Genomic DNA, 69036 nt, shown 5'->3' on the forward strand with positions numbered 1-69036 from the left:
ATCTCTTGTCTATCTATCGTTTTTGGACGTATTTATGACCGCTTGCTGTCATTGCCCTCTTGTTTTCTACTCTCTTTCTGTGTGTTTTTGATTATTTATTTTGGGAGATTATCAAATTTAATCAAAGATTTTTTTTTGTGATTCCAATTTATTTCCGTATCCCTGTTACAAATAGGGTACTTCAACCTCCCATCCAATGTATACTACAGTGCACCAATTAATTAAGAGATATTAGGGGTTAATAAATTTTTTATATTTTATTTATATTCTCTTATAATCAATTATTAAATTTGTAAATTTATATGAATTTTATATACGTCAATGATAGACTTTACAAATATTAAATTTAATAGTTAATTTATTAAATTTATAAAAAAATATTGGTAAATACAAGAACTTTTTGCTATGAGATTCTAATTTGACACATTATTTGTCAAGTGTACTTGGCATGTGACAATTATTTTAAATAACAATTTACCTTAAATAAATAGTTTGTGTCACGTGGCATATGAGGAAAATACCTATTTGAAAATTTAAGGACTTAAATTGTTAAAATTAAAAATTGAAGGACTAAATTGTGAAGTTTCATTAAGATTTATTCTTTTAAAATTGTGTGGCCCAATGACTACAGTTATCTCCATAATTAGGCATTGGATTCTTTTATCAAGAAAGAAAGAAAACCGAAAAGCTATCAAACCATCTAGTCACAAATCACTGATTGCAGTTTTACTAGTTGTATTTTGTACTTCCATCAACAGTAGCTCAGAGTAATAAAATATTTGTACTTTTTTTTTTTTTTTTTTTTTTTGTAAGTAAAAATGTTTGTACTTTATTCAGCTTTATAACACTTTTTGGGCATGTATAAAGATCAAAAAGAAAAAATTAAGCAAATATGTATAACTGTGATGTCAGCCTTAGAAAGTTTTGAAATTCATTGAAAATGAAAAAAGTTGGGAAAAAGTTTTCATTCAAAGCATTCAAATTTATCGTTGAATGTTCTAAGGGAAACTGTTTTAATGGCATTGTGATTATTTGGTGCATGTGGATGATGGAATTTTGTCCTACCCTCTCTATTTTAATTTCTCTTATTGTAGTTCATTGACAAAAGCGTTGAGGATATCTCATGCCGACACACCCAGCGAGTCTTTATGCTCACCCGTGATCTGCTTCGAAAGCACTCTCGACTTAATTTTTGGCGTGCGATCAACTGTTAAATAATTAATTAATTGATGATTATATGTTAATTTCGACATTTTCCCGCCATTTCTAAAATCTTTAGCTTTCATCTATTTTGCCAACGGTGTCTTCTTTTCCCTTAATGAATTTCCATGCTAGAATCTGCAAGTCCCTTGAAGAGACTGGGGCAAAATTGCCACAGTACCAAATGGTCAGAAAACAACTGGACAACCTCCCAAATCCAATGGGGTCCATTTTGCCCCAGCTGGCATTCCAAAAGAGTCAAAGACAAAAAAATCTTTCGTACTCACATTTGGAATTTGCTTTGACACAGCAAGACACCAGTACCAAGGCATCGTAAAATAAATGGACAAAATTATCTTTCATTTTATAGATTAAGAGAAATGTTATATGTCATTTTTGTTATTGAGTAAAAGGAGTAATGCTATTTATTTATTTAGTAAATTTTTCTTTATATGATAATAAAAAGTAATTATTGTTATTATTTTTATATAATGTTAATTCAATGACTGATTTTTATTGTCTCGTTATTAATTTTTATGACAATCATATAATAGTCTATTAATTAATATTACTCTTTTTTTTTTTTTGACATGTCCACATAAAGAAAGGGGAAGGGGAGATTTAAACTAGTGACCTCCGCTTCATGAGGCGTAGTCCACTGCCGATTGAGCTACTCCTTGGAGACAATTAACATTACTCCTCATTCATATATATGATTCCTCTATAGTTAAAGGTAGTGAGCAATCTATTTGGTAAAAAAATGCAATTCATCAATCTACCAAACATGAGTTGTTTAATAAAAACAATGGATATATGAATAACATGATCGGTCAATCCTATTAAAAATGCTCTAAAATTAAATGTAAGTTTTATTAATAAAATGAGTGTTGTTATGAGGAAAACTTATAATCCTCTTTTTTTCCTTAGAGAAAATCTTTTATTAGGATTATCCTGATAACACCCTTTTTAATGCCCCTAATCAATAACTGACATATAAGCAAAAATATAAAAAGTGCACAAAAATAAATTGGACCAAAATACACTAGATTTGAGGGTAATAAAATATGTAAAGAGTTAGCCTTCCACCTCTAAATTTTAGTTTTGAATCCAAAAACGGGTATTGAGGCGGGTCACGGCCAGCGGAGTTTGAGGCATTCACTCTTGGCCAGACCCGTGGGTCCGGCAAGACCCACGCGTGTGTTTCCCCTGGGTCTTGCCGGCAACGATTTTTTTTCTTCTCTGATTTGGTGTGATTATTCTTACTTTTATTTATTTATTTATTTTTTCTTAAATTGATGATGTCATATAGAAATTGGAGGCTGCAAAATGGACGTTATCAGGATAGACCCGATAATTGTGGCTCTCTTTCCCTTATCTTCTTGATTTACTTGAAACGCCTGGATTTGGGTTTGCTTTCTTTCACGGATCACAAATAGGTTGAGGCCCAGTGGAGGCAACCCTACCAACCCAAGCTTGGTTGGTTGAATAAGGTCCAAAGGACCAAAATTCAAATCCATGCCTTTGACCAATTTGACACAATTGCCAAATTCAAACTAGTACAACACCTACGCTCATAAAATAAACATTACACAAAGTTGGTGTTGCCAAATTCATGCCTCACAGATAACTTTTAGTCGTGTTTGTTAATATTATTTTTTTTAGAGGTTGTTTATTATTGTTTTTTTTGAAAACAAAAATTATAATATGACATAAAAATAAACGTTATTTAAAATGTTTTGTATTTTGAATCATTTGTTTATATTTTATACGTTAGTTTTTTTACCTAATACAATAGCAAAGATCTTCATATATCAAGTTTGCCTCTTTTTTGCAAGGTTTTCAAAGGGCTTAATCTATTAGATTGGCATTTATTTTTAAAACCATGTGATTATCACATAGAATTTTAATATGAAAATACATGTCAATTTAATTAGATTGGTTTTATTATTATTTTTAACTGTTTTATTTAGTTAGTCTTTACCTAACACAACAGCCACCACCAATGGAAAGTTTGGGTAAAGCAACAACAAGAACCATTATCTATCCGACGTCGTTCTTTTAGAGTCTATATAAAAACCCGAGTAGAGTCTCATCACATTTCCTTATCTTTTGTTGACCCAATCACAGAGAGAGAGAGAGAGAGAGAGAGAGAGACCAACAATGGCAGGTGCTATGGCCGGAGTAGGAGTAAGCCTGGGGCTTTCATGCTCTACGACGAAGATTTCTCAGAGACGCTCTTCTTCTTCTTCTTCGCAATCAACGGCTCGTCGTTGTTGCGTGAGAATGGCCATCTCGCTCGACGAGAAGAAGAAGAAGTTCACTCTTCAGAAATCCGAAGAAGCTTTCAATGCTGCCAAGGTGCAATTACCATTCTGACCACTCTCTATTTTCTTTTTTAAAATATTTTGTTGGGTTGGGAATTGGATTTGATTTGAGTTGGAGCTTGGATGAACTTGAAATTCTTGGGGTTGCATTAGAAATGTTTCTGGTGGGTTTGGGGTCTGTCAATTTTGAAAAGGAATCAGATGGTGGGAGTTGAATTTGGGTTATTGTTTAACTGAGTTTTTGTGCGAACTAAGAGTGAAATTGCAGAATTCGCAACTCAAAGGTACGCTAATGGAAGTAATTCCATTGATTTTGCGTAATATTGATCATATGATCTATGCTATATTATGGGTCAGCTAGAAGATTACATTTGGTATTGTAGACCGACTGTTAAGTAAGCAATTATTGTACTCTTACGGGTCAGATAATATGAATCTCACCAATTATGTCTAAATCTATGATCTCTGGTGGGGCTACGTTGTCAATGTTTTTTTTTTCTGATGTTTGGAAGGCAAACTTTGTTCTTTTGGTAGGATTTGATGCCTGGAGGTGTGAATTCCCCTGTCCGTGCCTTCAAATCTGTTGGCGGGCAACCTATTGTGTTTGATTCCGTCAAGGGCTCTCGTATGTGGGACATAGATGGCAACGAGTACATCGACTATGTGGGTTCTTGGGGACCGGCAATAATTGGTCATGCAGATGATGAGGTTCTACTCCTTCTTTCTCCATGTCATTGAACCGTAAACTAATCTTAAAATTTAACACCATTCTGATATACATAGCTAATGTGCATCTTTTGACAAGCGTCAATCTTGAATCTCTAAACATTTACTCACACGATTTTCGTAATGTGGAAGAATACATTATTGTTTAGTGACACTGGTGATATGGTTCCACCTTTTGTATCATGTCACCACAGCAAAATATTCTAGTCCTTGTAATATTTATCAAAAAATGAAAATGAAAATGTGATGTTTGGTAACGTGATATTTTATTAAGCTGAGTAAGTGTTATGATACTTTGTTGATGAGAAGTGATCCATCTGTTAAAGTAGGTTTGTCCACTTTGCAGTCCACTTTCCGGGGAAAAGGTAAAATATTGGAGAATTGAGATTGACAAACTTTTCTTTCCCAATGCACTGAACTAGACTCCCCTTTTCCTTTGTTTTCGATTTATTGTGGTAGTCTCTCAGATATTGCAGTGCCTTATGTCCCAAGCTATTATTTCCCTGCAGGTACTTGCTGCCCTGGCTGAAACAATGAAGAAAGGAACCAGCTTTGGTGCCCCTTGTCTGTTAGAAAATGTTTTGGCCGAGATGGTCATCGCAGCTGTTCCATGCATAGAAATGGTCCGATTTGTTAATTCAGGCACAGAAGCATGCATGGGTGTTCTCCGCCTGGCCCGCGCTTTCACCGGCAAGGAGAAACTTATAAAGTTTGATGGTTGTTACCATGGCCATGCCGATCCATTCCTTGTCAAGGCAGGAAGTGGGGTTGCCACATTAGGACTCCCTGACTCCCCTGGTGTCCCAAAAGCAGCCACTTTTGAAACTCTAATTGCACCTTACAATGACATCTCAGCCGTGGAAAATCTCTTTGAGGTCAACAAAGGAGAGATTGCTGCAATTATCCTTGAACCTGTTGTTGGGAACTCTGGCTTCATTGCTCCTAAACCCGAGTTCCTTAATGCCATCCGCAAAATCTCCAAAGAAAATGGTGCTCTCCTCATCTTTGATGAAGTTATGACTGGATTCCGTTTATCATATGGTGGAGCTCAGGAATACTTTGGCGTAACTCCTGATTTAGGAACACTAGGGAAGATCATTGGTGGTGGTCTGCCGGTTGGTGCATATGGAGGAAGGAGGGAGATTATGGAGATGGTGGCACCAGCAGGACCCATGTACCAGGCTGGGACCTTAAGTGGAAACCCATTGGCAATGACTGCAGGGATACACACTCTTAAGCGGTTGCAGAAGCCTGGAACCTACGAATATTTGGATAAGATCACAGGTGAACTTGTTCGAGGTATAGTTGATGCTGGGAAGAAGGCTGGGCATGCAATGTGTGGTGGGCATATACGTGGGATGTTTGGGTTTTTCTTCACAGAAGGACCAGTTTACAACTTTGGAGATGCAAAGAAGAGTGATCTTGCAAAGTTTGCAAGGTTTTATAGGGGAATGCTGGAGGAAGGAGTGTACTTTGCTCCTTCACAGTTTGAGGCTGGATTTACAAGCTTGGCACATACTCCTGAAGATATTCAAAAAACAATAGCAGCTGCTGAGAAGGTTTTACGGCAGATTTAGTGTGTTAATTCCTGTATTTTTAGCATTCGAAATTCTTGTCTCAAATTCCTTTTTTTTTTTTTTTTTCCCCTCTACCGTAAGTGCTGTTTTGTAGGTTTATTGAGAGTTGTTTTATAGTCGATCTCTGCTTATGAGAACCTGCATTTATGTAAACCTTTTGTATCATGGTAACTGTTAGATTTTATTATTTGCTCCTGAAGCTTTTCTCCAAATTCCAGCATCTTTTCTCTCTCATCCGCAGATACTATTTCCTTGAGTACCTACCAGCAATTCTATGCGCTAAGATTTACAGCCATAGGAATTTTTATCATAGCGTAAGAAAGGCAACCGACGATACTTCAGGGTACCCGACAAGAACCTAACTCATACTTCCAAGTTCTCAGCTCTCGGGCTACTCCTAGTGGCTTGTGCATGTGCTCAACTTCAAACTATGACAATATTCCAAGCCATTCTTGCAGGCTAACTGGAGTCGATGGACAAAGTTTTCTTTAAATTGTGTTGAAAAAAACTCTCATATGATTTATTAAAGTGCTATATGTCTAAAATGCATGTATGTAATTCTCACACACATTTATTAAAAATGCATGTAAAATGTACATTACATGTATTTTTAATACATACATCATTGGATTCTGATTTGGTCTCCAAAATGCTCATTGAAACTCATTATCTTAAAGTCGTTATGCTTTCTTTGTGTCTTGACTTTTAATTCTATGAGAAATCCTATGGAAAAGCTCTCAATTTTGCATGGACATCATTTTTTTTTTTTTTAAATGAAGTGTACATCAGGGATGAAATTGGGGGACCAGCATAGGCGATAAGCCGATAACCTCCTTCAACTTTTGAATGGTTCTAATTCTATATAAATTTATAAAAATATGCCTCAACAATCAACATACATCTTTGGTCCAAAAAATTTAAGTACATAAATAAGCGTGCCCTCATACGACCTAAGAAAAAGTGGACCCCATACAAATTTATACAAGATTCCATAATAGTTGTTTATGTACATTGGAGACCAGCATAGGCTGTAACCTCCCCCAACTTTTGAATGGTTCTAATTTTATATAAATTTATAAAAATATGCCTTATCATACATCTTTGGTCCAAAAAAATTAAGTGCATACACAAACGTGCTCTCCTATGGCCTAAAAAAAAGTGGGACTATACACATTTGGAATAAATTTACACAAGATTTGATGATAATTGTTGTTTGATAAACAAATTTTATCAACAAAACTTTACCAATCATTAAAAAATAGTTAAAAATAAATCTTCATTATTAATAATTTACTCAATAGCTTTGCTATAAAAAAAAAAAATCAATGATAAATTGATTAAAAAAAACTATTTTATATTCTCACGTTTTTCTTCTGTTCTTTTCCACCGACGTAGCGTTGTAAACTCACCATGGAAGTTTTGGATGGATTGAAAATGCCACGGAAAAAGACGAGAGGAAGCACCAGGCAATAGGAAATAGCATTTCCCACGTGGGATTGAAATGGTAAGTAGTACTACCTATCATCGTACTCTTACGTTCACTTATCTTTGTTCAGCCAATCAGAGAGAGAGCAACAATGGCTGGTAGCCTGGTGCTATGCTCGGAGTAGTACTAAGCCTGGGGCTTTCATGGTGCTCTACGACGAAGATTTCTCAGAGACACTCTTCTTCTTCTTCTTCTTAATCTTCGCAATCAACTGCTCGTCGTTGTTGCGTGAGAATGGCCATCTCGCTCGATGAGAAGAAGAAGAATTACACTCTTCAGAAATCCGAAGAAGCATTCACTGCCGCCAAGGTGCAAATACCGCTCCGACTACCCTCTATTTTCTTTCCCTTTTTTTTTTTTTTTTTTGGATTTTGCTTTTTAAATATTTTGTTGGGTTGGATTTGGATTTGATTTGAGTTTGAGCATGGCTGGACTTGAAATTCTTGGGTTACATAGGAAATGTTTATTTTGAGTTCATTTTTTGTGTGTATTGGTTAATAAAGGAATCAGATGGTGGGAATTGAATTTGGGTCATTGTTTAACTGAGTTCTTGTGTGAACTAAGAGTGAAATTGGACAATTCGCAACTCAAAATGGAGTTTTGTTTTTCTGATGTTTGAAAGGCAAACTTTGTTCTTTTGGTAGGATTTGATGCCTGGAGGTGTGAATTCCCCTGTCCGTGCCTTCAAATCTGTTGGTGGATAACCTATTGTGATCTATTCTGTCAAAGGCTCTCATATGTGGGACATAGATGGCAACAAGAACATCGACTATGTGGGTTCTTGGGGACTGGCAATAATTGGTCATGCAGATGAGGAGGTTCTATTCTTTCTTAAATATAGGAGAATTGAGATTGTCAAAACTTATCCTAGCCAATGCACTCAACTAGACTCCCCTAATCACTTGTTTTCGATTTATCGTTGTAGTCTCTCAGATATTGCAGTGCCTTATGTCCCAAGCTATTATTTCCCTGCAGGTACTTGCTGCCCTGGCTGAAACAATGAAGAAAGGAACCAGCTTTGGTGCTCCTTGTCTGTTAGAAAATGTTTTGGCCGAGATGGTCATCGCAGCTGTTCCAAGCATAGAAATGGTTCGATTTGTTAATTCAGGCACAGAAGCATGCATGGGTGTTCTCCGCCTGGCCCGTGCTTTCACCGGCAAGGAGAAGCTTATCAAGTTTGAGGGCTGTTTCCATGGCCATGCCGATCCATTCCTTGTCAAGGCAGGAAGTGGAGTTGCTACCTTGGGGCTCCCCGACTCCCCTGGTGGTGTCCCAAAAGCAGCCACTTTTGAAACTCTAAATGCCCCTTTCAATAACATCTCAGCCGTGGAAAATCTCTTTGAGATGTACAAAGGAGAGATTGCTGCAATTATCCTTGAACCTGTTGTTGGGAACTCTGGTTTCATTGTTCCTAAACCCGACTTCCTTAATGCCATACGCATACTCTGTACACAAAATGGTGCTCTCCTCATCTTTGATGAAGTTATGACTGGATTCCGTTTATCATATGGTGGAGCTCAGGAATACTTTGGCATAACTCCTGATTTAACAACACTTGGGAAGATCATGGGTGGTGGTCTGCCGGTCGGTGCATATGGAGGAAGGAGGGAGATTATGGAGATGCTGGCACCAGCAGGAACCATCTACCAGTCTGGGACCTTAAGTGGAAACCCATTGGCAATGACCGCAGGCATACACACTCTTAAGCGGTTGCAGAAGCCTGGAACCTATGAATATTTGGATAAGATCACAGGTGAACTTGTTGAAGGTATAGTTGATGCTGGGAAGAAGGCTGGTCATGCAATCTGTGGTGGGCATATAAGTGGGATGTTTGGGTTTTTCTTCACAGAAGGGCCAGTTTACAACTTTGGGGATGCTGCGAAGAGTGATGCTGCAAAGTTTGCAAGGTTTTATAGGGGAATGCTGGAGGAAGGAGTGTACTTTGCTCCTTCACAGTTTGAGGCTGGATTTACAAGCTTGGCGCATACTTCTGAAGATATTCAAAAAACAATAGCAGCTGCTGAGAAGGTTTTACGGCAGATTTAGTGTGTTAATTCCTGTATCTTTAGCCTTCTGTTAGGAAGCCTCAAATTAGTAGTAGTATTATTATTAAGCTAATAAATCATTTCTTTATTAGGTTTTTATTAGCTTAGGATTATTTTTACAATCCTTGTTAGGTTAGGATTATTTCTACCATTCAAAAGTATGCAAGTGCCGTTTGTCTATTCAATAAATAAGAATTTCAATCAATTGCTATAAGCAATATTTGAACGGACATATTCGAAGGCAAATTTCTCCTGATCAGAGACTACAACTCCTCCCTGAAAACCCAATGTAATTCACATCCAAGATATTGCTCAAGAAGAATAGGGGGCCGGGTTGGGGCTTTAAAAAAACAAAAAAAAAAAAAACCTGCCTTTAAACAACTTTTTTCATGCAGGGGTGAGCAAGCGCCCATGCCCAACCTTGAACCCCCTTTTGTCTTCGCCAGTGGCAGTGACCAAATGGAGACCCAATTTGATCGAGTGGCGTTTTCATATACGTACTGATCATAAATGCTTAAAGTACATACTTAAGCAGAGGATTTCATCAATGGAGCAATGACAATACTTCCCCTGCATCACATAGAAATTCTTAATGAAAAAAAAAAAGAGGAGAAAAAAATCACGTGGGAAGAGACCATTGGCTAAGGATTTTTTTTCCCCCCCTTAATATAAGAGCATAATTATATCTTTACAGAAATTGTAAAAATATAATGGATATTTTACCTATTTTCCGTTAGATTTCATAGAAAATCCTAAACGGAAAGAGCTATTATAGTTTGAGAGATCAATAGGAAATTTCTAAAATTTGAGAATAATTTTGAGGGAAGTAAGTGTAGTTTTTCCAAATTAAAAAGAAAAAAATAAATAATAAATGAGAGAGAGAGAGAGAGAGAGAGAGAGAGAGAGAGAAAATCAGAAGGGCGTTGTCATTGAGATATATCAATCATAGACAGATGGGCATTCTCATTGAGATTTCATTGCAGATCGTCTTTACATAGAAAGATGTATACAGATTTGCGGTCCAGGGACAAATCATTCAGGCTAACTTAAGAAATGACACAAAAAAAAAATAAAAAAAGTAAGAAATGCTATTAAAATAGAATATTCAATAGCAGCAACCTTCTGATAGAAAGAGAACTTTGAAGTAATCAACAGCACAGATTTTTTATAAACACATCATCACCAATATGCACTTGGACAGGTGAATGCTGCAACAGACACTGTATGCTTCTGTAGCTAAAGCTTGGACACCAGGGTAAGGTATTCACCAGCTCTGCACAGTTTACCTTCACAATATGGAACAGGAACAGACAATTTTCCTAGGTGAATCATCAATCTTCTTTTCTGTTCAGACAAAGAATCATGCATCGTCAAACTAAGCAGGTTTCAACAACCACAAGGAAAAATGAAATTGTTAGGGTCAGCAAATGATAAATGCCACAAAAATTGACTCGGTCAATATCCTCATAATGGTACCAGTTCAATGCATCATTTGTACTTGTTTAGAAGTAGATTGTATTCGCATTAGACAAATCAACATAAGATACCAACAACTTTCAATGTTCATGGCCAACCAAGACATGGAAAATTATGAAGCTACGGATAGGGGAGCTACGCAATCTGATTAATTATGCATATGTAACACCAAGAGGAAAAAAACTATAAATAGTTACAAATCACTTGTTGTGAGTCAAGCACATAGAAATATAGAATAAAAAAAGCTATTTTGTAACCCTCAAGAAACGCCATAAAGTTTTAGATTGGCAGCATGGATTGTTTAACGAAGGAACACAACTTTTTTTTTTAAAAAAAATTATTTATTATTTTTTTCCTTTTGATGAATTGGACCATAATTTCTTTTGTAAACGGAAAACCCTAGAGGAACATAAATTAATGCTTCTTTTCAGAAAAGAAAATCTCTAGGAAGAATGAAAAGAAGAAGGAAAATTATTCAAGGATCACAGCTTGACCTTGAGAAGAATATTGTTAAGTTATCAAATGCGCCATTTTTGTATTGTCCAATCAAACTCCAATATACTACATGAGTCCAGAACTTGAAATTCTTGTTGCTATAAGAGCCAGCAACACACTAAGAATGCCTGTAATTAATTTGTCCTCCATCCTTAGGTCATCACTATGATACTACCATTTGTCAGGAAGGACTTTCTGAGGAAGTAAGCTGGCCAGTCCTATTTTACGCATTCCTTTTTAGGTAAACAGATCTCTCCAGGCAAGTCTCATGTTTTAACAGCCTGACCATGATTAAGGATCTAGTTCTATTAGCACTGAAGAAATACATAAAAGCAGAAGATATTGACTCATATTTTCTGTACCAGGTTCCATCTTACATATCTTCCTTATTGAAGTATTGGCCACTCTAACAAGGGTTTACAATATTCTTCTCCAGGATAAAGCATAAATGGATACCCAAACTACAACCAAACAGTCTATAAGCATAAAACCTCCGAAAATTAGGCACCACAATGTGTAAAACCAAACTGAGCGGTCACCAAGTGGACATCAATACTCGTGAATTCAACTCGATACTGAAAACATTTTCAATAACAGATCCAAGTTCATACAATGGAATCGAGCTAAATTTCAAAGGCATTGGAAGATATAAAAGCGATCTTCATATGGAATCAAAACATCATGATTTAATTTATGAATGGAAATTACCTGTTTTAGTCTTCGCCAGAGAAGGCTGTACAACAACATGCATTATGATAACACCCCCAGCATTATCACCAAAAGGCATTTTACACTGACCAACAGTCTTGTTGTTTTCCAAAATTTTACCAGAACTAATCAGTTTCACTTCATTTGCCACCTTTGGTATGATTGTTTTACCTACGAATGAAAAAAAGCGTTTAAGAAAAAATAATAACAAGAATCCAGATGAAAGAAATTCCATGCAGTCACCTGATTCAAACATGCTCTTATTATACTCTCGAATCATTGACTTTCAGACAAAAACCAAAGGATTTACTAAAGGAAACACTGGTCCAGCAAGAGCAATCAAAATTTTAAAATGCTTCGAAAATTTCAAGAACTCCAATATCTATTTTATTATTTTACCATACCCATTAGACTGTTTGAAGGCTCAATTTTACATAAGTTCCTGACTAAAATGCAATAACGAAAAATGTTGAATGCCGTTTGCCTAATCCCACAAAACAATAGGGACTTTGATACCCAAAAGCAACTTACCCAAGTAGTTAACCTAAATTTTATTAAATTAGGCTGTTTTAAGGCCTCAGTTCTACCAAAAATACCAATCAAAGTACAACGATGAAAAATGCTGAATGCTCTTATCTAATGCCACAAACCCATCAAACCTCCGACACCCAGTAACCAAATTCAAGCGCTTATTCTAAAACCAGCCAAATTTCTGTGAAATTGGATTCTGATTCGATCTCGAAAATGCTCATTGATAGGAAAAATCCAACAAAAGTCGATTAAAACAAATAAAATCCATCAATTTGTTTTAATCGACCTCCCCTGAATTGAGAAAAAACAAGTATAATCAAAGATTATTAAGAGAAACCCAATTGTAAAGCTACACAGTATAACAAACAAGTGGAGGGCACAGATGACGAGATCAATCACCAACCTTTGGGCCAGTCGGAGACGACCCTCTGCTTGAGCATATCGACGGTGGAGGCAGACGAGTACCGGAACGGCCCCATATCCGACCCATCGTACAGCCTGAACTTTATATCCACCAACTCCTCCTCCGGCATCTGTATTTGACTTTGACTTCTCCTCCCCTCTTCTCCAACCCCTTCCTTCCACGTGTCCCACGGATTGAAATTCGTAAAAAAATCCAATCAAAAACCTAATCAAGCATGAGATCTAACACTTTTGATTTGTTTAACAAGAACCAATCAACCTCTAACGAATGATTTGGATTCAAAATACAGAGGTTAAGAAGTTGAAATCCGCACCTTCCATAGCTTGCGACGATCAGGCTCCACAATTCTTTGGCCCTTTTTTCTTTCTTTAATTTATTTTTCCTTTTTGCTTTGCGGTGGGTTTGAAAGATCGGTGTTCTGTGGGTTGGGTGAGCTGAAGAGAAGGACAATTTGAAGTGTTTCTCAAGCCAAACCGAGCTAGTGAAAACGACGCGGTTTTGGTTGCTTTCGTGGAATTCCGAAACGCCGTCTATGAACGACGACGTTTGAATGTACAGTTCACCATACTGCTTATTGCTTTTAGTGCTGACATTTCCAAATGTGTCCGCTTTTGCATAATCTGTCGGTTTAAAATCCTTAATTCGTTGAGAATTCTACTTAATACGTAGATGTTCTAAAATTCAGTGAATTTCTTAAACTAAACTAACTAAACTAAATTATTGAGATCGTTAACATTTTAGTAGCGGATGTGATAACATGAATTTGAGCCTCTACAAACAATGTAGAAAATGTTTGAGGTGATCTAAATATTGTTTAAAATTACATATTTTATCAACTCAATATTTATTATATTTTAAAAGTAATAAGTTATGATATGATGTAAAGTTTTTAAACAACCGGGAAAACTTTCTTTTAACCTCTTGAATTTTTACTCAATTTGATAAACTCTATTTAAACTTTCAAATCTCTCAATTTGAACTCTTGAACTTTCAATTGCTCTCAATATGGACCTTTTCGTCAATTTTAACCGTCAAAAATATAAAAAAAGACCAAAATATTATTGATTTTTTTTTTTTTTTTTAAATACAAAAACGTTTTAGAATTAAGGATAAAATTGAAAATTTATACAAAAATCAGGGGTATTAACATAACGTTTAAAATCTAACGGAGAGATTTATATTGAGAGTAATTAAAAATTCAAGAATCTAAAATAAAAAATTTAAAAATTTGAAGAGATTTTAAGTTAAAGTTCATGAGCAAAACTGAAGTCTCCTAAACAATTTTATTTGGAGAGAATAAAATCGGTGGAAATTTAGACAGTAAATACGGGGGAGGGAAAAAAAAAAAGAAAAAAAACTCCTCAATACGTATATAGGTCAAAAGCCCAATCAGAAGAAACGGAAGATGCAGAAGAGGAAGCGGGAAGACGCCGAGGAAGACATGGAGATCGTATGGCAAACGCCGGCGAACCCACCTGAGCCGCAAGATTACATCTTCCGTAACGGTAACCAGCCAAACCACAAAAAAAGAAAAAGAAGATAGATTAAAAAAAAAAAAGAAGCGAAGTAATTAGTTTTTTTTTTTTTGGGCGGGAATGATGCAGGGAGGCGCCACGTCAGGCCGTACTACTTCGAGTTCATCTCTCATGTGAGCTGCTTGGATTCGAAAACAGAGACTCTTTCTGAATGTGTTTAGTTTTTCAATAAACCCTGATAGATTGCTTAAACCCTAATTTTTATTCGGGTTTATATGTTTGTGGGGGCTGGCACAGGTTAAGAATCGGTGGGTCGGCAAAACCATCGTCGACTTGTTCGCCGAGGAGTTCAAAGGCAGACCTTATGATTACTATGTAATGCTTTGTTCTTCGTCGTCGTACATGTCTTAAATTTAAATGTCCTTTCTTTTTGGGAGACACTTGGTAATTTAATGTTAGAGTTCCAACCTTGTGTCCGTAATTCATCCCCAATTTAGCCCACTTAGAAGGAAGTTTAGAATATTAATTAAATTAAATTCGCACTTTTATAGTTTAATTTGTGTATATCAGGTTTAGCAAATGCACTCTTTTCTTTTTTTTTGTGATTTTGTAACTATGTATGAGTACTAACAACAGCAATACTGTCTTGTTAATATAACATTGTTGTGCTAACGTTGTGGATTTATGGGTTTTGCTTATAATGCCTTCTCTCTCTTGTCAGCTCTAATTATGCCGTATGTTTATCTCTTCTTGTTTATGTTTATTGTTTATACAGCTGCTTTAGCATTTTTCTCAAATTTTTTTATTTTTTTATTTTTATGTTAGGGACGAGTCTTGAGCTTATGGATCATATGCTTGAATGCTGTAGGTTAGTGCTGTAAAATGTGGACGGATACAAGTTGATGGAGAGATAGTGCCAGTTTCGTACATGGTTAAAAACTCACAGAAGTTAAGCCACTTTGTACACAGGTTTTGTTGCTGTTCTTATAGCGAATTCATTTAAATATCTACAAGAATGTGTTTTCCTCTTAGTTATTTTATTCCAATTTGATTGGTTTCTTTTTGTTCCTTCATGTGTTGATTTGAGATTTTAATTTGGAAATTTTCTATTGGTTTTTCGTTACTTTTGTTTTGTTTTGTTTTGTTTATCATCACTCTTTCTATTATTATGGTATGAAAATGTATTTTGAAGTTATCAAACTGCTAATTGATGTCTCAAAGATTATAGGCATGAACCGCCGGTGATGGCTTTGGGTGTCTCTGTTCTTCAGAAAGAACCAGATGTGCTAACTATTTGTAAGCCAGCATCTGTTCCGGTAAGTCAGCAGTGGTTGTTGATATGTGCATAATATTATGTCGTTGGTTTATGTGACACTTTGGAACACATAACATTTACGCTAAGATATATCAATCATTATGATAGTCTCTATTAATCTTTTTTGATAAGTATAGTCTCTATTAATCTAGAATAATATGATTACTAAAAGATATCATTTAACTCAAGTCCTTTAGTTCTTGATGAAAAATCCATAAAATCCTGCATTTGTGCCTTAGTTGTAACTTTCGTTTCAGGAGAGAGGGGAACTTATCAATTCGCACAGACTAATTTGAATTCATATTTTTAACTTAACAGTCTTAAATATTTGTTCTTTTGCTGTCATGCAGGTGCATCCCTGTGGTCAATATCGTAAAAACACCGTTGTTGGCATCCTTCAAGCAGAGCATGGCCTGGCACCTCTATTTCGTATCCAAAAGATAATAGTGTTGGAACCAAATATTGGATTTTTAAATGAAAATTGTTCTAAATTCTAATTGGGCTTCTAATTTTAATTCATTAGATTAGCTTCTTGTTCTAGTTGAATTATTTGCCTGCTCTTTTGTTGTCCAATTTTGTGTTTCCTTGACGTGATTGTGGTCAGCGGTTCATCGACTTGATCGTCTCGTCTCAGGACTCCTTATTTTGGCCAGAAATGCTTCAAAGGCTGACCTTTTTAGGCAACAGGTAAACCTTATACTACTGTTTTGGCAATGTGAAACTTCTAGTGAGCAAGAAACCAAACATCTTTTACCCTAAAATATGAGACAGAATCATGAATGTATTAACTAAAAGAAAAAGGATGGTTTCTCAGACACAATAAAGTTAAGGACTGCCAAATAAATTAAATTTGTAAGGTGCCTACTTGTTGTGCAGTCTTGACCCAGATTTTAGTAGAATGTCATTTCATAATGCTTGCAGTTTTTTTACTTATCAAAAAAAAATAATGCTTGCAGTTTTCTTTCTGAGATCAAGGATCTTTATCCTGTCACTCATATTGTTGATGAAAATTAGAGAATGTTCAGTAGGTTCATCATATAATTTTAGGACATACTGGCTGATGGAACTAGTATAAGGCTTGTGTGTTGCACACTCCCGTAACGGGTTACTGCGTAATGTTGTTTAATGACAATGACCTTCTTTCTAAGACCAAAGATCTTTATTGTGTCACTATTATTGTTGAAGAAAATTGAAGAGTTGCATAGAGAATCTATATGGTACTTGTTATAAAATTCACACCTGCACGTATGCGAACATGTTTCTTACTGACTTGGAGTCTAATGTGATTATCACAGATTGAAGCTAAGTTGGTGAAGAAACAATATATTGCGAAAGTCGTAGGGGAATTTCCGGAGGATGAGGTATGCATTTGTTTAAGTTAGCTGCACAGGTAATACACATTCGTCCATTTCTCTTTCTTTTTCTCTCTGTAGAATCTCAGGTAACATAACTATTGTACAAGTGGATCTGGAATTTTCCTGATCCATTGGTAAGCAGACTCAAATTATTCTCCTCGGTATCTTTTGTCTTTATGATATTTTTCTTCTGCATTAGAGCATAGTATCTAATCATGGACACATGCTGTGGGGTTTGTTTTCAAATCACTCTACGAATCTGTCTTTATTTAGGCCTGAGTAGTTAGGGTGTGGTGTTCATAGATCACCTACTTGAATGTTAGAATTGTAACGACCCAAAGAAAAGCGCTAGTCACATCCGCACTATTACCCCAAAATGACTAGTAAATTTGAAGCTTCTCTAGAATTCATTATAAAGCTCAGTTTCACCTAGTAACTAGGCAATGTGGGACTTATTACCCATAACTATCTTTTATAAACCACCCACTCTATATGGGCTTCTTCTCATCTTCCCAATATAGGACCAGGGTGTTACAAACTCCCTCTCTTATATTCCTGACATTCTTGTTAGGGTCACGTCATGCAGTGCTCCAATACCACATCACTTGGCGTTATTAGGTGGCTCTGATATCACTTGTAACGACCCAGAGAAAAGCGTTAGCCACATCTGCGCTATTACTCCAAAATGACTAGTTAATTTGGAGCTTTCCTATAATTCATTATAAAGCCCAGTTTTACTTAATAACTAGGCAATGTGAGACTTAACACTCATGACTATCTTTTATAAACCACCCACTCTATGTGGGCTTCTTCTCATCTTCCCAATATGGGACCGGAGTGTTATAAGAATAGTGGACATTAGATTATCATATTATACTCCACTTTATTTTTTCAGGGATGTCACAACTCTTCTCTCTCTCTCCATGTTGCATGCTACAGAATTTTTGTTTCCTTGCTTGAAAAATGGTCTATGATTTTCAAAATTATTTGAGTCGGTGTGGCATTATGTTTGAAGAACTGTGATGTGGTTGTGATTTTTTTGAGGCATTTATGCATGGCAGAGTACTATGTGCATCTTGAAGAAATTCAATCATATTCTGAACGGTGTTCCACTTAATCTTGGTCAAGTTGATGATCATTTATATGCCTTACATTGTAAAGAACTCTTATAGGTTGGATGTAACATAATGGGAAGCATAAGGCAAAGCTGAACACGATAAATTGCTGCTTATTTATAGAAATAGATATACTTGGTTTCTATCTGTTTTTGCTCTGAATTACATAGTTGAGAAATGGTACACACAACTCCAACTCTCACACTCCCTAACGTGGCATGTAAAATTACAATTAGATCTTGGATAGTGTTCCAATGGTGATTTTGGATGCCACATCAGGGAGTGTGAGACTGGGAGTGAGAATGTGTATAACATTTCTCTTATAGGGTTTAGGTGAACCCACCAATTTGCAGCTTTCAATTATATGTTCACGATTCAGTGATATGGATATTAGAAGCGTTGTTCTGTCATATGCTTAAATCACTATTATTTCCCCATTTCACAATTATTTTGAATCTTCTTTTCAGCAAATTGTTGATGCTAACGTAGATTATAATGCTCGAGAAGGAAGGAGCACAGCAGAGGTGAGTTGTTTTATTCAACCCTCTCTAATGGCAGAACTATAGATGCTATTAACTGTGAGAGGAGAAACACAGAGAGAAGAAAAAGGTGAGAAAAGAAAGAGAGGGGGAGTTGGGGGTTGAATAGGATGAGCTGTTATTGTTGGTTCTTACTAATGAGTAACACTAGGAGAGTGTGTGCCTAGCTCTTTTCGCTGCTTGTTAAAGCAAGCGTTTTCCTCTCTTTTTTTTTTTTTTTTTTTTTATAATTTTTTTTTATTTTTAATTCATTTGACTTGACTGTAACTCTTTGCCATGGTCGTTAGTGATTACTAAATTGTCTATTAAAGGCATTTGATTTAAATGAGACAATTAATGAAGTACGTTTACTGAACCCATAAGCAACTTTTGTTTATGCAGGTTAGAGATACTAGCAGTGATACTCCTGCAAAAGGGAAGACTGCTTGTACAAAATTTACTCGGATTAGTACAAATGGAACTCATAGCATTGTTTTGTGTGAACCAATCACGGGCCGATCTCATCAAGTAAGAGAATTTGACTCGTTACATGGGAATGTTAACATTATCCGTAGCAATATTTTAAGAGAGGGTCTGCTGCTTCCACGAAAAAAAAGAAAATTTTTGTTGGTTTTTGTTTTGCCTTCGTGATTTTGCTGTCAGGGCGAATATTTGTTCTCAGCAGAACTTGTGAACTTTTTATTGTGTTTTTTTTTTAATTTTCTTTATAAAGCTCTCTTACATTTCATTTTCTTCTTCCTTTGAAATTTCCCTTAAATACATATGTTTTGGTGAACTAGCTTTGTTATATTTCTGGTTTGAATTAAATCAAGTTCTAACACTCTCCCCCCCACCTCCCGTGTAGATACGTGTCCATTTGCAGTATACTGGGCATCCAATAGCCAACGATTTGCTTTACCTTTCTGAACATATAACTGATAGGTCTGCTGGAGGAATGAGTGCTGATAGAGCTGCTGTTAAATCACACCATTCTCTAAAGTCAAGTTTTTATGATAAATGTCTCGATGAATATGAAGAAAACTCTGGAGATGAGTTTAGCATTGATCCTTTGTGTACAAATTGCCCAAATCTGGTTCCAAAAGGGTAAGGGACTTTCTTTTATGATAAGAAATTTGTTGGAATGTAGTTAGATTTTACTTAACTTATATGGTGAAATATGTCATGAATATATTGTCGGTGTGAAGGGATCTACCAATTGCACTGGCCACATAGCTCAGGGCACTGGGAAACCAGTCTTCTGAGGTTTCTGCTGAGTGAAAGAGTATTTATTTGCTTGTGGTTCAATCTTTTGTCAGATTCTCGATTATGTTATAATGAGAAACTTACCAAGTTAGTTCTGATTTCTTTTTTTGTGCTTGATACTATCATGTCTTCCATTTAGGTGGAACATGTTATGGTGTCACATTTTGAGACAAATATAGCAAGGTTGTCTGAAGAATTTATTCACCGTTGCATTGTTAAAAAGAAAAGAAAAAAAAATAGAGAGATTAGGAAAAAGATATGATAGAAAATGCCTATAGATTGGATCTGTCTTATGAAGTATCTATGAGAAATGGATTAGAAAACTTGGGATCTGCTTAACATATATTTACCAGCAACTTGAACCATATTTACAATTGAGACTAAAATACTCTCTTTCTCTGTTACAAACAACTTACAAGATACTTAACATAACGTTGAAGATAATTGTTCATCTTTCTAATTTCTAATATTTTTCAATTCTTGTACCAAGAAATTGTCTCTGCATGAATTTTGCAATTTTCTAGTGGAATGGTGACTGTCCATTCAGGTCCATATTGAGGATCTATTAGGTTGAGAGTGCACCTTGTCTTTGCAGAGCGATATTAATGTGATGTATTCAATAGTTATCAATTTTTACAGAAGACTTGAGAAGTTAGTGGCATTAACATTTTGGTATGAGCAACATGGAAAGATTACACTTATCAAGATTCACCGTCTATGCTTGCTTGAGTGGTTCATCATTTGGGAGCTGAGTCACATACTTCTAATCATTCCATATTCTTCTCTGAATATGCTTCATTTTATTCTCTACTGCTAAAAAAAAGGGTATTCTTTGTCCACGATTTCACTTTGTTACTTTTTAAATTGCAGATACGATGCACTTGAAGAGGGTTTGTGGCTACATTGTTTTAGATACTCTGGACCTGGATGGACCTATGAATGCCCATATCCAGATTGGGCATCATCAATAAGCTAATCAGTCGATTCTTTCCTCTCTTTTTCTCCTTTTTAAATTCATGCCCTGAGAAAATTGTATTGCTCTCCTGTTCTGAAAAATACTGAGAAAATTGTCAACTTGGGTTAACCCTGTTTACTGAAGAGCATGGTCAATCAGTCATAGGAGTGTCCTGCTAAGTTGTGGATTTGCAGGTTCATCGTGTGAAGACCATATATGCTTTTGTGGGTCATGGATTCCAACCAACAATGCCTGTTTCTTTATCCAGATTTGGCCCTTACCCTTGCTAGACAGCCATCAAATGTTTATGCACAAAGGAGAAGGGAGTCCTCCTTTGGCTTTATTTCTTTCTTTAATGTAAAAGATTAGCAGATCTACTATATAGTGTGTACTGGTGAGCTGACCAACACTTGAACTGTATTGAGCTGCATGCATGTAATTCCAGTTCCATATGCACTGCTAAATATTTATATCACCGTCTTGATTAAAGCATGTACTTTTATAATGGTTTTGAATCTTTTTAGGATTGTGCCCTTTTTTTGGAGAATCTGAAATATCGTCCGCTCCTCCACACCAAATCTCAGTTCGTGGTAATTTTATGTATTTTTAACCAATCAATTTCCCACCCAAATGTTCAGGGGTTCTAGCAATTTAATTGGGGGACATTTCTTTCTTTTAAACATAATTTTAGTCAAAGATTCTCCCACTAGGCCATTAAAAAGTACCGAGTCCCCGAAGTTCATGGAGAACAAATTTCATAATCAAGTGGTTATAATTTAAATATAGGTCGCAATTATTGCTAATGCCCACACTAATATATGTGTTTGTGCTCATTCAAGATTCTGGCTAAGAAAATCTGATTGCCTCTTTGTCCTTAATATTTGCTATGATGAGCTAGTATTAAGGACAGCTTTTCTCTAAACTTTTTAATCCAGTCTATTAAACTCACATATGATTTTGTACTCACTGACATTTTTTTTTTTTTTTTAATTAAAAATGTATATAGTATGTACTTGTGTGCTTTAAAAATATATGTTAGTTTAACAAATTATGATGAAATAATTTTTTCCAATCCAGTTTAGAATGAAAAAATTTGTCGGATTATTAAAGAATAAACATTACTATTAAAAAATGATGATGGTAATCATACGAGCCAACTCATGCAACTATAACAAAAGGCAATCAACATTAGATGGTTTAAATTGAGCAGCATGTGTACGGTACAAGGTGGATATTAGCTACAAATTGTTGTAAAAGAATTGTTGGTCTAGTATTTTTCATAAATTAATATGTATTATTAAAGTTTAGCCTAATAGAAAACTTCAAATAATTTAACCATTTAAATCATTATTTTGGACAACTTTAAACTGATTTAGTTTACTGCTGTGAGCATTCCTACAAGTTGGCTACAGCTTGATAGATACACAAGAGATAAACTAGTCATACTTGCACTTCTCACGGCTAGAGTTTGAATTCAGAATAGAGACACTATTTGAAGGCAGAAAACAAAAAACAAAAAAAATCAAATAGTTTGAGGCTGCCCAGAAAGCTAATATTCAAGGCTCTGGAAGGCATTGCCCATATATAGCACTATAGCAGTGAAGAAAGCAGGTGTACAGAAGGCCATAATCCACATAAACTACTCTAAACTCATTGTCCTTAGAATGGAGATTGGAGACAGCACACCTACACTCGTACGTGCATCTCTGACTCTGATGAAAAGACATACTAAATTGTCTCAAGGCCATAAAAGACAAGATTCTCTCATAGTGAAATTCACATGCATAATGCTTACCTACCCTTTATTTCCTCCAGTGCCTGCCAAGGGCTACCACTGAACATTGATATGGTAGGGCCACTCAGATCTGACTGAGACCAACTTTCAAGTCATTTGACACTTTACATATGCAGAATCTGAAATTCTCCACTATTTGGATTCATGGGAGCCCCTTTTTTTTTGTCTGTAATTCTCCATTCATTCGCTGAGGGTTGGCCTAAAACAACAACACTATCACAACAAGTGGATTGGTCAAAAACATGAAAAATAACAAGCCCCTCGCCTTTTGTGCTGGTTAGGCACTCTTATGTTTTTTTTTTTTTTGACCTATTGTATGTACCTAAGTTGATACTATGGCGATATGAAAAAACATTATGCGTGAACTCAATTATTGGAATAAAGTAATAATACTATTCACACCCATTTTTCACACTCATTTTACTTCGACTGACGTAACGTACTTTAAGTAGCTTTTATTTTTTTAAGTGGTTAACTTGGAAAACCACTTAAAATATGTCACAACTATTAATGGTATAAAATGGATATGAAGAGTAGCATTACTTAGTGCAATTTGGCAATAGGACCAACAACATATATATTTTAGTTTTCAGGCAAAGAGCGGGCCACACATCCAACCATTGTGGGGGTATTTTTGCCTTGCAAGTTAAAGATAATACTTTGTGTCATGAAGTAATAGTTGGTATTGGTACTAATTAGGGTATTGCAACTTTGAGTGCAAAGTTAAGTAGTTCATAATTAGTAAGATTATTAAGTAAAAGATCTGACTTATCAATTTCTCTTAATTATTTCACCAATTATAAATTTGTACTTGCGGCCACTGGTACTCTTTTTGTTTTGTGCAGTTAAAGCCAAAGGCTATAAATCACTCAAGCTTCTTTTTTTTTTCTTGCAATAATATGATGGGGACACTTAAATTACAGAGAGATAGCTAGAGAGAGACCCCTTGCATGCTTTGAGTGAAGACTTAAAAGTGCTCTGCACTAGGATCTTGAGGAGGGAGGGACATACTAAGAGATCAGACACACTAAATGACTACTTAACCCCTAGCCTTGGCTCTTAAGTACTACAGTAACAAGCAAATTTAAACCAAACTTCACATAAACACAAACAAATTAAAAACTACCACGTCCTCTTGAATGGTTAATTAAGGTTTGGTGGAGTACGTAGTACTCATCAATATCATCCATCCATGTCTGTCTTGGATTCTTGTGCCTTTTCCTTCTCAATTATTTGATTTACATTCCCATTTGAGAGAGAAACCACAGAATTCAGCTCCGGACACACAAGTGTGGTAAGCTTAACTGCATCAATGATGTGCTCAGGTACATGTAGCTTTGGCTCCTCCAGGACCAGAACCGAACTGGCCCTCTTGTAAAATATGTAGAGCAGCATCTGAACAATGCCAAAGAGAAACCCCACTGTATTTGGAAGCTGTTGATGATGCCAAGAAGAAGAAGTTGATGATAGAATTAGCATTGAGTAGTTGGAGGTTTATAATTATAATAATGCATGCAGTACTTACAGCAATATAATAGTCCTTGAGAAAAAGTCCATAAAAGAACCACATCACTGCGCCTAAGGTGAGGAAGAAAGACAAAGGAAATGGCATGTACTCGACACTTTTTGTTCTTATGACTTGTCTCTGCAGAATATGAAGAAATTAACTAATTAAGGTAAGCCGAGAAATAAGGGAAGATTTTGTCTCAAAGTAAAAGCCATGAAAATTCCTGGTTAATTAGCTTCTCACCAAGATACAAAGAGGTGCAGCAAACACACTAAGGTTAAAAACCAAGCAAATCCATCCAAGAATCTGGATACGTTTTGTGCCTTTTGCTAGGTAGAGAGTGAGGAGAAGCATGAGGCCGAAACCAAAAACATTTAGCAGGAGAAAAAGCTTCACAGTCGTGATCTGATAAAAGATAGTAGAATTATTATTATTATTATCCAGTTAGAATAATATTAATTAATTAAAGAAGCATCATGAGGGTGATTTTGTGAGATCTATATATATATACCCTTGCCATCCTGGTTGCATAGAATAAGAACAAGATAATGTAGATGGACTCAATTAAGCAGCCAACTGAGTTTATGGTGATAAGAAGATTTGCATCTTTCTTAAGCATCGCATAGTAGATCCACAGCATTGAACTGAAGAGTGCAATCACATAAGGAACTGATTGAAAACCTTCTGTGGATTTCCTCTTATATATCTGATAGAATGTTGGCCTGCAACAAAAACCAATAAATAAATCACATTCTTATTCACTAATTAGTCACGTTGAGTTAGAAAAAGAAGAAAGCAAAAACAGAAAAAAAAGTAAAAAAGAAGAGCGCTTACAGTGGAGCAAGGTAGACCATAAATGAGATGATGTTGCCTACAAGAATAATAAAAAAAGAAAAAAAAAACATGAATAACAAAGAATGTCAATTCTTTAAAGAATTTTATAGCCATTCACCTTCCTACAATTATATAGTAATTTGATATCAAATAGTTAGAGGAGAAACTTTGAAAACATATATAACTACTATATATGTGTGTATATATAGCTGCATGTGCATTAAGTTACGTGGAATTACATTAGGATTAATTAGGTCACTATCTAGGGTAAAAAAGAATAGGTGAAGGAAAAATTTTGGTAACTGGTTACAATAAAACTTTGTATATATACCTAGAAGGCCAAATGCAAAAGCCAATGACTGGTGAAAGGCCATTTCTGCTACTCTCTTCGACAGAAACCTAAAGACTTCTCGATCCCTCTCTCTCTAGCTAAAGAGCAGTGTTTTCAAGTGAACCCCCTTAGCTATCTCGTATCACTCAATGGCACAAGGGTGTCACGTTTTATAGTGAGGAGGGGTACAGCCAAGTGGGATTCAATCAAGTTGCAACTTGCGAGCATGTGTGAACCAACACAGTGTAACTTTCGGTTCTTTCCCACTTGTTTACTCTGGAAACACTGCACAAATAACCTTAATTAGTATGTTCTTATCGTACAAAACCCCACCTCATTAAGTAAACCCTACTTCCTACCATTCCTAGTATCACACCAATAGGTGTGGTCCCACTTAGTCCCTTTCTTATGTGTCACCCACTTAATGGTTTTAAGGTTTACAACTCATAGCTAGTTAGGAATGCTCAGACTTCCGCTAGTTGGAATTCCGTGTAAACAATTTTTAATACGATTAGCAATTTGATACGAATCAACACAAAATCAGTGGATCATTTTATGATTTACCTATATAATTTTATACCTATACAACCCAACACGCCAACACGAATTACTACTTCTAGTATCTGATATATGAGAGGCTATTCAGGCTCTATATATATATATATATATATATATATATATATATATAAGTTTGAACAGATATTTAAACAATCCAAACAAGTGACATTCAAATCACTTGAATAAGTGAGATCTGAACAATCTCTCACATATGACACTCATTTACTGGATCTTGGTCGTAAACTTCCTTGGTCTTTAGGGTATAGTGGAATTAATTCCTCTACTTGCCAAGTGACCAAGCTCATTGAACCATAATGTTTGTTGCTATCAATTGCTCGATTAAGTAATTAAAACGCACCATCCAATTAAACCCGTTTCGGGAAAAAAACACAGCGGTACAATTTAGCAATGTGAGTGGACGAATTTTGCCCATTCTCCTCCTTTTCAGTAAGATTCTCTATTAATTAGTTAAGGAAAATGACTGGGTGACTCTTGAGAAGTACTTCCCGACAACAAAAAAACAAAAGGCACAACAAGACAGTGGATGGGGCCTGTACTATATATCAGAAGTAGGGAGCCCACTTGCTCTTTGTAGGGATCCGGCCGGAGCCATTAGATCAGAATCCACTAAGCAGCTTTTTGATTTGTAATCGCACTTGATGAGGGAGAGGTCTGCCAAATGTTTGCCTAATTGGCATAAAGAAGCAATCAAACGGTGGATAAGAGGGTGATGGTGATGATGGATGATACATATATATGCTGCCTTGCCCAGTCAGGGAACACCTATGGTAACTCGTAGTTGACACACAGCCGCTATGCTATATCTTAGCTACTCCTGTATAATATTTCTGTGTACTGGTTTTTGAATCACCTAGCCACCTGCTGCTCACATGCCCACGATCATCTCCTGTCCATGCCTGAGCGGAAAGGAGATGTTTACTAAAGCCTAATTACCATTAAATTAATCTCTCTCTCTCTCTCTCTCTCAAGTTTGGACCTCAAAAGCTACTAGGGGTCTGCTTGAATTTGTCGTTTAAAAACATAATTTTTAAAAGCGTAATTAAGTGTTTGGTAATGATTTGACCTTTAAAATCGCACTTTAACATTTAAAATTTTACTTTAACTTTTTAAGTTGATCATTTTAAAAAATTGACCTATTTCCCTATGATTATGTTTTCAAACCATAATTTTTAAAAAATGCACTTTCAAACGATACTATTTTCAAAATTTTGTTTAAAACTTCATTTAAAAAAAAAAATGCATTTTTATCCTACAAAATCGCAAAACCAAACGAACTCTAATTCATAACTTTTTATGGCCTATTACCCCCCCCCCAAAAAAAAAAAAAAAAGGAGGGGAGGCTCAGGGGGAGGGTGGGGGAGTGTTGAAATGCAAAAGCTTAATAGAATAGAGCTACCCATGGTTTTTTTTTATTTTATTTTATTTTATTAATTCGTACACAGAATTTGATGGGTGAAATCCAAATTCTAGCTAGATCACACCCACATACATATATACTGTTTTTAGTTCGAATTGATATTGATTTTTCAAACTTTTTATTAGTGGAGAAGTTATAAACTCCTAAAGAATAATAGAGAATTAGATAAGAATATGCGTTTGGAGAAGTACGGCAAGAATATTGGTGGCATCCCGGCCAGGTAAAGATTATGGTTTAAATTAATGTTTCTTAAGGTGGCCGGTCATTTGTTTTTCTCTAATTGATCATTTAGTATAACTCATGCCATAGATCATAATTTTATCCCACAATATTGACATATAGTCCTAATTTTTGAATCAATCAATGTTAAAAAAATAAATAAAGGGTTGGTTGAAACTGTTATATTATTGTGAGATAGTTATAAGATAAAAATATGGTATATAACATTACTTTTTCAAACATGAAGTTGAAAAGAGATCAATGATGGTTGTATTTTGTTTTGAGTAATTAAAGTTATTTAGTAAACGATTATACGACTATCATATAACTAAGATAACGTGACAATGAAAATCAATATTTGAATCAACAAATGCTTGTAAAAAAAAAAAAAAATCAATGACTTATTTTCATTATTATATCATTTCAGTTGTATGAAAGTCTGAAAGTCTATATATAACGGTATACTAAATAATATTTTTCTTTTCTTTTATTTTATTATTCAAATTCGTTGTAGGTTAAAAGGAAATGATCCTACAATTTCGCATTCAAAAAATTAACTTTGTCAGTAATATTAGTAAATAATACTTGAAAGTGAAAATATTCCCTGGAGTCTTAGTGCATTAAGGAATAATTTTGTGATTATTCAATTTCCGTACAATTTTCTGTTATGCTTAGCGCAAATACTGATCAGTCAAGACTAGTGCTGCCCCTTCTTTAAAAGGGCAAGCCACCCGTGGGGAGGGAGAACTGAGGAGGGCTTCACCTACGTGTGCCTTTTTGTTTTTTTAGCACCTATATATGTGTGCCTTTTACTTTATAATTCTCTTATACCAAAAATGGAGGGAAAAAAAAAAAAAAAAACCAATGCTTTTAATTAATTAAGAGTATTATTAGGAATATTAAAATTTTTATTATAAATTTTTACAAACTAACAGGACAATATACATGACGATGGACACTTACTACATAGATTACTAAAATTGAATTGACATGTGGCAGTTCACTGTCACGTTTATGTGACAGTGGACTGCCATATAAACAAACATGATGGTCTAGGTGAAACTTGGTACACACCTTAAAGTACGGGAGTACTATCATATATGTATATATATAAGAAAATTATAGTAAAATTTGTAACACCCAAACATTATTTTCGAAGAACAATTGCCTTAGCCTGATGACGATCCGTGACTCATACCACTTACGAGATCAATCTTGGCAGTAAAACGACAAGGTTCTTGGAAGAATTATTTCTACAAAACGGGCCCATAAAGTTCCAACTTTTTTACTTCAATAAAATATTCTATAGATCTAAGATTCTAAGGGGTCTTCTTTCATTGAAGGAGGCCAGGCCATGATGGATATTATTGGCTTCGATTATTCTTTAATGGAATAAGACACGACATCAAATTTTCTGTCATTGTCATAACGTAAGGTTGGTCTACTTCCACTGTAGCCAAGTACTCTGATTATTTTATGCTCTTAAAGTTTATATCCATACACACAAAGCCATGTATTTGATTATTCTATTCAATTTTTAGATCCTTTATGCTAGATTGTGAAATTTTAAAGTTTCTTGCCGTAACACGAAATCCAAATTTATTATGTTAATATCCAATTTTTTTTCTTTATTTTTTTTGGGTAGGTATCACTATATATATATATATATATCCATTAATTCATCGTACATATTACTTTTTTAAAACATAATTTTTATTTTCATGAAAGTTATAAAACGTGAACTAGTCTAACATTCATGACTATCACACACCGATCACTAAAATATAAACTATCATGTGACAATTATTGTATTTACAAATTAAAATGATACTTCATATAACATTTATTAAGTCAAATAATAAAATATGAACGGTTAAGTGATAATCCACGTAACACTTATTTTTATTTATACTGTTAGGTTAATTAGTTTATAAATATATTCCATCCTTGTTACTAATGGTATTATGAGCATCACGATAGCAAAATATTTCTATGAAGTTGGGCTTTCACGCAAACAAAGAGCTGAAAATTAATTAAACATCAGAGGCATAAATGCACATCATCCTCTCTGGTACAAGATTAAACATCAGAGACATTAATTAATGTACATCATCCTCTCAGCTGGTACAGCCTTATGAGAGAGAGGGAGATAGAGAGAGATAGGAGTGGGGGATACAAGTATCGGATAACTGGCCGGGCTTGGCATGAGGCTTCCATGCATGCTTTAAACATCGTGGTATATGTTTGTTCATGCCCATAATTTTGAATATTGTCATGTTACCCGTTTTCAACAGAGTTGGGATGAGAGGACGCTCGTTCCTCGGATGTCATAGTTGTGGACACTTGTACCTCCGATGTCATGGTTGTGCTCATTTTTACAACATCAGCTTTGGTTTCTGGAAGCTTATCATCCAAGACTGTTTTGTAATTCTTGTAGATTACGTAAAGCACCATCTGAAGTACCCCAAAGACGAAGCCCAGTATGTTTGGGAGCTGTATAAATTAATGAATATGAAAAAAAATATATATATATATATCATTAAATCCGATAAATGAAAGAGCTAGCATAGCAACCAACCAACGCACCAAACAATGATTAATTGGACTCGAAAAGTTAGTGCCTAAAGGTATATTTAATTTGCTTAGATTATTAATTAGAATATTAGTTGAGCTGCGTATTATTTTATAGAGGCAGAAATCTCAAAAGATACTTCTTCTATTTATTATTCCAGAAATCAAGGACTTACCGCAACATACAAATCCCTGGAGAGAACACCATATAAGAGCCACATAACAGCACTGATTGTGAGAAAAAGTGACAAGGAAAACGGCATGAATTCCACGCTCTTGGTGCGTATCACCACTCTCTACATATATATATAGTAGTAAAATCATGCTTAAAAAAGAAGAAAAAAAGAAAAAAAAAAAAAAAAAAAAAGTTTTGAGTGAAGAGAATATTATGTGCTCACCATAATGCTTAGAGGAGCGGCAAAGACACTCACGGAGAAAGCTACACAAACCCATCCAAGAACTCGTACACGGTTTGGTCCTTTCGCTAAGAGTTGGGAGAGTAGAAGAATCAAGCAAAACCCCCCGAAATTCATCAGAAGAAGAAGCCTCAACGTGAAGATCTGTAATCCCAAGTTCTAACTCTTTTTAGTATATTATTTATGAAACTAGTAAACTTTTATATTCATCCAAAAAAAAAAAAGTAGAATGTTATGCTACTATCATATTACTATAAATATAAAGAATGATTTAATAACTGATTTTCATTAGCACATATGTCATCTCAATCGTAATCGATCATATAACAATTTATTAAATAAATTGTTTTTAGATTTAATTGTGTGAGTTATATATATATATATATATTGGAAAAACAATATTATTAGAGAGAGAGAGAGAGAGGAGTTTAGAATTAATCAGTACCCTAGCTTGCTTGGGTGCATAAACGATATAAATAGCGATGTAAATGGTCTCAACAACACAGCCGACTGAGTTAATAGTAATAAGAAGGATTTCGTCAGGCTTAAGTGATGCATAGTATATCCAGAGCATCGAACTGAAAAGTGAAACCACGTATGGAACTGATTGGAACCCGTCCGTTGATTTCTTCTTACAAACCCTAAAAAACGTTGGCCTGCAATATTGAAGTTCAAATAACTTTACTATACTATGGAAAATTCATTAAAAATAAACCTCAAAGAAGGAAAACTTACACTGGAGCCAGAAAAACCACAAAGGAGACAATGTTACCTACCATATTGACGACAAAAACACGAAATCAATCAATATATATTTCCTTCTAGACAATACATACAAGTGTATAGGTGGCAGTAACTCTGTGTGTGTGTGTGTATATGTTAAAAAGAAAAGAACGTCAATAATTAATTCTATATATCTATATATACCTAGAATACCAAACGTAAAAGCCCAGGGATTTTGAGCAGAGAAGATGGCCATCTCTTTGGTTCTCTCTCTGTTGAAAACAGAAAGAGATATTGGAACTGATCGAAGGGGCAGGGTTTCAGGGAAGCCCAAGCCTTCTTCTCTGAGTACTGACTCAAAACATTATACAAACTTGTGTGCAGTGGGCGTACATATATATAGAGGTGGTGGTCATCCATGTTGCATGAAGAGTGAATGATTTATCACTTATGTTTTAAAGTACCAAAAAGCCATGCACTTAGCATCTCTCCATACCCAAAAAGATTTCGTGGCCAGATTACTAGATTAATTAGGATGCTCCCATTGAAATTTAAAGTATTCATTTTATAATTAAGATTTTGTTTTATTCTTCGCATCCATTTATTATATTCATTTTATATTAGCTAACTTAATGTGTTTTTAAGTCATTTTTTTTTCGCTAACATGAAAAGTCAGCCGGTGTGAAATGAAATTTGAGTTATGGTTGGATACTTTAGGTCAAGGAGAGAAACTCAAACTCGAAAAATAAATAAGGAAAACCATTTATGCGTCCTAAAGGAGGTTTTCTTAGTCAATCGAAAATGTTTTCGGTTTGGCCAAGATCTTCGGTCATGCTAAAAACTAAAATATCAGAAAAACATTTTTCAAAATGTATTTTATGACAAAACAAACTGAGTACTTTCTCTTCTTTCCATATGTTTCTCCTCACACCCCATTTAATTGGCACTTCTACTCTAGCATGTATTACAGCCAAATCGATCATTACCTAAATATCAATCATGCGCCCCCAACTAAATGACCTATTATTTCACATATTTTTCATGCTTTGACATCAACTTACGACGTGTGTAACATGAGGTAGACAATATGCACTATTGCAAAGAAAACCTTTTTTTTTTTTTTGAGGGGCAGTTTGGTTTTTTGTTTAAGAGCAACGTTATTGCGCTCTATCTAATAGCTTTTTGACTGTCACGCGTGAACAGAGGATTCGAAGTTTTGTTCTGGTTGTTCCAGGTGGAGCCATTCCATTTAATGACAACTATATGTATCTACCTGTTTTTGTTTTTGAAGAGTATTGGCTGAATTCCCTCTCCCACTATTCTGCCTCTTTTGATATCATTGTACTGAAATTATGTTTGTTTGCATAGAAAACTAAAAGAGAACATTGGAGGCATATTATATTGAGTTTGCGAATGCCTTTAGTCGTTATTATAAGGTGAAGATGGGGTTGAAGTGGTGTAAAAGAGTTTTAAATAAGGGTCACCTCAGAAGAGATAAGATCTGCTAAATATAACCTATGATTCGAAATAATTATTATTAGCTAAGCGGATCCCCTGTCATTACTGTAATTAATGATGCATCAATTTGTTAGAAATTTTTAATGTAAGATATTTTCATGACAAGCTCTGGGATTGAAGATGGTTGTGCACCGTGCACGTGTGTTACATGCCAGCGTTTTGATTTTTTTTTTTCTTTTTTTTTTGTTCTCTTAAGGAGCTGATAATATAGAGAGAGACTGAAAGAATTGTTGATTAATCAACGAGCTAGCTAATTGACCAAACTACCTTGTAATCTCTGTCTTTGAAATGAACTTTGCTTTTTAGATTGTGGCAGCTGCAATAAGCTGGAAACTTTTCATAATTCAATATATATAATTTGTGTAACTATAGTTGATGTTCCGATCCACTCTTATCGAGTCTATAGGGTTCAAAGTCTTTTTATTTTACATTAATTTCAAAGTTCTTTGCCAATTGAAACTTGAAAGCAATACGTAGAAATATATAATAAAATTTATGAAGTGAAAGAGAGAGCAAAAGCAAAGAAAAATAAAGAGACTGAGAAAGGCTTTTAGGGCTACATCTTTACTACATTGAAGTTTACTGAATTATATCAAGGAATAGTGAATAAGAAAACCAAAGCTAAATAACGACCTACATGGAAACTAAATAAATCTTAATATAGAAAATATTCTAGCATGGTATATCAACAACTACATGTGTGTGGCCCACCTGGTTATACTATTAATTCAAGGGTTAAATACAAAACAGGTACCTGTGATTTGCACCAAAAACAAATAAGCACAATTTTCAAAAATATCGCAAATGGTACATGTAGTTTGCAGAAAAACTTACTTGGTACCTTTGTTAACATTCCATTAGTTTTTTTAATGGAATGCCATGTCACCCTTACATGTGGGTGCCACGTGGCGTGGTACCTAAGTTTTTGGGTGCATATGTATATAAACCCAAAATTAAAAAATTGGAAAAAAAAAAAAAAAAAAAAAAGGAGGGACAAGCTGGTGGCCGAAACACCCCATAGGGGGTGGACCTGGGGGTGGTTCGGCCACCCCCAGGCAAAATGGGGGGGCCGGCCACCCCCTATGGGGTGGTTTGGCCAGCCCTGTCCTTTCTTTTTCTTTTTTTTTTCTTTCAATTTTTTAATTTTTTAATTTTTTAATTTTTTTTAAAAAAAATGATGTGGCATCCAAAAACCTAGGTACCAAGCCACATGGTGCCCACGGGTAAGGGTGACATGGCATTTCATTAAAAAATCTAACGGAATGTTAATAGAGGTACCAAGTGAGTTTTTTTGCAAACTATAGGTACCATTTACAATATTTTTGAAAACCTAAGTGTCTATTTGATTTTGGTGCAAACTACAAGTACCTGTTTTGTATTTAACCCTTAATTCAATGTTTAAATTTATCATTTCTTTTCACCTTAAAATTTTGGTGTAATGATGATTTAATAAAGTAGCACAGTCGAGGTTCTAAGTTTCTGTTTCAATTAAAATATCCAAAGCTCAAGCAATATTGACGATGTGGTTGTGCTTGCGTTTTGATGTGTCTTCACTCTGTTTTTTTTTTTTTTTTTTTTTAAGGAGATGATAACATAGAGAGAGACTAAAAGAATTATTGATTAATCAATGAGCTAATTGACCAAACTACCTTGTTGTCTCAGTCTTTGAAATGAACTTTGATTTTAGTTTGTGGCAACTGCAATAAGGAAACTTTTCATATATAATTTTTTACAAACTAACATGAAAATACATGCGATGATCAACACTTACTACATAAATTATTAAAATGTGAATTGACTGTTTACTGTCACGTTTATGTGGCTTATGTGACAGTGGACTACCACATAAACAAACGTGACGGCCTAAGTAAATTAAAACTTAGTATACACCTTAAAATGTGGAGTAGAGCTGGCAAAATAGGTACCTGGTACATACCTGTTTATTCTACTCATGCTTTTTTATAATAAGATTTTAGATTAGATGCATAAATTATTTAAAATCTTATTATAAAAAAATATGCATAGTATAAACAGGTACCTGCGAGGTACCTATTTTGCCAGCCTTTTGTGGAGTACTGATGTGTAAGAAAATTGTAGTAAAATTTGTAACACTCAAACATTATTTTCCAGTATATGACAATTGCCATAGCTCGATGACGATCCGTGACTCATACTCACGGGCTCAAAAAGTTTCAACTTTTCTACTCCAATAAAATGTTCTATAGATCTAAGATTCTAAGGGGTCTTCTTTCATTGAAGGAGGCCATTATGGATATTATTGGCTTCGATTATTCTTTAATGGAACAAGACGTACACGACATCAATTTTTCTGTCATAGTCATAACGTAAGGTTGGTCTACTTCTACTGCAGCCAAGTATTCTGATTATTTTATGCCAGTTTTGGAACTTAAAGTTTATATCCGTACACACACAGCCATGTATTTGATTATTCTATTCTATTTTTAGATCCTTTCTGCTAGATTGTGAAATTTTAAAGTTTGTAGCTGCAACACAAAATCCAAATTTATTAGGTTCATAGCCAATAATATTTTTTTTGGTATATATATATATATATATATATATATATATAAACATAATTTTTATTTTCATGAAAGTTATAAAAATGGTCTATTCAAGACTGTCACACATCGGTCACTAAAATATTTTACAAACCGAAATGATACTTCATGTAACACTTACTAGGCTAATTATTAAAATATGAACCGCTGACGTAATGCTTATTTTTTATTTAGGCGGTTACGTTAGTTTGTAAACATATTATTTCATCCTTGTTACCATCTAATGACATGATGAGCATTACGATATATATATATATATCAAAATATTTCCATGAAGTGAATTAGCTGGGCTTACACGCAAACAAAACATCTGGAAATTAATTAAACATAAGAGACATACATAAATGTACGTACATCATCCTCTTTGGTACAGGATTAAACATCAGAGACATAAATAATGTACATCATCATCTTCAATGCATGCTTTAAACCTTGTGGTATATGTTTGTTCATGCCCATAATTTTGAATATTGGCAAACTACCCGTTTTCAGCAGTGTTGGGATGGGAGGACGCTTGTTCCTCGGATGTCATAGTTGTGGACACTTGTACCTCGGACGTCATGGTTGTGCTCATTTTTACAACATCAGCTTTGGTTTCTGGAAGCTTATAATCTGTGACTGTCTTGTAATTCTTGTAGATTACGTAAAGCACCATCTGAATCACCCCAAAGACGAAGCCCAGTACGTTTGGGAGCTGTATAAATTAATGAATATGAAAAAAAAAAAAAAAAAATCATTAAATCCGATAAATGCATGAAAGAGCATAGGAAATTCCAACCAACGCACCAAACAATGATTGGACTTAAAAAGTTAGTACCTAAAGGTATATTTAATTTGCTTAGGTTATTAATTAGAATATTAGTTGAGCTGCGTATTATTTTATAGAGGCAGAAATCTCAAAAGATACTTCTACTATTTATTATTCCAGAAATCGAGGACTTACCGCAACATACAAATCCCTGGAGAGAACACCATATAAGAGCCACATAACAGCACTGAGTGTGAGAAAAAATGACAAGGAAAACGGCATGAATTCCACGCTCTTGGTGCGTATCACCACTCTCTGCATATATAGTAGTAAAATCATGCTTAAAAAAGAAGAAGAAAAAAGAAAACTAAAATGTTTTGAGTGAAGAGAATATATGTGCTCACCATAATGCTTAGTGGAGCGGCAAAGACACTCACGGAGAAAGCTACACAAACCCATCCAAGAACTCGTACACGGTTTGGTCCTTTCGCTAAGACTTGGGAGAGTAGAAGAATCAAGCAAACCCCCCCGAAATTCATCAGAAGAAGAAGCTTCAACGTGAAGATCTGTAATCCCAAGTTCTAACTCTTCTTAGTAGATTATTTATGAAACATGTAATTACTTTGCGCTGACAGAGACAATATGACGTCATATATAAAATATTGGAACACCAATATTATTACGAGAAAGAGAGAGAGAGAGAGAGAGAGAGAGAGAGAGGGGGGGTTTTAGAATTAATGAAGTACGTACCCTAGCTTGCTTGGGTGCATAAACGATATAAATAGCGACGTAAATGGTCTCGACAACACAGCCGACTGAGTTAACAGTAATAAGAAGGATTTCGTCAGGCTTAAGAGATGCATAGTATATCCAGAGCATCGAACTGAAAAGTGCAGCCACGTATGGAACTGATTGGAACCCGTCCGTTGATTTCTTCTTACAAACCCTAAAAAACGTTGGCCTGCAATATTGGAGTTCAAATTTTGATTCTCGCGTTAGTCAAATAACTTTACTATATATTCTACTTTGGAATATATATTCCTTAAAAATAAATATCAAAGAATCAAGAACTTACACGGGTGCCAGAAAAACCACAAAGGAGACAATGTTACCTACCATATTGACAACAAAAACACGAAATTAATCAATATTTCCTGGCCTTCTAGACAATACATACAAGTGTATAGGTGGCAGTAACTACATGTGTGTGTGTGTGTGTGTAAATGGTATTAAATTTTGTAAAAGATTGAATTACGTTGAAGCCCGAGGATCTAGATAGGAAAAAGAAAATAACGTCAATAATTAATTCTATATATCTATATATACCTAGAATACCAAACGTAAAAGCCCAGGGATCTTGAGTAGAGAAGATGGCCATCTCTTTGGTTCTCTCTCTGTGTTAAAAAGAAAGAAATATTGGAACTGAAGGGGCATTATACAAACTTGTGTGCAGTAGGCGTACGTATATATAGAGGTGGTGATCCATGTTGCATGAAGAGTACGCGTGAATGAGTTATCACTTATGTTTGAAAGTACCAAAAAGCCATGCACCTAACATCGAGCTCTCCATACCCAAAAAGATTTCGTGGCCAGATTACTAGATTAGGATGCTCCCATTGAGATTAAAAGTAGTCATTTTATAATTAAGATTTTGTTTTATTCTCCGCACTCATTTATTACATTTATTTTATATTAGCTAACCTAATGTGTTTTTAAAGTTTTTTTTTTTTTTGCTGACATGAAAAGTCACTTAAAACACGTCAAGTTAGCTAGCGTGAAATAAAATTTGAGTTATAGTTGGGTACTTTAGGCTAAGAAGGAGAGAAACTCAAACTCGAAAAATAATTTATAAAAATAAATAAGAAAAACCACTTATGCTGCTTAAAGGAGGTTTTCTTGGTCAATCGAAAATATTTTTGGTTTGACCAAGATCTTCGGTCATATTAAAAACTGAAAAATCAGAAAAACTTTATTCAAAATGTATTTTACGACAAAACAAATGGATCCTAATTAACTAGTACTTTCTCTTCTCTCCATATGTTTCTCCTCACACCCCATTTGGCAATTCTACTTTGTCATGTATTACAGCCAAATCAATGATCATAACCTAAATATCAATCATGCACCCCCACTAAATAACCTATTATTTCACATATTTTTCATGCTTTGATTTTTTGTCGAAGAGCAACGTTATTGCGCTCTATCTAATAGCTTTTTGACTATCACGCGTGAACAGGGGATTCGAAGTGTTGTTCTGGTTGTTCCCAGTGGAACCATTCCATGAATGACAACTATATGTGTCTACCTGTTTTTGTTTTTGAAGAGTATTGGCTGAATTCCCTCTCCCGCTATTCTGCCTCTTTTTGATGTCATTGTACAGGGAATTCTGTTTGTTTGCATAGAAAACTAAAAGAGAAAATTGGAGGCATATTATATATATTGAGTTTGCGAATGCCTTTAGTCGTTATTATAAGGTGAAGATGGGGTTGAAGTGGTAGGTGAAAGAGTTTTAAATATGGGTCACCTCAGAAGAGATAAGATCTGCTAAATATATATAAAATATGATTCAAAATAATTATTATTAGCTAAGCTGTCATTACTATAATTAATGATGCATCAATTTGTTAGCAATTTTTAATGTAAGATATTTTCATGGCAAGCTAACTCTGGGATTGAAGATGGTTGTGCACCGTGCACGTGTGTTACATGCCTGGGTTTTGATGTTTTTCTCCTTTTTCTTGTTCCCTTAAGGAGCTGATAATATAGGGAGAGACTAAAAGAATTGTTGATTAATCAATGAGCTAATTGACCAAACTACCTTGTAGTCTGTCTTTGAAATGAACTTTGCTTTTAGATTGTGGCAGCTGCAATAAGGAAACTTTTCATAATTAATCATATATAATTTGTGTAACTATAGTTGATGTCCCACTCTTATCGAGTCTATAGGGTTCAAAGTCTTTTTATTTTACATTTCAAAGTTCTTTGCCAATTGAAACTTGAAAGCAATATGTAGAAATATATAATAAAATTTATGAAGTGAAAGAGAGAGCAAAAGCAAAGAAAAATAAAGAGACTGAGAAAGGCCTTTAGGGCTACATCTTTACTATATTGAAGTTTATTGAATTGTATCAAGGAGTATTGACAAGAAAACCTAAGCTAAATAAGGAAGTTAATTAATTTTAAACCTACATGGAAACTAAATAAGTCTTAATATAGAAAATATTCTAGCACGCTATATCAACAACTACATATGTGTGGCCCAGTTAGTTATAGTATTAATTCAATGATTAAATTTATCATTTATTTTCACCTTATAATGATGATTTAATAAGGTACCATAATCGAGGTTCTAAATTTTTGTTTCGATTAAAACATCCAAATCTCAAGCGATTGACGATGTGGTTGTGATTGCGTTTTGATGTGTCTTCTCTCTGTGTTTTTTTTAAGGAGATGATAATGTAGAGAGACACTAAAAGAACTAATGATTAATCAATGAGCTAATTGACCAAACTACCTTGTTGTCTCAGTCTTTGAAATGAACTTTGCTTTTAGTTTGTGGCAACTGCAATAAGGAAACTTTTCATATATAATTTGTGTAACTATAGTTGATGTTCCACTCTTATCGAGTATAGAGGGTTCAAAGATTTTTTTTACCTTACATTTCGAAGTTCTTTGCCAATTGAAACTCGAAAGCACTACATCAACAAGTACATGTAGTGGTCCACTTGATTAAACTATTAATTAAATTAACTATTTTCTTTTTGACTTAAGATTTTTTTCATTAATTTCAAATAAAATACACAACATAATTATGTTGTCTGATTCAACACACGCTTTAAATTTATTCATGGAGTTCCTCTATTCAACCCTTTTCCTTCTTCTTGTTGATATATATCTCGTTTCTACACGTCTTCTCTTTGTAATTCTCGAACTTGTAGTGAGTTACCTACTAGAGTTTGAAAATGTCAAATCTTTAATGATTCTATCAATTGATCAGTTGCGAAAAGCTTCTAATATATATTCTACATCTGAACTGAATTATTTATGGTTAGAGAATATTATTCTCTTTTTAATTCTATGGAACAATATTAAGAGATTCTATAGAAGAAATGCCTTTAGTGGCAACGTGCTATGGGTTGGGCTTAAATTTTTTAAAATTATATATAGTGGTGATTTATCATGCTTTGCAAATTAAATGCAGATCCATTGGTTTAATTGCATGATATTACAAGTTGAGTAATTATGTTATAAGAAGAATTAAAGTTCTTTAAAATGTAATGTAACTTTTAAAATTACCATTGAATTTGAGATATTCATTATTAAATTTCGATCTATTGGTAATTTTAAAAGTCATATTACATTTGAAATGATACAAATAAACTCTAATCCTCCTTATAGTATTATTTTTACATGTGAATGCATGATTAGTGAAACAGTCATTGTTTGTTTTGATGGTGTATAATGACCTGGCGATTTAAATTATTGCTCCTAATCATCTTTCTTATAATATTAGTGATGAACAGTAAGACAGGACAGATGCATGTATAATAAAACTTTGCTTTTCCTTTGTAACTTTGAACTTTGACACGCAACCCTCTCATCTTTTGAGGTTCTCAATGTTGCCACCTATATGCACTAAGGGTATTGCTTCAATTCACTCTGATAAGAAGCAAAAATTGGATAAAACAATTAAGGGTATTAATTGAATAATTTTATCTTATTTTGAGATTACAAAAAATTAAATTATACATCTCTCATTTCATGAAAATAAAATAATCCTTATCAGCTTAAGCGGTCGAGCAACGGGTGGCGGAATTGGATGTCTTGGCACCGTGATTGTATATTTTCTGTCCTTTTTTTTTTTTTTTTCCGGGGGGGGGAGGCATTTTTGCTGCCTATTTAGCGTTGAAATTTAAATAAATTTATCTATTATAGGGAGAAATAGGAGGATTTTCCTTAGAAATTAATTAAGACGTGGCAATCATATCAGAAATGACTTCATAGCTAGCCGGCCACTACGCGCTGTTGTGATGACCTTTGTGTCGCTCTCACTGCGCGGAGCATTGCGACAAGGTGACATGCCACATGCACGAACATCTCGTTCACGTACGTTCACAGTTCACGCTGTAATACGATAGATGGACAGCTCATCCCAAGCTTTTGGAGTTCTCGCTTTTTCAAAAATAAGTGATGATCTACGACGTCGTGATATGATTTAATCACCACCAGCAGTAGATTTTCTTTTTGTTGTCTTACTAATATTTATTTTTAATAAATTTTGTTATTTTAGGTCATAGAATTTTGGGATTGGAAAATTTTTAAGGTTAACTAATTTTGTAGCTGATTTCCTTGCAAGTTTTGTCAAGAAATTAAGAGAAGCAAATTAAGCTCAAGTATACATCATTAGTGGATGAATTGATATACATTAATGTTGAACTGTGTCATTAATTAGTCTTACATCATATGCATGTTCCAAGAAACATTATAGAATGAAGCAAAAGGCTTGGGGTTTTAGTCAGATATGTCAAGTGCCAGGCACTCGCTTGCAGTACTATTTGACCAAAGTACTAGTTCGTGTAAATGTCTTATTTTAAAGAGTTTGGCTTGCTTTCTTTTAATTATTAGTGTTTTTGTTATTACCGTGCGCAACAATGATGAATAATATAGAATCGAAAATAAATAAAACAAAAGAAAATCGAGACAGATTTACATAGTTCGGTAAAGTACCTACGTCCATAGGAGAGTACGGTTATATTTCACTATTAATGACTCATGGTTACAACTTAATTAACATATAAAAAAATTCCAATTCTATTGATGTATTTTGAAAAACTCCAAAATACCCCACAGATTACTCAGCCAACCAGTATTACTCTCTGAATGAATATAAACCACTAGTTATAACAGTTTTTTATGCATTTTGATTTGATGGGGTTTGTTGGGTGAACATGCAGATTTTGATCTTTAAACACATCATTATCATCGCACCCTGGATATATAGTGGATGTTCCCTAGAGATCTAAACCGATCGAATGCAGCTTATAAGATGTATGCATGTGCTGGCAACTTCTGCTTCTCTAAATTTTATATATTATATATATCTTTCAATTGAGAATTGAGTGGTGATTAATTTGCGTATATATCAGATTAGGCTTTTCTAGTCACATATTTCACCTTTTTACCAAAGTTCTGCCTTTTTGTCAGAGGCAATGGTTGGATATTAGGGAATTCACGAAGCTGCGAAGTAGGAGCTAGGATTTTGGCATTTTTTGGCTTACGGAATTAGTACGAGTTTCAATGATTAATTAGGGTGGTCAATGGATAATGACAATGTACAAGGTAGGTATAGTATCTTTTGTTTTCGATAAACGAGGAATTAAGGAGATCCTTTTGTAGATGCAGGCTGTTGTTGTGCGTTATGATGTGTTGCCACTTGCCAACTAAAAGTTTATAGGGTCTCTTTGCTGATAATGATACCTACCACTAATTAATCTTCAATAATTGAAAGAATTCTAGATCGAAACGCTGCATCCATGAACTTTGATTGGGTAGTTTTATCGCGTATCCTTAAGTTAGGCAACAAATTTGTATTGATTGGTCAGCTTGCTTGTTGTTTGATACTAGTTAAGATGTGGAAGCATATTTTGATAGGGAAAAAATTAAGCTTATAAACTTCCATAGCATGCGCAGTCTCCGACCAGCAGTGCTATCCGATACTAAATAAATAAAAACAATTAAGCAACAAAAGTTTATATATAGATTTAATTGTTTAGTAACTGACGTGATAAGTGATATACATAAACTATCATATCAATTTGTAAGAAACTTATAGTAAAAGCCGTAATAATATCTCTATCAACCCTTATTTAGCTACAAGAAGAAGAAGAAGCTATATATGTTCTTAAGCCAGATTTTGTACCCGAGCAATTTATCTCACTTTGTCAATGTGGCACTGCCAATCAACCATTTGATTCATCATTGTAAAAAAAAACAAACAAACAAAAAAAAAGGGAAAAAAGTACATATACTCTTCAAACTACGATTTCATTGTCAATGTTCCCCGACCCCAAATTACTAATTGTGTCAATCTTAATTAGATGTGCAATAAAGGAAATAAAAGTGAGGTGTATAACATTACCCATTAATTTATATTTTCATTCACATTATGGGATTCAATGTTGCATATTAGATATACAACTTCGAATTCTTTTTCAGCTGGTAGACTCCACAGTGTTTTTTTATCGTTTTTAGAATCAGTTAACGAAATTAAGCATCAACAGGGTTCTATGGTGTAGTGGTTAGCACTCTGGACTTTGAATCCAGCGACCTGGGTTCGACTCCCGGTAGGACCTTTTTTTAATTTCCCAATGCCTTTTTTATTGAATGCCTGGCCCAATTTCGTGTATAGGCCCATACCATAATCTTGGCATCGCCCACTCTGAAACTAGACTAGCCCAAAAGAAATATTTTGAAAAAGAGAGGAGGGAGAGAAGCAGAAATATTTCCTCAAAGAGAGCGACTTGGGTGTACGCAGAAAATGTGACTTTTGTGCCACCAATAAAAAGGTGACACCTTAGCCAATTATACAAAACTTACACTTAAATAAAAAACACAACCACACTTGATTGTACTAAATAATAAACAAAAAATTGTTTTAAAATAAAAACAAAATGAGGAGGGGTGGCTCCGGCCCATGGGGTGGTCGCCTAGCCACCCCCAGTGAGTTATGGGGTGCATGTGGCCACCCCAACTGGATCAGCGTGCCACCCCTAGGCCATGGGGTGGCCGCGCCATCCACTCCAGGCCAGGCCATCTTCTTTTTACTGAGTTCTCTCCAAAGTATCATTCCAAAGACCTATTACATTTTACATGCGGATAAATCAATCCACCAAAATTGTTCCAAAGAAATGGAACTAAAAGAAAGGAATCGATATCTCAGATGTAAGAACAAGTAAAAAAGATGGAGGCAAGAAACAAACAAGAATGTAGAAAGAATTGGAAAAACCAACGGAACCCCATCAATCCCCTTCCCCAAACCCCTCTAAACCAATCTGTACATGGCTATCAAATAATTCTCTGAGCCAAAGAATCACAACTAGTAACCCGAATGCCCAACCAATGCCGGAGGTGACATTATGGAGGAGAATCCAAAAAACTTATCCTTTGCTCTGTACGGCTTCCAAAGACTATCGAGGGGGCAGGATTTATTGGCATCTAGGCGAACCCAGGGCTTGCCCTTCCCACTCCAATGAAGCAAGCCCTGCCACCCCCAAGCCATGGGGTGGCCGCCCAGCCATCCCTAGTCAATGGGGTGGTTGATCTTTTATTACAAAGCATTTTTATTCTTTTGTTAAAAAAAAAAATGATTAAACTTGATATGATCAGGTGGTTTGATTTTATTTTGTTATTATGCTCTATACTAAGGTAGCAACTCCTCATTGGTGGACACAAAATGGAGGTTTTCTATATAAGTTATTCTCTTTCCTCAATGACAAGTGTAACTCGGCTCCACAACTCCATTCTTTAGGCTGCTTGAGTAGGGCAAAATCCACCAATACCGACCGGTCCGGGTCGGGTCGGGTAAGACGTGATAATATGCGTTTTTTTCCCCTTTCAAAAATGAAAAAACCCTAACTCCAGACTCCTCTCTGTGTCATTTTTGCTGCTGCCGGCCGCTCCCTTTTTAAAGTGTTCGTAAAACCAAACATTTCTTCTTTGTTGTGCTCTCTGATTCTGATTCTGATTCTGATTCGCTGATTGTCTAATTGTTTCTATCAGGTTTAGCGTTCCGGAGGCTGTCCCGTCGCCGTTCTCAAATTAGCTGCTGAAAAATTCAAAGCTCTGTCAACACCAACGGTTATTCCCTTTCCCTGGTTTTGCTTTGCATGTTCTTCACCATCTTACTTTTTAATGCGAAGTCAAAACTATAGAGGAAAGTTACAATTTAGACTGAAACTTCCATTGCTGGCTTAATTTTCTGTAATTCCGAGCTTTTTGTTTTGAGAAACACAGTTTTGTGCTTCTGGTCGTTCTGGGGGTGTTTTACACTGTTAAAAATGGAAGCTTTTGTTCGAGATATTTTTTTTGATAAGTAATGAGGAGTTGCACTCAATCTTTCCGCCAGATTTTGGAACTTCCCGTGTAAATTCATAGTTTGGTTTGAAAAATTCTTTGTAGGTTTGCTTTTACCTCTATCAACTGGCTGCATTTTGGAATTATTGCCGTTGGCCCGTAAGTACTGTGCTGTTTGTGTTGTCATTTAGAATCAGTGAATCACCAGGATCACCCACACGGCAGTGCCACTCTGCAACAACACCACACTGCCATTATGACCATATATGTTGTTGCTTACTGTTGTCCACTGCTCCACTTTATTTACACCACCATCTCCACCATGTTGGCCTGTTAAAGCTGTAGTGTATATTATGTTGTGTGGTGTGTTACATTTGTGGGGCCATGCTTCTCTCCTTCTTCAATGCTGAAAATTGTATATGATAGTATTTGATGTCAGATATCATGCTGGAGAAATAGTTAAATGATGCATAAGGTTCACAATTATTTGCAGAACTTTGTTCTTACTATTGTTTGTTTGTTTCTTTCAGCTGACTGTATGGTCCATCCTCTGAATTTTTTCATATGGATGACTTACATCTCAGAAGATGAGAACACAGACAGAAATTTAGAAAATGAAGTTAGCATACTCATGGTTGTTGTCTTATTCTTTTGGTTTATAGCAGGTGGGGGAAAAACAAAATGTTTCTCAAAGTACAGTTGCCCTGGAATGTCATAATCCCTGCTGAAAACCTGGATGCAAAAGGATTGATGCTTCAACGGGCAATTATTATTCGCCTGTTGGGCGACTTTGCTGCCAGAAAGGCCACTAAGGATCTTGGATATTATCATGCTGTCACTACTCTGGATAGCATAGGAGAGGGAAGAGTCAGACAGCAAACGGGAGATGTTATCTTCCCAGTTGTTTTTAGCGCCATCACCTTCAAGCTGCACAAAGGAGAGATTTCGGAGGGGGTTGTCCACAAGGTTCTGAAGCATGGGGTCCTCTTGAAATGTGGGCCAATAGAAAACATTTTTCTCGCTCCCCGGAAAATGCCAGGTTACTGCTATGAGGGCGGGGAGAGTCCAGTGTTCCGGGACAAGCTATCGAAGATCGAAAAGGATGTTGTGGTTCGTTTCATTGTGATTGGAACAATGTGGTTGGAGGCGGATAGGGAATTTCAGGCACTGGTCAGTTTGGAGGGCGATTATCTAGGACCAATTTCTTAGTGTTAGGAAATGCTCACTCTGTATATGTGTAGACCTGCAAATATGTTTTTGAACCTTGTCAATGCTCATGCTGCCCTACTACTTCCAAGTCCTCCAATCAAACTTCATGTAAATCTCATTTTGGCATGTTTACAGCAGCTTCAAGTTTTCATCCGTTAGAAGGTAAAAACTTCTGGTAAATCGCATTTTGGCTGTCCAAATGTGGTGTTATTTTGTCAGCAGGCACACTTAATGGATATTATTGTGGCAGATTACAATATTTCTTTTTTGTTTCATTTCCTCGTAATTCATTTTATCCTTCCCATTCCAGCGTTCCTTTCCTTGCGAACTTCCAAATACAATCCACTATCCAATGGTGATCCGAGGTTACTTTCGGCAAGTGAATGTATGCAGCTACTAAATTTACCATAAAATATTCACATTTGCAACACCATACAACTTTTAGCACACAACATCACATCACGAAAAAGGGTTTATTCATAATCAAATTTCGTTGCTTCCTCAATCGTCACAGCCACCAAGCCTTCAAGCAGCAGATAATAAGCTTAAAACTGTAACCAACCACAACACGCTACCAATTCATTCATCATGAAATGCTCAGGAAATTGATTGTTGAGTACTATAAAATTGAAAGACATCTTAATGTAATATTTTCATGAAAATGAAAAGAGATTTACTTCCAAAAATACAAAATATCTTCAGCTGATAATTTAACTGAGGACACCACAGGCAAAAAAGACCACATCTTGTAATTGGGATAACACAACGATGCTCCTAGACCTTCATTGCATGTTTTGGAAGCGTTTCATGATAATGACACTCATATCCATATAACGCCGAGCACAGTTTGAAAGGCAGCTAGACTCACTGGAGCTGAACTTGCTCCCGGGTGTACCAGTGATGCACTTGTCCCAGCAGACATTTGTGAGCTTTCCCACCATCTCATTAACCATGGCTCTTTCCTTCTCTTGCTGCATAGACACCACAATTTACTCAAGAATCAAATAAATAGTAAATGCAACTTGGTACTAATATGACTTACTAATAGTGAGAAAAATAATAACCATCATCACAATCGCCACAACTACTATGTATCATTTTTTTTGATAAGTACTATGTATCATTGATCTCATAACATACCTTCTTACAAGAGTTGAGTCTATGAAGGGCTAAATCAGTGTATAAAACTTGTACAGATTAGAGTCAGTCCCAACATGAACTTACTCAGAAAATAATCACATAAATGATACACGCAACTTGGTACTAGTATGACTTACTATTTTTTGATATATACTAGTATGACTTACTATTAACGATAACAATAATAATCATCATCACTACCACCACCACCATTATCTTTTCTTGATCTCAAAATGTATGTTCCTAGAATAGTCAAATCCATAATGGGCTAAAATCAGTGTCCAAAAGCTATACAGAGGAGAATTGGTCTTAAAACCATGCTGACATCTTACATAAGAAGCAGGAACAAAGGGAATGTATGATAAATTACCACTTAACCTAAAACCTTAAGCTAAAAGAAAAGATAAACTTCAATCGTTTAATACTACTTTCTACACTTATGAAGCATGAACAAAAGAAATGTATGATAAATTACCACTAAACCTAAAAGTTTAAACCGATACAAATAGGAAAATTCAATCATTTACAACTTTGCTCAAGTGTAGACTGAAACTCTCCTTCAACAAATGTGGAGATAGAGTTAGGGTTTAGGTTCAAACTCATAATCACCAGCTTTGACACCATAATAAATAAGCATAATCTCACAGGAAAAGTTGAATTCGATCACTTAATCAATATTCTAATACTGCAATGGAGGCAACACCAAGGACTAAACCATCCACTTTTGATATCATCTAAACAAACAGCCAGCTAAAAACAAATTAAGTAAAATTATCGCTCTACTCTTCAAACCAGATTCTTTTACCTTTTCTTTTTCTTTTTTGGGGCCAAGGACTTCATTCAACGAGAAACCCAAATATGCAAATGCAATCCCCCTTACCTATTTAAATTGAACCAACCATTGCATATAAGACATCCTTAAGAGGATCCATTTCGTCAAGTCCTCGACTTGGAACAACCAAGCACACTCGAACCCACAGTACAATATTCCGGAAACCAGACAGCAAGCTTATGGGTCAACAAAAAGAAAAGGACTTTTCGATTTTCCCATATAGACCTAAGTACCAAACGCTCAAATTTATAAGATAATGTTCCAGTAACCAGACAACCAACTTATGAGTCAATAAACCAAGCATGCCTAATAATCATGAAGTACAATAATCACCCATTGTAACATATTACGAAGTAAAATAGATAATATTAAATTTTCTCTTTCCTTTATTTCAGGTTTCTAAGAATCCAAACACCAAGAAACCAAAAAAAAAAAAAAAAACAGATATTGAGGAAACTTACCGCGATAAATTGCGCTAGTTCATTGGATTGGTATTGTGACGGATCCATTGAGTGAGTGAGTGAGAGAGAGAGAGAGAGAGCGATTGACTTTTCGGTAGCTAAACCCTCTGTAATCTGAAATACCGCAATTGTTGAGTAGCTCAAGCGCGCTTCTAAAACCCTAAAAGCAACGACGCCTACAAGCCGAGGAAGATGGGACAAGGGGCCGAGAGTAAATGGGCCCGTTTTCGCAATACGACCTACCATTTAGACAGATCAAGGCTTAGGCCCAATGGATTCCACCACATTGCCTAATGTCTGAGGAGTCTTGCAGGCGTGGGGATGGAAGGGTTTGGGTTTCGATGAGAGCCGTTTAATGCTTCTTTCCTTTGAGATGCCGTTAACGACGTGGCCCTTTTTTCACCTTAGATGCTCTTAATGTAATCTTAGCCGTGAACTGGAGATGATTCAAATCCGTGATACATAAGGGGAGTTATTAATTTACTGAGTTTAGGCTTATAGAACATTTCAAATTATGACGCCTATAATTGAAGCCTAAGTTTTAATCATAATACAACATGAACTATAAATGGATTTTTCATAGAGTTGGGAGTCAAATTAAACTTTCACAAGGGTTGAAAGTTGGCTCTCTTCATTATGTAGGAGTGATTGACGGATTAAGATCGCCTACAATTTTAAAATGATTGTATATTCTCAAACTACAAAAGTTAAGCCATTTCGAAGCATCAAACAACTTGGAAAATGTCACCTATTAAAAATATGGTATGTTGTCGAAGTAGTTATAAAAAATTTCCCTTCCAAAAAACTTATTATTCACTTTTGCTTCTTCTTAAAAAAACCAAAAGACACTTTGGTGCTCAAAGCTTTTTTACAATATAGATAATAATAGCATAATGAAAATATACACAACGTAAAGAAACGGCTTTTACAATATGCCACATTTTTAGTAGATGGTATTTTTCAAACACTTTGATGTAAAAAAAAACAGCTTAAATGTCATAATTTGAAATTATAGGAGATCTTGATCGGTGGTCAACTACTCCTACCTACCCTCCTCTCTCATTAAAAAGAATAAGAAGAAGAAGATGTGCTTAAGTAATTGTAACATGTGGCATGAATAATTGATATATGATATGTTAAACAATTTACATGACATTAATTTATTAGTTTGGCTTAGCATATCATTACTTAACTGGATAGTAAAATTGATGAGAGGTAAAAAAAAAAAAAGAAAAGCTAAAAAGTACATAATTGTCAAAAGTTAAAACTGATAGGGAAAATTGAAATTCCATGAAAATAGAAGAATTGGATTTGATTTTTCCCAAAAATTTCATTAAAAACCATGCCCAATAAATCAAGCCGAGTGACCTTCGGCCTTCCACCATAATTCCACTCTCCGGAAAGCTCATGCAAAGTCCCAAATGCAATGTATATAATATTTTTTTTCCTCAAAATCGCAACACCTTTATTTACCTTCGTTTTTTTGCAGCGGCGTGCGCGTGGCAACTACCCAAGACAGGAAACGCAGCCTCTTCCACTTGAATTCCACTTTCCTTAGGAAACTGAAAAGGCGACGCACGCATGGGTCGAATCATGCAAAGCCCAAGATATTTGTATAAACTCAGCTCTGGCCTGGCCCGGCCCAGCCACTACTGACTGCTTCAAACCACACGAGCCAATAAGAATCCCATAGGCTAATAAAATTTAGTTTTTTCTACCCTGTATTAATGGTTATACTAAGGGTCTTTGTTGGAATGTTTAGTCATCCTTTATGGGATTTGAATTTCTCAAATTTATTTATTATTATTATTATTTTTTTAATTTGAACCATTTATTATATTTAACTGCTCAAATAAATGTAAATGCTAGCATTTTATAAAAAAAAAAATTAGGGGATGTCAATTTTCTTTTACTTGGTGTAGTCTTTCTTCTTCCCCTCTGCACTTGCTTTGAAGAAAAAAACAAATCCTTTAGAGCCTGACAACAAGGCAACGCGAGAGTGGCTTGGGTCTTCCACTAGAATTCCACTTTCCAAGGAATATGAAAAGGTAGCCGAATCAGATACCTCATGCAATGCTTCACTTTGATACTTTGCAACTTTCCGTACAGAACCTTTTCCTTTTCTCTCTTTAATCCCATCACCTTTATTTGACTTCATTGAGAAACCCCTTCGTTAAGTTTTCTCAGCCTATAATATTATGAAACAACTGTGTCTCTTTCACTCTCAGTCTTCTTTCACTCTCTTGCTAAGCTAAGATCTGGCTTTTGTGTGTGCGCTTTGGTTTTCTGTAACGTACGGATATGGAGACGGCAGCGAGAGAACACGTAGAAGCTATACGTAAGAAAAAGTTTTCGATTGGAGGGGAAGAGAACCCACTGACGGAGGATCTTCATCAGGCCGTCAAGAATCTCTCTGCTGAACTTTATGCCAAGGATGTCCATTTCCTCATGGAACTCATTCAGGTTACTTCCTAACTCATTCTCTCACATGCATGCTTCTTTAATGGCGATCCATATGGTGAAATTTTAGCTAGTGACCTTTGTTTGATGCTGTGGAAATGGGGGAGGACTCCATGGGATTACGATGTCTTGTTGCTTTTGTTTTCTTGTTTTTCATATTTTTGTTAGTTTTTAGATTTTGGGAAATGTTATTCAAGCATATTCAAGGAAAAAAATTTCTCAAACTTTCAATTGCAGTGTCCTGAGGTCAGCATTAGTAAGAAAGATAAAAATACTCCAATAAATTCAGGAAAAAAATTAATATTTTTCTTAAAAAAAAAAAAAAAAGCATTTTTTTAAAGATACGATTTTTTTTCCAAATCGCATAAAATTCACTGTTTGGAATTGCGATTTGATAATAAAATTTGCATTTTCAAATTGCCGGGAGAGACTAAACTACGATTTTAAAGGCCAAATCGTGATTTTGCTAAATGCTTAATTATGTTTATAAAATTTACGTTTTCAAATCGCATATTTTAAAATCTCTATTTTTAAATCACTCTTTTTGAAATCTCAATCCAAAATGGACCTTAAGTTTCTACACCCTGCATTTTTTTTTTTTAAGTTCAATTTTTTTTGAATTTTTTTTTCTTCTATTTTATGAAAGGGTATTTTCTTCATTGGGTGGGAGCAAATGCAATGACATTTTTTGGAAGTTTGAGAAAGACATTGTCCAAATTGAAAGTTTGGGAAAAACATTGTCAATTATATGGTAGTTTGTGGGAAGTATCTGCATTAATTCTTCTTCTTTTATAATCTATCAAATTACTTCAATTACATTTTTTTTTTTTTTTAGAGAAATGCTAAACATCCCAAGTTTTTGTTCCAAAAATTGGAACTAACTTTTGGGAAAAAAATTTGAAATAGGTAGTACTTCTAATTTTTTTTTTTAATAAAATTTTCATATTGATATTTCTTTTTTATGTGCTTAAAATTCTTGGACAAAACGGGTCATCAAGGTTATAACTCAACCAATAATAAAATCTTAAAAATAATTATGTAATTAATGATTAATATGTATTTTGAGCAACTCAGGAATAACTTGATTTTTTTTTGTTTTTTTAAATGAATTAAGTTTGATCATATTATTTAGTTTAGTAAAAGGTTTGAGATTGGCCCATCCTTAAATATATTAAACTTGACTATTCAATACTCAGAGTTTGACTTGGCTCGACTCAATTATTACCTTATGTTCGATCCTCCCAATTCCTCCTAGCTAAATGCTGGGGCCGAAGTAAATTATAGTAAATAGGTTCAATTAGAGGAGGTAATTTTTGCTGCTATTTGCAAATCTTCCATCAACCCAACGCAAAATATTAATGTGTCATTCAAAAAATAAAAAAAAAATTAATGTGTTAATATTGAAGGGTCTTAATGGTTATACTAAATAATTTGAATTAGGGTTGATGCCTGGACAGCAATAATATTTAGAACTTTTATATATATACATAAATTAAACACAAAATTAATTAATTAAAATTAAAATGAGTCCATTTATAAGCCTGAGCACCGGCAAAATCCGCCACTTGGCTTTCCACAACGAAGCAGCATCGGTTTCTACAGCAACCCTCCCACTTTTTGCAATCTTACACTGCCCCCACCAACTTATATATGCAAAAGCCCAATGATATCTTTTGTTTAAAAAAAATTATTTAAATGTATTATGCTACGTAGAAAATGTGGTTGAAGATTGCAATGGCTGCTACCGGTATGATCATGATGATTCAATGTTAGCCAAGTTTTTTATTTTTATTTTTATTTTTATTTTTTAGCTGAGCATTTTAAGCCATGATTTTTGTTAAATTAGACTCTACAAATGGTGGGATTTTTTTTTTCCAGAATGCGGAAGACAATAACTACTTCGAAGGTGGGGATCCATCGCTTGAGTTCATCATAACTTCTCAGGACATTACGGCCACCGGAGCTCCAGCGACATTGCTGATTTTCAACAATGAAATTGGTTTCTCTTCCAAAAATATAGACTCCATTTGCAGTGTTGGTCGTTCCACCAAGAAAGGCAACAGGAAACGCGGTTATATTGGAGAGAAAGGTAGGTAACGATGATATATATATATATTTTGGAAAGAAGTCAGAGCAAGAAAACACGGCATAAAAGTGTTATACTGTCCAAATATTTGCAGGGGAAATTATTATTATTATTTTGCCTTTTAATTTTATGACAAAGAATATTTCTGTTGCTGTAACTAACTTATTTCTGGTCAACATATACAGGTATTGGATTCAAGAGTGTCTTTCTGGTTACTGCTCGGCCGTATATATTCAGCAATGGATATCAGATTCGGTTCAACGAAGAGCCTTGCCCATATTGCAATCTTGGGTACATTGTTCCAGAATGGGTGGAGGAGAACCCAACTCTTTCCGACATATGGCAAATATATGGTTCTGGAAATACTCTTCCAACGACAACAATAGTCTTACCTCTGAAGCCGGATAAGATCAAAGCCGTGAAGGAGGAGCTCTCTAGCATTCATCCTGAAGTTCTGTTGTTCCTCTCGAAGATAAAGCGGTTTTCAGTCAAGGAACATAATAACTATGCTCAACTCAATACCATCAGTGCAATAGCTATCACGAGTGAGACTGACTTTGTTACGAAGAAGAGCATTGATGCTGAGTCCTACACACTCCATCTCTCAACCAATGAAAAGGAGAATGAAGGTTCCGACAAAGAATGCAGTTACTACATGTGGAAGCAGAAGTTTCCTGTTAGGCAAGAAAACAAAGTGGAAAGGAGAATGGAAGTAGAAGAGTTGGTGATCACGTTGGCTTTTCCCTTTCAAGAGCGTCTCAACAGAGGGATGAGCTCACCTGGCGTCTATGCATTTCTTCCAACAGAGATGTTCACTAACTTTCCCTTCATAATCCAGGCAGATTTTCTTCTTGCATCATCAAGGGAAACAATCCTCTTGGACAACAAGTGGAACAAAGGGATTCTTGATTGTGTGCCCTATGCTTTTATCAATGCTTTGGTCTCGCTAATCAGAACAGCAGAAAATGCTCCAGTATCTAGTTTGGCTCCCATGTTTAAGTTCATTCCTATCAACAGTTCTTCTTATAAAGAGTTGAATATCGTGAGGGAGTCAATCAAAGCAAAGCTTGTCGAAGAAAATATTGTTCCAAGCGAGTCCTACACAAAGCAGAAATTTTTTCATAAACCTCGTGAAGTTTGTAGGCTTATGCCTGCTTTCTGGAACATATTGGATAAGGCAAAGAATGAAGGGGTGAGCTTGCTTGATCTTTCATCCCATGGAAATTATATTTTGAGTTCTGCATTTGATAGAAAGGAGTATGATCACATATTGAGTTTCTTAGGAGTGGAACCTGTCAACAACATCTGGTATGTGAAGTGCATCGGGAGTTCTAATCTTGTTGCAGGAGTGTCAGACGAGACGTATATTGATATTTTACTATTTGTTGCTGATAATTGGAACTCCATATTTCATAACACCAACATCAGGAACATACCACTAATAAAATATGTGGGTCTCTATGGGGACGTGTCTTTGTGTAGCATAAATGAATGCACACCTGGGAACTGGATGCGGGTGGTGTTATCACCACAGAATCATATGGCATCGTGGCTGATTGATTGGAACAGGGAATTCAGATGTGTGGGTGGTCATTTTTTTATGCCAAAAAGTACGCAAGAAGCTATCTTCTCCTCTAAGAGGGTGTGGGAATGGCTTGAAGCTCACGTGAGGATTAATGTTCTTAAAGTATATGACTATGCAGTTCGCCTAAATTATTATCTCAAAAACGATCGGAAGCTTGCTGTTGCATTTGTTCACTTCTTATATCACGCTCTCTCTCAGAATCATCTTTCAAAATCGGAGGTGGCAAATTTGTGTCTTTCTATGCCGATCGCAGATAACTATGGCAATCTAACCACTCAAAGAAAAGGGGTCCTTGTCCCAGCTAATGGAAGCAAATGGGTGGGATTGGTTGGTTCAAATCCATGGAGAGGTGAAGGCTATGTCGAGTTAGGAGAAGACTACTTGCATCCAGGTCGTTTTGCAGGTGAATTTACTTCTGGTGAACAGCTTTTAAATTTCCTAATAACTTATGTTGCAGCTTCTGATATCCCCTATATATCTCCTCCCAATGCTGCAATTCCTGCTGTTTCTGCACCACTTACGAATGAAAATGCATTCTTGCTGTTGGATTGGATTCGAAACCTCAAACAGAGACATGCTTGGATTCCAGAGAACTTCTTGAAATGCATAAAGGAAGGTAGTTGGCTTAAAATTACTACCAATGGCTGTTCTGGCTACCGGGCACCATATCAGTCATTCATGTTTTCCTCTTCGTTGGGAAACATTTTGCAGAATGGATCAATTCTTGTTGATATTCCATTGATTGATCAAAGTTTTTATGGAGATAGAATAAATGAGGATGAGGAAGAGCTGAAGACAATTGGAGTCATGTTTCAGTATGGAGAAGCATGTGAATTTATTGGGAAGCATCTTATGTCTCTTACAGGTTCCTCTACTTTAACTAGAGGCGTTGTGTTTTCTATCCTTAATTTCATCAGATTCTTGAAGGAAAATTCGCTTCCTCTGGACAAATTCATCAACAGTATCAATGAAAAAAAATGGCTAAGGACATCCCGTGGGGATGGATGTCCAGTTGAATCTGCTTTGTCTGATGACGAATGGAGAGTTGCATCTCAAATTAGTGACATTCCCTTCATTGATAAACATTATTATGGGGAGGAAATCCTTTCTTTTAAAGAGGAGTTAAGGTCGCTTGGTGTGTTAATTGGATTTTGTAAAAGTTACCATCTCGTTGTAGACAATTTGAGGCCATCTTCACGCTTGACTTTGCTTACAGCTGAGGCTGTTCATTTGATCCTTGAATGTATACGTCATTCGAGATCAGCCAACAAGCTCATCGAGGCATTGAAAGGTGTGAAATGCTTCAAGACAAACATGGGTTACAATTCTCCAGGAGAATGTTTCTTGTTTGACTCACAATGGGGTTGCATCCTACAGGTTTTCAGAGGTTTCCCATTGATTGATGAAGGTTTTTATGGAAGCAACATCTCGTCTTACAGAAACGAGTTGAAGAAAACAGGGGTGAAGGTGGATTTTGAGGATGCGGTCAAGGTATTTACTTACTGTTTCAGGCAGCACGCGTCTTCCATAACAAAAGAAACAACAAAAGAAACTGTTATGTCTTTCCTGTCATGTTATAGACAGCTAAAGGACACTCCATTTAAGTTTCCTTCTGATCTTTGGAAATGTATCCGTGAGGAGAAGTGGTTGAGGACACGGCTTGGTGTTTATAGATCTCCAAGTAGTTGCATTCTGTTTGGGCCAGATTGGCAATCTATTTCTCCAATTACTGTTCTCCCTTTCATAGATGATAGTGACAACTATTATGGCAAGGACATTCATGAATACATGGAAGAGCTGAAGGTGATGGGGGTTGTTGTTGATATCAAAGATGGTGTGAAGATGGTAGCTGCTGGTCTTTATTTTCCTCAAGATCACTCCTGCATAACTCCTGATAATGTTCTTAAGCTGCTGGAATGCATCCGCATTTTACTACAAGATTGGGATTATTCATTTCCGGACAAATTCTGGGAAGAAATTTCTCAAAAATGGTTGAAGACCCATGTTGGATATAGGCCTCCAAACGAGTGCTTACTGTTCAATTCCCATTGGGGCTCTTATTTGAAGCATACTGATGGACCTTTTCTTGATGAAGGCTTTTATGGTTCTAGTATTACATCCTACAAAGAAGAGCTCAGAGCAATTGACGTTACTGTTGATGTGGAAAAAGGATGCCCATTGATTTCCAGCCACCTTGATTTCCATCTCGATCAATTTTCTACAATAGTCAGAATATACAACTACTTGAGTGAGTTTAATTGGAAGCCAGACAGTGAAGCTACCAAAAGGATTTGGATCCCAAATGAAAGTCAGATTGGTAAGTGGGTCGGCCCCAGGGAATGTGCTTTGCATGATGAGGATGGTCTCTTCAGTTTGCAGTTGCAAGTTTTGGAGAAACACTATGATCCAAAGTTATTGAACTTTTTCTCCAATGCTTTCCATGTTAGGCACAATCCTTCAGTTGATGATTACTGCAAGCTTTGGAAGGTTTGGGAAAGTTCAGGACAACCATTGTTGAATGCTGATTGTTGTAAGTTCTGGGTGTATGTTTCGAAGCACTGGAGTGAAAAAACTGAGAAAACTTTGGCTGATTGCTTGGTGAAATTACCCGTTGGTTCAGGCTCAGATGGAATTTTGCTGTCCTACAAGCATGATGTTTTCATTGCTGACGATCTCCAACTGAAGGATCTTTTTGATCAGTTTTGTCCTCAACCTATATTTGTATGGTACCCTCAGGAAAGCTTGCCTTCTTTACCTCGGAGAAAGTTGCTTGAAATTTACAGAAAAATTGGGGTTCGCACAATATCTGAATCTGTGCACAAGGAAGAATCAGTGGATGTTGCTCATCTTAAGCAAGTGAACCCAAAGGAGACTGTGCTTAAGAAAGGGATGGTTAGACTCATCCTTGGTTTTCTTGCTGACCCTACAAGGAAAATCGAAATGGAAACGAGGCATGACGCTATCAAAAGGCTTCTGAATATTACTTTCCTTGAGACATTTGAACCCATTACTGTCAACTATAGTTTATCACTTTCTACTGGGGAAATTGTGAAAGCAAAAGCAACCCGGTTGATGCTTTGGGATAGAGAGTCTTCAAAGTTCGTAGCACAAAAGGTGGACAGGTCTTGTGGATACAAAAATGTCATCGAATATGCTACATATTTTTCTGAAGCAATATCTGAGGGTTTGTTGTGGGATAACAACGATCATATTGGTGCACTCTCTGAGCTTGTCAAGTTGGGCTTCTTGGTGGAATTTAATGAAGAAGCAGTTGGTTTTTTAATGAACTCCAAGAGTTTGCAGATTTTCATAGAGGACTTCAACGCCCTCTGCCTCCCTGTAAGCACCACACCACTTTTGATGTTTCATATTTTCGTATCAAATTTTATTTATTGTTATTTTTCTTAATGTCTTATGTGCAGAGTGACAATGTGGCGGAGCTCGAGTGGCTTTCACAGTTTGTAGACGACTCACCCAAATCTTTGGTGACTGGAGGATCCAGTGTGTCTTAGAGCAACAACGCCGGCCACGAGATGAAAATGTGCATTAGGTGTTAGCACTATGATTATGTTATGAAGTTAATCAAATTCTCACCCCTGTAATCTTTTCCCGTATTTGATTAAAAAAAAAGAAGAAGAAGTTAATCCTATTCTCTAATTTTAATTTCCCTTTTGTAGGCATTTTGCCCTTTTTTTTTTTTTTTTTTAATAATGAGGGTGTTTAGATCTTCGTCCTAATTAATGTTCGAGTATATGTTTCAAACTCTCCACTACTATGTATCGAGTTGAGCTTATGAAGGGCTTAATCCATATATCATATATGTAATGCTTGAATACGTATGAATGGAGGAATCAAAAGAGAGTTGTATAGTCAAATTAGAATTTGCAACAAGTGGAACAGATAAAAATGGAAAGGAATTGATAAATTACACTTTGACTTTATGGAGTTTTGTATAGAATATCAAAACAAAAGTGACTCAATTTATACCATTATTATGATATTCCAATCCGATTGTATACCAGAAAAATAAATGAATTCGGGGTTTGATCTGTTCAATGAGATAAGGATATAATAATCAGAAACAATATAGAATTAATTTTTTCATTTTTTTAGCACTTAACTTCTTAGTGTATTCAATTGTTCAAAAAATAATTTGCAGAAAAGAGAGATTCTTACCTATATTTTTTTTAGTCTAATTTCTAGATCCATCGTGCAAAAGCTACCTTACTGACATGACGTTGTAAACCAAGCATGCTTAATAACCATGAAGTACAAAAAGTTTGGAGAACAGCGATAAAGTGAAGGATCCATTAAATGGGGTTGCTCAGAGAAACCAAAATATTCAAAAAAAAAAGAAAAGAAGGAAAAACAGAGATTTAGGAAACTTACCGTGATAAAGTGTGCTAGTTAATTGGAATTGGAAATGTGAAGGATCCACTAAACCCTCTGTAATATGAAATACCGCAATCGTTGAGTAGCTAACGTGCTTTTCTAAAGCCCTAAAAGAAACTTAGCCTACAACCCGAGGAGGAATGGAGAAGGGGCCGAGAGTAAATGGGCCCATTTACGCAATACGAGTTACCATTTAGACGGCCGAGGCCCAGGCTCAATGGACTTCACTTTACTATAATACGTAAAGAATAGGATCCTTTCCAGTCCAAAATATATTTGAGAATATTCAATTCATGGCTAAGATTTTTTTTCAGAAATCTTAGAGCCACAAATGGGACACATGTCCTATTAACAAAAAAATAAGAATAAAATACTATTTAAGATTAAAAATAAATTAATTAAAAAAAAAGGGATGGCCATCTTGGCCATAGGGGGTGGCTAGACCACCCCATTTTAGGCGGGGGTGGCTCCAATGGCTGGCCAGGGGTGGTCCGGCCACCCCCAAGGGCCAAACTAAAAAAAAATAAATAAATAAACCCATTTATTTTTATTTTTTATTTTTAGTTTGGCCCTTGGTGGTGGCCGGATCACCCCCGTTGGGCCTGGGACTGGCCACCCATCCTTTTTTTTTATTATTATTTTAGTTTTTATTTATCTTTTAAGTATTGATTAATATATATATATTTTTTTATTGAGAAGATACGTGGCACATTTGTGGCGCTAAGATTTCTTTACATTTGTGGCGCTAGGATTTCTTTAAAGAAATCCCAACCATGTGGATATAAGTCTGAAGAGGATCCGGATTGAGACATAAGCTATGTTTCAAGAGAAGAGGCAGCTTTACAGGCAGATTCCACGCTACTGATGCCATCTGACATGAACGGTGCTAAAATTTGACTTTGTAATTTTTTTTTAAAAAAATACATGGTCTTTGCATGTTGCCAAAAATTGCAGCACGCTGCACTGCCAAATTTTATTATTTTTTTTTTAAAGCAAAATATAAAAAAAGAAAAAAAAAAGGAGGAGAACGATGGGGCAATTTTTGGCAGCATGCAGCAATTGTGATATTTTGGTTTTTTTTTTTTTAAAAAAAAAAAATTACAAAGTCAAATTTTAGCACTATTCATGTCAGATGGCACTGTAGTTGGAACAGTGCCGTTCCAGCTACAGTGTCGGGCTCTTCTCTTGGCAAACATAGCTAAGGGGAATTATTAATTTGCTTTCAGGGACTAATAATCATATAATAAGAGGTTAATAGAAAAGTTCAAATTATGACAATTATAATTGAAGCCTGATTTTTAGTCATAATGCAACATGAATTAAAAATGAATTTTTGACATAGTTAGAAGTCAAATTAAACTTTACATGAGGGTCCGCACTCCTCATTACATAGGTAGGGGCGGCCAGCAGATCAGGATCCTATAATTTTTGTTTCAATATGTATATTCTTAAATTATGAAATACAAGTTATTTCTAGGCATCGAATGGCTTAAAATGCTAAAAAAGCTGTTAATCATCTAAGGCGAAGCCGTTAGCGGTTTTAGGGATAGGAAAAAATAGTTACTAACCGCACACCCTTATACATATAATAATATAAATATCTAAGGGTGGGCGACGTATGGGTCGAATCAAAAAGCTCATGAAAGCCCAAGATATTTGTATAAGCTTCTTCAACGTGTATATATATATATACATATTTGTTTCATTGTATTTGTGTATGTGCTTAATTTGGTTTTCTGTAACGTGCGGATATGGAGACGGTAGCGAGAGAACACATATATAGAAGCGATACATAAGAAAAAGTTTTCGATTAGAGGGGAAGAGAACCCATTGACGGAGGATCTTCACCAGGCCGTCAAGAACCTCTGTGCTAAACTTTATGCTAAAGATGTCCATTTCCTTAGGGAAGTCATTCAGGTTCCTTCCTAACTCATTCTCTCACATCACTCTATACGTTTGCATGTTTGTTTGTTACGGGTTCTTGAATCTTGATGATGTAATGTGTATGCTTGGACTTTGGAGGTTCCTCACTCATTATTGAGACAAGAGTTACAATAACTCAAGAAACAAATAACTCAAGAATTAAGAGTTAAAAGAACTTAAGAGACAAAAGTTACAAATGATAAATTAACTTTGTTGTTGTTAATATAAAAGTAGAAAAGACTAGTAACTTTCATACTCTTTCTCTATAAATAAGAGTATTGTATACAATCAAAAATATTGAGGAAAAATGTAACCATAAAAAAGCTTTGATGTGTGGATGTAGGTCATAGGCCGAACTACCTCAATTCTCCGAGTCTCTCTTTCTTGTTCTCATTTCTCTTCACTAAATTATAAGTTCTAATATGGTATCAGAGTTATAGGCTAACGCCAATTTTTGATCCTGTGAACTTTTTTTTTTTTTTTTCTCCATACACTCTTTAGTCTCTTTCACAATCTCTCTCATCTCTCTCTCAAAAAAAAAAAAAAAGTAACCCATCTCTCTCTTTCAAGTAAAAAAAAAAAAAAAAAAAAACACCTCATATTTCTTCCAACATAGATGTTCACTAACTTTCCCTTCAATCCAGGCAGATTTTCTTCTTGCATCATCAAGGGAAACAATCGTCTTTGACAACAAATGGAACAAAGGTATTCTCGATTGTGTGCCCTCTGCTTTTATCAATGCTTTGGTCTCGCTAATCAGAACATCAGAAAATGCTCAAGTTTCTAGTTTGGCGCCCATGTTCAAGTTCATTCCTGTCAACAGCTCTTCTTATAAAGAGTTGAATATCGTGAGGGGGTCAATCAAGGCAAAGCTTGTCGAAAAAATATTGTTCCAAGCGAGTCCTACACAAAGCAGAAATTTTTCCATAAACCACATGAAATTTGTAGGCTTATGCTTGCTTTCTGGAACATATTGGATAAGGCAAAGAATGAAGGGGTGAGCTTGCTTGATCTCTCATCCCATGGAAACTATATTTTGAGTTATGGATTCGATAGAAAGGAGTACGATCACGTATTGAGTTTCTTGGGGGTGGGGCCTGTCAACAACAACTGGTATGTCAAGTGTATCGGGAGTACTAATCTCATTGCAGGAGTGCCAGAGGATCTGTATATGGATATTTTACTATTTCTTGTTGATAATTGGAACTCCAAATTTCACAACACCAACATAAGGAGCATACCACTATTAAAATATGTGGGTCATGTTGGGGACATTGCTTTGTGTAGCATAAATGAATGCACACCTGAGAATTGGATTCAAGTAGTGTTATCACAGCAGAATCATCTAGCATCATGCCTGATTGATTGGAAGAAGGTATTCAGATGCATGGGCAGTCAATTATTTATGCCAAAAAGTACCTAAGAAGCTATCTTCTCCTCTAAGAGGGTGTGGGAATGGCTTCAAGCTCATGTGAAGATTAGTGTTGTTAATGTATATGGCTATGCAGTTCACCTATATAATTATATAAAGAAAGACCGGAAGTTTGCTGTTGCATTTGTTTGCTTCTTATATCACTCTCTCTCGAAGAATCATCTTTCAAAACGGGATGCGGTTATTTTGTGTCAATCTATGCCGATCGCAGATAACTATGGCAATCTAACCACCGAACAGAAATGGGTCCTTGTCCCAGCAAATGGAAGTAAATGGGTGGGATTGGTTGGTTCAAATCCATGGAGAGGTGAAGGCTATGTCGAGTTAGGAGAAGACTACTTGCATCCAGGTTGTTTTGCAGATGAATTTATTTCTGGTGAACAGCTTTTAAATTTCCTAATAACTTATGTTGCAGCTTCTGATATCCCCTATATCACTCCTCCGAATGTTGCAATGTCTGCTGTTTCCGCACCACTTACCAATGAAAATGCATTCTTGCTGTTGGATTGGATTCGAAACTTGAAACAGAGACAAATTTGCATTCCAGAGAAGTTCTTGAAATGCATAAAGGAAGGTAGCTGGCTGAAAGTTACTGGGCTGTTCTGGTTACAGGCCACCATATCAGTCATTCATGTTTTCCTCTTCATTGGGAAACATTTTGCAGAATCAATCAGTTCTAGTTGACATTTCATTGATTGATCAAAGTTTTTATGGAGAAAGAATAAATGACTATAAGGAAGAGCTGAAGACAATTGGAGTCATGTTTGAGTACGGCGAAGCATGTGAATTTATTGGGAAGCATATTATGTCTCTTACAGCTTCCTCTACTTTAACTAGAGTCCTTGTGCTTTCTGTCCTTAATTTCATTAGATTCTTGAGGGAAAATTCTCTTCCCTTGGACAAATTCGTCAACAGTATAAAAGAAAGAAAATGGCTAAGGACATCACGGGGTGACAGATCTCCAGTTGGATCTGTTTTGTTTGATGTCGAATGGAAAATTGCATCTCAAATAAGTGACATCCCCTTTATTGATATACATTACTATGGGGAAGAAATCCTTTCTTTTAAAGAGGAGATGAAGTCGCTTGGTGTGCGAATTGGATTCTGTAAAAGTTACAACCTCGTTGTAGACAATTTGAGGCCCTCTTCACGGTTGACTTTGCTGACAGCTGAGGCTGTTCATGTGATTCTTGAATGTATACGTCATTCTAGATCGTCCAACAAACTCATTGAGGCATTGAAAGGTGTGAAATGCTTCAAGTCAAACATGGGTTACAATTCTCCTGGAGAATGTTTCTTGTTTGACTCACAATGGGGTTGCATCCTACAGATTTTCAGAGGTTTCCCATTGATTGATGATGGTTTTTATGGAAGCAGCATCTCGTCTTACAGAATCGAGTTGAAGAAAACAGGGGTGAAGGTGGATTTTCAGGATGCGCTCATGGTATTTGCTCAAACTTTCAGGCAGCACGCGTCTTCCATGTCAAAAGAAACTGTTGTGTCTTTCCTTTCATGTTATAGACAGCTAAAGGACACTCCATTTAAGTTTCCTTCCGATCTCTGGAAATTTATCCGTAAGGAGAAGTGGTTGAGAACTCGGCTTGGTGTTTATAGACCTCCAAGTAGTTGCATTCCGTTTGGGCCAGATTGGCAATCAATTTCTCCAATTACTGTTCTCCTTTCATAGATGATAGTGACAACTATTATGGCAAGGACATTCATGAATTCATGGACGAGCTGAAGACGATGGGGGTTGTTGTTGATATCAAAGATGGTGTGAGGATGGTAGCTGCTAGTCTTTATTTTCCTCAAGATCACTCCTGCATAACTCCAGATAATGTTCTTAAGCTGCTAGAATGCATCCGCATTTTACTGCAAGATAGGAATTATTCATTTCCGGGCAAATTCTGGGAAGAAATATCTCAGAAATGGCTGAAGACCCATGTTGGTTATAGGCCTCCAAAAGAGTGCTTATTGTTCACTTCCCGTTGGGGCTCTTATTTGAAGCATACTGATGGACCTTTTCTTGATGAGGGCTTTTATGGTTCTAGTATTACATCTTACAGAGAAGAACTCAGAGCAATTGGGGTTACCGTTGACGTGGAAAATGGATGCCGATTGATTTCCATCTTGATCAATTTTCTATTATTGTTCGAATTTACAACTACTTGAGCGAGTTTAATTGGAAGCCAGACAGTGAAGCTACAAGAGGATTTGGATCCCAAATGAAAGTCAGATGGGTAAGTGGGTCGGCCCTGGAGAATGTGTTTTGCATGACAAGGATGGTCTCTTCAGTTTGCAGTTGCAAGTTTTGGAGAAACACTATGATCCAAAGTTATTGAACTTTTTCTCCAATGCTTTCCTTGTTAGGCACAATCCTTCAGTTGATGATTACTGCAAGCTCTGGAAGGTTTGGGAAAGTTCAGGACAACCATTGTCGAATGCTGACTGTTGTAAGTTCTGGGTGTATGTTTCGAAGCACTGGAGTGAAAAAACTAGGAAAACTATGGCTGGTAGCTTGGTGAAATTGCCCGTTGGTTCAGGCTCAGATGGAATTTTGCTGTCCAGCAAGCATGATGTTTTCATTGCTGACGATCTCCAACTGAAGGATCTGTTTGAGCACTTTTATCCTCAACCTATATTTGTATGGTACCCTCATGAAAGCTTGCCTTCTTTACCTCGGAGAAAGATGGTTGAAATGTACAGAAAAATCGGGGTTCGCACAATATCTGAATCTGTGCACAAGGAAGAATCAGTGGATGTTGCTGATCTTAAGCAAGTGAACCCAAAGGAGACTCTGCTTAAAAAAGGGATGGTTAGACTCATCCTTGGTTTTCTTGCTGACCCTACAAGGAAAATCGAAATGGAAACGAGGCATGACGCTAACAAAAGGCTTCTGAATATTACTTTCCTTGAGACATTTGAACCCATTACTGTGAACTATAGTTTATCACTTTCTTCTGGGAAAATTGTGAAAGCAAAAGCAACCCGGGTGATGCTTTGGTATAGAGAGTCTTCAAAGTTTGTAGCACAGAAGGTGGACAGGTGTGGTGGATACAAGAATATCATCGAATATGCTACATATTTTTCTGAAGCAATATCTGAGGGTTTGTTGTGGGATAACAACGATCATATTGGTCCACTCTCTGAGCTCATCAAGTTGGGCTTCATGATGGAATTTAATGAAGAAGCAGTCGGATTTTTAATGAACTCCAAGAGTCTGCAGATTTTCTTGGAGGACTTCAACGCCCTTTGCCTCCCTGTAAGCACCACACCTCCTTTGATGTTTCTTATTTTCGTATGAAATTTTATATATTTTTATTTTTCTTAATGTCTTGTGTGCAGTGTGACAAAGTGGCGGAGCTCGAGTGGCTTTCACAATTTGTAGACGACTCGCCCGAGTCTCTGGAGACTGGAGGATCCAGTTTGTCTTAGAGCAAGAACGGCGCAAGAGAGAGGTAAATGTGCAGACGTGTTAGCACTATGATCATGTTATTAAGTTAATCAAATTCTCCAATTTTAATTTCGTTTTGGTTCTGTAACTGCAGAGTCATTTTGCTTTATGTTTTTTTTTTTTTAGTTTCTATTTATATAATGAGGGTGTTTAGATCTTCTTCGTGATTAATTTTTGAGTATATATTTCGAGTTGAGCCTGTGAAGGGCTAAATCATTGTCCAAAAGCCTACCCAGAGAAGAGTTGGTCTTAAAACGTTACTGTCGTTTAATATTTTCTAACATCCTACAAAGTTAAATCATTGTCCAAAAGCCTACCCAGAGAAGAGTTGGTCTTAAAACGTTACTGTCGTTTAATATTTTCTAACATCCTACAAAGTTAAATCATTGTCCAAAAGCCTACCCAGAGAAGAGTTGGTCTTAAAACGTTACTGTCGTTTAATATTTTCTAACATCCTACAAAGTAAAATAGATAATAATAGATTTTTTTTTCTTCTTTCCTTTACCCCAGGTTTCTGCGAAACCAAACACAATGAAACCAGCAAAAAACAGAGATTGAGTTAACTTACCGCGATAAATTCTGCTAGTTCATTGGATTGGAATTGTGAAGGATCCTTAGAGAGATTGAGAAATTAATGGGGCCCGTTTACGCAAGGCATTCAAGACGAGGAAGATGGGACAAAGGGCCGAGAGTATATGGGGCCTGTTTATTTAATAAGATTTTCAATTTAGACGGGCCTAGGCCCAGCCCCAATGGATTCCCTCACATTGCCTATTGTCAGTATTATGTCTATTAATGACAATTAGAACTTTCTATGATACGTAATGGTGCTTATTGAATTTTTTGGTTTTGCTTATTAACGAGTAAAGATATAGATGACTAGGATTCTCTGCATACTAAAGATAAGTAGGCTATAATTATTTGTGGTAGTTGCTTGAATTACAACTCATTTTATTATATTTTCTTACACACCGATGTGATTGTATTCTTCTACGTGACACATACTACGTCAACCATCTGGCTTTAACTCGCTCTTCATGTCACCGGCACTATTTCTAAGGGCTTTTGAAGATGGTTCGGTTGCGCCCTTATTAGCCGATTATAAGTTGGCTGAACCAACCCTGGTAGTTCATGGGAGGTGGTTGTAACCTTCTTGACAAAGAGGTGGTCAAGAAAACCCTTGATGGCTTAGGGAGTGGTGTGACAACCCCTGAAGGTGATTGACCATTCTAACCACTGCTTTAAGGTGGCTACTAATCACCCCTTTAAAAGATAAAATACAGGGGGTGTTACACATGCTTATGTGGCACATTAGTTCAACGGCTAATGTGGTAAGTGTCATATATATTGTCACGCTAGTTTGTTAGGAAATATAGTAAAATATATGCCCTTAACAATACTCATTAACATTTTGTTACTGTAAGACTTTGAGCGGTGAACAACGAGATGTTAATTGCCATTTAAATCCATCATTCACTATCACATTAATTGTTATTTAGGACTCTCCAAGGAGTAGCTCAATTGGTTGGGGACTACGCCACATTAAGCGAAGGTCACTAGTTCGAATCTCTCATCCCCCTCTTGTGTAGACATGTATAAAAAATAAAAATAAAAATAAAAAAAATGTTGTTTAGGAGAGTTTTGACAAGATACTTGTTCATATGAGTTTGTAAACACAAGTCGCTTAAATGGGAAAACGCTTAAAAAAGAAAATTATATGAGATTATATTGATCAATAATTCATTGAGGCACATTAATCAGTACAATATTCGTGCTCAACAATAAACCAGATGAAATATGTGTTTTTTTAGTCGTAAATCTCATTAAATGATGGGAATACCATCAAATAAACAAAATACAAAAACTAAAAACTAATTTAAACCTAAATGCAAAACTAAATAAAAAATAAAAATTTAAGAATTAAGAATCAAATAAAAATATAAAAACTTAAAAACGAAGAGGGGTGGTTGGCAAACCATCCATAGGTGTTCAGGGGTGGATTAGCCACCCCGAACCACCTTGGGGTGGTCCGGCAACCACCCCTGGGATGTGTGTGTGTTTTTTTCATTCTATTGGTCGCCATTTTTTTGAACTTTTTTTTTTAAAAATAATAATAATAATTTTGACTGTATTTATGTAAATTTAGTGTTTAAACTTGGTGTATTTTTATCATTTTACATTTTGTTTTTAATGATTTTGGTTAATCGAGAGGGGTTATTATAACAAAATAATAATTCAATACAGCTAAGTGTGATAGGTGTTAGTTCATGGAGGCAACTTAAAATCCCGTATTAATTCATGAGGGGAAAAATGTATTTAACCCGAAAACATTTGTTTGATTAGATTTTTCTATTTTTATATGATGTGTCATTTTTGGTTTTGGTTAATGCAAAAATAAAAAGTCATATGTATTCCGAGTAGAACCAAGTCTTGTAGTTTTTCCATAAAGATGTTTAAAGCATAAGTTAATCTTGACATTGAAGGATGTTGTAAATAGATGGTCTTGGTTTGGCGAAGAGGATGAGCAAATTTTCTTCTGCATTAAGCATAACTTACCTTTTCTTGATGATAAACTATTAGCACCTGGAACATGACCATCCCTAAAGAGCACAAGTTTATTTTATACATAAATTATTGTCAAGAAAGGCTCCATTTTTGTCCACTATCAACCTTTCACTTGGGCCAACGCTAGTCTGTCTTTGAAGAAGAAAAAGAAGGAAAAAAAAAAAAGGAGTTAAAGGAGGAAAGAAAAATCCCATTTGAAG

General features: G+C 35.6%; 10 protein-coding genes, 1 non-coding gene and 1 pseudogene across 15 annotated transcripts; 7 read left to right on the forward strand and 5 right to left on the reverse strand.

Annotated features, from left to right (window-relative positions):
* Positions 1-3111: 3111 nt before the first annotated feature.
* LOC132176003 (glutamate-1-semialdehyde 2,1-aminomutase 2, chloroplastic-like) lies at positions 3112-6059 on the forward strand. The gene is made up of 3 exons (XM_059588104.1): positions 3112-3558; positions 4059-4232; positions 4760-6059. The coding sequence occupies exons 1-3, from the start codon at positions 3361-3363 to the stop codon at positions 5825-5827; spliced, it is 1440 nt and encodes a 479-aa protein (XP_059444087.1). The 5' UTR covers positions 3112-3360; the 3' UTR covers positions 5828-6059.
* A 1359-nt stretch (positions 6060-7418) lies between these two features.
* On the forward strand, positions 7419-9566 carry LOC132175837 (glutamate-1-semialdehyde 2,1-aminomutase, chloroplastic-like). Its single transcript, XM_059587903.1, has 3 exons — positions 7419-7622; positions 7958-8131; positions 8289-9566. Exons 2-3 carry the CDS (start codon positions 8051-8053, stop codon positions 9357-9359), a joined length of 1152 nt encoding a protein of 383 aa, XP_059443886.1. The 5' UTR covers positions 7419-7622; positions 7958-8050; the 3' UTR covers positions 9360-9566.
* Positions 9567-10287: 721 nt separating this feature from the next.
* On the reverse strand, positions 10288-13465 carry LOC132176553 (membrane-anchored ubiquitin-fold protein 3). Of its 3 annotated transcripts, none has more exons than XM_059588794.1 (4): positions 13306-13465; positions 12972-13142; positions 12038-12208; positions 10288-10702 (listed from the first exon to the last, which is right to left on the reverse strand). In XM_059588794.1, the coding sequence occupies exons 1-4, from the start codon at positions 13310-13312 to the stop codon at positions 10647-10649; spliced, it is 405 nt and encodes a 134-aa protein (XP_059444777.1). In that variant the 5' UTR covers positions 13313-13465; the 3' UTR covers positions 10288-10646. The 3 variants fall into 3 exon arrangements, with proteins under 3 accessions (XP_059444777.1, XP_059444778.1, XP_059444779.1); XM_059588795.1 differs by having other exon boundaries at positions 12972-13196; positions 13306-13462; XM_059588796.1 differs by having other exon boundaries at positions 12972-13213; positions 13306-13462.
* An 884-nt stretch (positions 13466-14349) lies between these two features.
* On the forward strand, positions 14350-21475 carry LOC132175637 (RNA pseudouridine synthase 7). Its single transcript, XM_059587641.1, has 12 exons — positions 14350-14497; positions 14597-14640; positions 14765-14842; positions 15336-15436; positions 15696-15783; positions 16133-16211; positions 16387-16469; positions 17078-17143; positions 18720-18776; positions 19173-19298; positions 19636-19874; positions 20904-21475. The coding sequence occupies exons 1-12, from the start codon at positions 14398-14400 to the stop codon at positions 21007-21009; spliced, it is 1167 nt and encodes a 388-aa protein (XP_059443624.1). The 5' UTR covers positions 14350-14397; the 3' UTR covers positions 21010-21475.
* Positions 21476-23663: 2188 nt separating this feature from the next.
* On the reverse strand, positions 23664-25607 carry LOC132175750 (bidirectional sugar transporter SWEET14-like). The gene is made up of 6 exons (XM_059587791.1): positions 25456-25607; positions 25125-25161; positions 24802-25012; positions 24534-24695; positions 24309-24428; positions 23664-24217 (listed from the first exon to the last, which is right to left on the reverse strand). Exons 1-6 carry the CDS (start codon positions 25496-25498, stop codon positions 23966-23968), a joined length of 825 nt encoding a protein of 274 aa, XP_059443774.1. The 5' UTR covers positions 25499-25607; the 3' UTR covers positions 23664-23965.
* A 4340-nt stretch (positions 25608-29947) lies between these two features.
* LOC132173453 (bidirectional sugar transporter SWEET12-like) lies at positions 29948-31636 on the reverse strand. The gene is made up of 6 exons (XM_059584956.1): positions 31585-31636; positions 31393-31429; positions 31103-31313; positions 30640-30801; positions 30418-30537; positions 29948-30163 (listed from the first exon to the last, which is right to left on the reverse strand). The coding sequence occupies exons 1-6, from the start codon at positions 31634-31636 to the stop codon at positions 29948-29950; spliced, it is 798 nt and encodes a 265-aa protein (XP_059440939.1).
* A 4319-nt stretch (positions 31637-35955) lies between these two features.
* LOC132173456 (bidirectional sugar transporter SWEET12-like) lies at positions 35956-37603 on the reverse strand. Its single transcript, XM_059584960.1, has 6 exons — positions 37552-37603; positions 37301-37337; positions 36976-37186; positions 36630-36791; positions 36421-36540; positions 35956-36171 (listed from the first exon to the last, which is right to left on the reverse strand). Exons 1-6 carry the CDS (start codon positions 37601-37603, stop codon positions 35956-35958), a joined length of 798 nt encoding a protein of 265 aa, XP_059440943.1.
* A 5902-nt stretch (positions 37604-43505) lies between these two features.
* TRNAQ-UUG (transfer RNA glutamine (anticodon UUG)) lies at positions 43506-43577 on the forward strand. Its single transcript has one exon. It is a non-coding gene; the product is annotated as a tRNA-Gln (tRNA).
* A 1209-nt stretch (positions 43578-44786) lies between these two features.
* Positions 44787-46781, forward strand: LOC132175177 (DNA-directed RNA polymerase V subunit 7-like). Of its 3 annotated transcripts, none has more exons than XM_059587030.1 (3): positions 44787-44805; positions 45004-45081; positions 45963-46781. In XM_059587030.1, exon 3 carries the CDS (start codon positions 45979-45981, stop codon positions 46504-46506), a length of 528 nt encoding a protein of 175 aa, XP_059443013.1. In that variant the 5' UTR covers positions 44787-44805; positions 45004-45081; positions 45963-45978; the 3' UTR covers positions 46507-46781. The 3 variants fall into 3 exon arrangements, with proteins under 3 accessions (XP_059443013.1, XP_059443015.1, XP_059443012.1); XM_059587032.1 differs by lacking the exon at positions 44787-44805 and adding an exon at positions 44817-44915 and having other exon boundaries at positions 45960-46781; XM_059587029.1 differs by lacking the exon at positions 44787-44805 and adding an exon at positions 44817-44915.
* A 277-nt stretch (positions 46782-47058) lies between these two features.
* On the reverse strand, positions 47059-49181 carry LOC132175178 (mitochondrial import inner membrane translocase subunit TIM8). Its single transcript, XM_059587033.1, has 2 exons — positions 48940-49181; positions 47059-47477 (listed from the first exon to the last, which is right to left on the reverse strand). The coding sequence occupies exons 1-2, from the start codon at positions 48985-48987 to the stop codon at positions 47289-47291; spliced, it is 237 nt and encodes a 78-aa protein (XP_059443016.1). The 5' UTR covers positions 48988-49181; the 3' UTR covers positions 47059-47288.
* Positions 49182-51196: 2015 nt separating this feature from the next.
* On the forward strand, positions 51197-58733 carry LOC132173344 (uncharacterized). The gene is made up of 4 exons (XM_059584816.1): positions 51197-51402; positions 53278-53488; positions 53671-58409; positions 58493-58733. Exons 1-4 carry the CDS (start codon positions 51241-51243, stop codon positions 58580-58582), a joined length of 5202 nt encoding a protein of 1733 aa, XP_059440799.1. The 5' UTR covers positions 51197-51240; the 3' UTR covers positions 58583-58733.
* A 2480-nt stretch (positions 58734-61213) lies between these two features.
* LOC132173457 (uncharacterized) lies at positions 61214-66252 on the forward strand (annotated as a pseudogene).
* The last annotated feature ends 2784 nt before the right edge of the window (positions 66253-69036 follow it).

The sequence above is a fragment of the Corylus avellana genome, chromosome ca3 (genome assembly GCF_901000735.1).
Source record: "Corylus avellana chromosome ca3, CavTom2PMs-1.0".
In the NCBI taxonomy this organism is placed as follows: Eukaryota; Viridiplantae; Streptophyta; class Magnoliopsida; order Fagales; family Betulaceae; genus Corylus; species Corylus avellana.

Coding starts and splice junctions, on each gene's coding strand:
- LOC132176003 (XM_059588104.1), top strand. CDS start 3,361: ATGGCAGGTGCTATGGCCGGAGTAGGAGTAAGCCTGGGGCTTTCATGC. Junction 3,559..4,058: donor AAGCTTTCAATGCTGCCAAG/GTGCAATTACCA, acceptor TTCTTTTGGTAG/GATTTGATGCCTGGAGGTGT. Junction 4,233..4,759: donor TTGGTCATGCAGATGATGAG/GTTCTACTCCTT, acceptor ATTTCCCTGCAG/GTACTTGCTGCCCTGGCTGA.
- LOC132175837 (XM_059587903.1), top strand. CDS start 8,051: ATGTGGGACATAGATGGCAACAAGAACATCGACTATGTGGGTTCTTGG. Junction 8,132..8,288: donor TTGGTCATGCAGATGAGGAG/GTTCTATTCTTT, acceptor ATTTCCCTGCAG/GTACTTGCTGCCCTGGCTGA.
- LOC132176553 (XM_059588794.1), bottom strand. Junction 12,209..12,971: donor CGTCTCCGACTGGCCCAAAG/GTTGGTGATTGA, acceptor TTTCATTCGTAG/GTAAAACAATCATACCAAAG. Junction 10,703..12,037: donor TCTGGCGAAGACTAAAACAG/GTAATTTCCATT, acceptor TTGTCTGAACAG/AAAAGAAGATTGATGATTCA.
- LOC132175637 (XM_059587641.1), top strand. CDS start 14,398: ATGCAGAAGAGGAAGCGGGAAGACGCCGAGGAAGACATGGAGATCGTA. Junction 16,470..17,077: donor CTGACCTTTTTAGGCAACAG/GTAAACCTTATA, acceptor TGATTATCACAG/ATTGAAGCTAAGTTGGTGAA. Junction 18,777..19,172: donor AAGGAAGGAGCACAGCAGAG/GTGAGTTGTTTT, acceptor TTGTTTATGCAG/GTTAGAGATACTAGCAGTGA.
- LOC132175750 (XM_059587791.1), bottom strand. CDS start 25,498: ATGGCCTTTCACCAGTCATTGGCTTTTGCATTTGGCCTTCTAG. Junction 24,429..24,533: donor CTGCACCTCTTTGTATCTTG/GTGAGAAGCTAA, acceptor CATATTCTGCAG/AGACAAGTCATAAGAACAAA. Junction 24,218..24,308: donor TCAAGGACTATTATATTGCT/GTAAGTACTGCA, acceptor CATCATCAACAG/CTTCCAAATACAGTGGGGTT.
- LOC132173453 (XM_059584956.1), bottom strand. CDS start 31,636: ATGGCCATCTTCTCTGCTCAAAATCCCTGGGCTTTTACGTTTGGTATT. Junction 31,314..31,392: donor GTGGTTTTTCTGGCTCCAGT/GTAAGTTTTCCT, acceptor TCAATATTGCAG/GCCAACGTTTTTTAGGGTTT. Junction 30,538..30,639: donor CCGCTCCTCTAAGCATTATG/GTGAGCACATAA, acceptor ATATATATGTAG/AGAGTGGTGATACGCACCAA.
- LOC132173456 (XM_059584960.1), bottom strand. CDS start 37,603: ATGGCCATCTTCTCTACTCAAGATCCCTGGGCTTTTACGTTTGGTATT. Junction 37,338..37,551: donor TTTTACGTTTGGTATTCTAG/GTATATATAGAT, acceptor TCAATATGGTAG/GTAACATTGTCTCCTTTGTG. Junction 36,792..36,975: donor ATGCACCCAAGCAAGCTAGG/GTACGTACTTCA, acceptor TTGGGATTACAG/ATCTTCACGTTGAAGCTTCT.
- LOC132175177 (XM_059587030.1), top strand. CDS start 45,979: ATGTTTCTCAAAGTACAGTTGCCCTGGAATGTCATAATCCCTGCTGAA.
- LOC132175178 (XM_059587033.1), bottom strand. CDS start 48,987: ATGGATCCGTCACAATACCAATCCAATGAACTAGCGCAATTTATCGCG. Junction 47,478..48,939: donor AACTAGCGCAATTTATCGCG/GTAAGTTTCCTC, acceptor GTGTCTATGCAG/CAAGAGAAGGAAAGAGCCAT.
- LOC132173344 (XM_059584816.1), top strand. CDS start 51,241: ATGGAGACGGCAGCGAGAGAACACGTAGAAGCTATACGTAAGAAAAAG. Junction 51,403..53,277: donor TCCTCATGGAACTCATTCAG/GTTACTTCCTAA, acceptor TTTTTTTTCCAG/AATGCGGAAGACAATAACTA. Junction 53,489..53,670: donor CGGTTATATTGGAGAGAAAG/GTAGGTAACGAT, acceptor CAACATATACAG/GTATTGGATTCAAGAGTGTC.